This window comes from Pinus tabuliformis, chromosome 3_2, assembly GCF_031772625.1.
Source record: "Pinus tabuliformis cultivar Carrire ecotype Pingquan chromosome 3_2, CPIR1, whole genome shotgun sequence".
Taxonomy (NCBI): Eukaryota; Viridiplantae; Streptophyta; class Pinopsida; order Pinales; family Pinaceae; genus Pinus; species Pinus tabuliformis.
This window is the reverse complement of record NC_142302.1, coordinates 986,641,534-986,713,622: the sequence shown is the minus strand read 5'-3', so window position 1 is coordinate 986,713,622 and position 72,089 is coordinate 986,641,534. Positions and strand designations below refer to the sequence as shown.

Genomic DNA, 72,089 nt, shown 5'->3' with positions numbered 1-72,089 from the left:
TGCGGCCCTCAAATAGCTCTGATACCATGTAGGAATTTACAGGGTAAGTTCCTCACATATAACACCAAAGGACACCGTTCACAAACATATCACAGATCAATACACCAGTATTCTTGACGTGGTTAAAACGCTCAAAGAGGGAAACAGTCCATGGCTTGAGTCAATGTGGCCACTTCAGGCAATTTATTAATGTAAAAGAAAGAAAATTTACATAAGCTTCTCTCATGAAAAGTCACCTTACAAATGACCCTCCATGCTCTTTAAATAGATATCATGGACCAATCGGTTGTTAAGACACAAATCAAGTGTCGCTGATACCGAGGAGAGAATGAACTGTCAGATCACTTCATGTCTAGAACATATCGTGACCGTCGAATTGTAAGTTACAAAAGTACATAGTAAAGAAACACACTTTACCTAACTCTACACTAGACCAAGTGATACTTAACTATTTCCTATGTGTCGAAATATCCTAACAATATGTGTGTGTGGGTGTGTGTGTGTGTGTGCATTTACTTAAATGATAAATATGTAGAATCATATGTATGTACAAATAAATATTGATTTGATTTTCTCTATTTTTATAGATTCTTCACTCACAATGTCATCGTGTGACAGTGGTCAACATTCTCCAAGTGGTCATCAATCTCAGGGTGGTCAACATTTTCCGAGTGGTCATCAATATCAGGGTGGTCAACATTCTTCGAGTGGTCATCAATCTCAGGGTGGTCAAGATTCTTCAAGTGGTCAACATCATCTTGGTAAATTATATTAAAAGAAATATTTTAAAACAAATTTGTACATGTAAATGAATTGTATGTACATATGCATATACATGTCTATCTTGCATACATATATGAATACATTTGTTCACATGTTTTTATATTTATGTAATTTTATATATTGATCCAAAGGGTGAAAATGTTGGTCCAAGTAGATGTAAGAGAAGCCAGACAACTCAAGAAGAAGGCCAAACACCAACTACAATTTATCCATATGATATTCTGGATGAGCTTTCTTGGGAGACAAACCTCCAACAATGCACATTAGAAAGGTGAAAAACCCATTATTCTAAATTGAGGAAAGATCTTAGGAGTTTAGAGCTCCCAGTAGAGAGTAGAGAAAACTTAGAAATAGTTACGCACTCTCTAAGCTCATTTCTTGATATTTACGTGAATCTTGGGCCAACCACAGATTCACTTATTGATATGATGAGACATAGAAAGGAAGCATTGATGGGTTTCAATAAATGGGTCGAGGTTAATAAAAAGGGTACAAAATAATATGCAAAATCTATGTTTAATTTCAAATAAGGGCCAAAAAGAAAGATGCTCAAGGTGCAATATTTCAAGCATCCTGATATAACTAGCCATTTGTATGATAGGTTCCTTGCAGCATATGGAAATTTGCCATGGAATGATGAGGTTCCAGTTTATTTTGCAAAATTATTTTATGCATATTTTTTTTGGGTATGAAACCTGATTATATTGACCTTCCATCTGAATATTATGGTACTGGGAAAGGTCGGTTATATGATCGTAAGGGTGCATTACATGATACTGAATTGCCTCGCCCTGAACCACCTTTGGTATGTCAACCTCCTCGTCTGGTAACTTTGCAGTCAAAGATGATGCCACTTCTCAAATTAGTCGAGAAGGAAGGGATGCCATTACAGACAACATACAAAGTGCATTGACCAGTATTGATATCGGTCTAAATTAACAAAGAGCATGAGTTGATGCACGTGCTAATTTTGTAAATAAAACAAATGAGGAGATAGATAACATGGACACTAAGGAAATTAATGCATATGCAAAGGCGTGTCTTTATGGTTGGCAAGACCTACTTGTTCATGAAGAAGAGGTCAACATTTTTCATTTGAATGAATATTATAATTCGATTTAGATGTCTAAAATGTGAGGTCAACATTTTTCATTTGAATGAATATTATAATTCGATTTAGATGTCTAAAACAATGATAACTTAAAATTGTATTATAAAATATGGTATGTACATAAATTGCATTGATGTATAGAAAGGCTACTATGGATGTCAGTTGATAGTTAAATTTTAATATAAAGTTGTTTGAATGCACATTTACATAAGTTAGATAAAATTGCATTATAAAACATTAAATTTACATAAGTTACATAAGTTTGAATTCCCACAATTTTCATGATGCATGCATGGTTTGATGATTTTAAATGTTTTACATATAATTTAAGTTCATGAATATGTAGAAATCAAAATAAATTTGCATTTAATTGGTATATTTTGCATTTAATCATTCTTATAATGTTAGTAAATGATTTTTAGTAAATTGCTCAACCAACCACAATCACAAATTAACAGAGCAGTAACAACGCAATATACATCACAAATTAACATAGCAGTAAATCCTCAATACAAGTCTACATAACAGGCAGTATACATATAACTTTGTAACTCAATACAAGACCCAATGAGTATCGATTTCACATCATCGCATTCTTAAGAATGTACAACTTAAGAGTGCAAAAAAATAAATGCTAACAATGTACTTGAACTCTAAGTTCTCAAAGATGAATCCAAGTAGAAGAAATTGTTGGGTAGTTCAATTAAAAAAATTCTAATGGAATGCCATCTTCAATGATCCATTCATGGTCAACTTTTGACATTCTCCATTTTTTAACTTTCAATTATTTTTTTGATTGAACTTCTATCAACTTTATGCACGCTGCACACACCAAGTGACTATATTGACAACTTATGACATCAGGTTGATAGTCTTGAAAGTAAACATTACTCTTAGTTTGGTGAGTTTCTTGGAAAAAATAACCTTTCAGTATAATAGACCCTCTTTCATATATAAAACCGTTATCATCATAGTCTTCCAATAACTTCATTTTTCGTTCAGTGCACCGCATCAAATAATACTTGACATTTTCTATGTTGTTAATGGGTGCAACTACAACAAAAACATCTTTTGCACAATAAAACAAGTGTAAATTCAGATCATAATTAACATTAAATAAACTAAATATCAATATGGACGTGATTTTATTATTTATTTCTAGATCTCTATATTATAATTATTATCTCTAGATACTTATACGCGTTGATTTTAAAAACATAAAACACACACACACACATATTGAAATCAATTGAAATGTTATCTTCTCTAACAAGATCATAAATAATATCACCTTCAGACGAAACTATAGTCTCCTTGGATCCCATCTCTTTGAAGCTTGCAACTAACATTTTCCCCTTTGTATTTAGTTTTGTATGTTGCCAAGGTTTTACATACATATTGTTTTCACAAACATCATTTTATTGTGTGCCCTTTATGCAAACAAAACAAAAAAAAAAGAATATTTTCTTTTACCAAATGCAAACGCATTTTGGTAATCCTTTGTTTTAACTGAATGCAATTTTTGAGTCCCTTTCACTGTTTCAGCTTCATATGCAATCGATCTATCTACATCTTTGACTCCAATATGCCAAAAAAACCTATAGTAAATTCAAACAAGAATTTAAATATATTATTTAAAATAAAATTTATATATGTTGAAGATAATCATCCTCATACTGCTTAAACTATATAATTTATAAATGTTTAAAATTAGAAAATTAATAAAAAATATCATATATTAAAACTATATACAAGTTAATTTGTATATATGTACATACCTTCGTACCTCCCTTGATGGGTTAGTCTGATGGCTTAGTGCAATGTCGCACCATTGAACAACTTGTTCAGCTAAGACAAGTCTATTTGCAGAGTGGTCCATTTGATATCTTCGAAGTGCTCATTTTATACATGCCCCTGCACCATCATGTTCTCCTTTTCCATGACCAGTCTCAAAGAAATTACAACAATGTTTAATGTGGGTTTTATTATGAAGACGACACAACCAAAAGAATGATCATGAAGATTTAAAATGACCTACGCATCCATCTGACCATATCCAAATGATTCATAAATATTATCAAAACAATGTTGTACAAAATGTGTATCATGTGTACGATCATTGTTGATATAAAAGTAATATTCTTTAATAACATGTCAATTCTCACTAGTGCTTTCTATATCATCAACATTTTGTTTAGAATGTCTATGTATAATATGGACAAGCATAGAGACTTGGTCAGAATGATAATATTCACTCTGTATTTAATTTTGTGCAACAAATGTGTAATTTTCTACAAAATCAACTATTGAAAAAATGCTCCTTGGTCGAAACATTTCACTGGATCTTTTGAATTGCAGGTCCTGCCATCGAGCTCTATGTGAATGCTTGGTGTACTTTTAAATTTTTGTCTCAAATTTCTTCAAAAACTCTATCACGAGAATTTCTTCTTCTTGTAATTCAATCCTTTTAGAACTTGTACTATTATTTGAAGTAATTGATGTGTGGATATATTCATATCTCTTCCATTTCACTTTTAGGTTAGACAATGATTGATCATTTCTATCAATAGAATATCTATTGTGAAATAAAGTCAAATTTCCACAATGATCACATTTTTTACCACCGACACATTTATTTTGGTAAAATAATTCATTACTTTCTCTTTCACATAGAATTTCATATATGAAACCATGGATAGTGGAAGGAGGAGGTGAATTTTTCCAAAATGTTTTACCAAAATTAAGGAAGGTGTCATAATATAATTGAAATTCCACATGATAACGACAACAACAAGTGTCACGTATAGTGATAGGTTTAACATACCATGGTTTTTGTTGCACAAAAGTACTGATTGAGACATTAATTCCACGATTCTCTTCTATGAACTTATTGAACAACTCTATCTGAGTGGTGTCCAAGATATGTTTTGCATGTTCTTCATACTGATTTTGTGTTATTCTTCGTCACATCACATCCCTTGCTTTTGGTGAAACACATGAATTTTTCATCCAATATTCATATATTATTTTCTTAACATCTTCTCCAAGTCTATATTTGTATGGTTGCCTACAAATAACTTTCCAACAAGCGAGTTCATCATTTACATCTATTTATAATCGAAATTTCCCATGTTTGTGTAATGTTTTTCGTGAGGTCCATAATATTTTTTCCATAGATTTTACTAAACGATTTTCTTTAGTACTTGATGAAACCATTGCCATTTGTATTGCTCTACGTGCAGCTACATCATTTTTCTTTCTAGATCTTCCAATTTTTTGTAGAGCAATATTTATATTTTGCATCACATTTTCCTTCACCTTTTTATCTTTCATTGATTTTCAAATACCCAATACAGTTGTAGCGTCTTTTAATTTCTTTGATGTTAAGAGACCTCTCAAAATTTGATCTTGAAATGTCACACTTTCATCTTTGAAGGACTTCTCAATAATGACTTTATCACAATATCATATAATATGGTCAACGTTTTTATCTCCATATATGTTAGTGTCAACATTTTCTAACATCTCATCATCGATATTGATTTAATCTGTACATATAAAAATTAAATGTAAATGGGTATAAATATTCATTAAATAATAAAATTAAAAATTAGTGTTTGAGTAAAATTGAAATTAATAAATATGTATAATTTCAATAATACACATGACATATATGTGTGTGTGTGTGTGAGATTCAACTTTTTCATTTGAATCTACTTCAACATCTTCAACAACAACATCAATCATTGGTTCATTATCTTTTCCACTTTCTCTTTCAACATTTTCAATTTCATTATCGATGTTATGAGGAATATCTCTCTCTGTTTACATTGCAAAATATTTTTCAAATTAGTTCATTAAAAAAAAAAAACTTCCCAATACACTAGTTAAGTTTTAAATATCATTTATAATATTTTCATTTACATATATGTTTCAACTTCTAATTGATATTGATTTTCCCTTTCAATATTTCTGTGTTCTTCCTTCTTTTGTTTGTAATAGTTTCTCCCCTATTCTCACGAGCCTAAGTGTCTCTTGTTCGATCATATTTTCTCTTGAAATTTTTTTGATTTCCCATGATAATTCAATCTATGTAGATTTTTAAAATCCAACCCAAAAAATTCAATTTCAAAATCCTGCAAAAAAAAACTCACTTTCAAAATTTAGACCAAAAAACTCACTTTAAAAATTCAACACAAAAGAGTTACTTTCAAAAAAGCTCACTTTAAAAATTCAACCAAAAAAATTTATTTTCAAAAAAACTCACTTTAAAAATTCAACGCAAAAGTGTCACTTTAAAAATTCAGCCCAAAAAACTTACTTTAAAAATTAAGCCCAAAAAACTTACTTTAAAAATTAAGCTAAAAAATCTCAATTTAAAAATTCAGCCCAAAAGACTTACTTTAAAAATTAAGCTAAAAAATCTCACTTAAAAAATTCAGCCCAAAAAAATTACTTTAAAAATTAAGCTAAAAATCTCACTTAAAAAATTTAGCCCAAAAAACTTACTTTAAAAATTAAGTCCAAAAAATTCAGCCCAAAAAACTTACTTTAAAAATTAATTCCAAAAAATTCAGCCCACAAGATTTAGCTTAAAAGTTCACTCCAAATGAGGAAAGAGTGCGAAAATAATGTTTCGGCTCCATTTATTTATATAGTTTTGGGCGAAACATTTTTTCCGAAGGGTCGCATCATTTCATTTTTGCAACCAATGGAAAATATCGACACATTTTCGGCCAAAATTTTAAAAAATAATTCAGCCAAACTTTTAAAGTAATTTGGCCGAATTATTTTACTGTTTAATTTAATGGGCATCGACGACGAACACAAGTTCGGACAAATGTAATTTTAATTTGGCCAAACTGTTTTAACCTGCAAATCTGCAATAGCTCGGCTCTAGTCACCATTTTCCAACTTCAGAATGCTTAAACTCCATCAAATTTGGTGAATTTACTATCGGAACCTATACCAACATGCAGAATTGAATATACTTTTAGTAGATATGATTTTTATGGAATTTTATAGAAATTTGTTAATTTTAATTAATTTTCTAAAAAATTGTGTGCAAAAAATTTTGAAGGTCATTATGATTCTGTGAAATCAAAAATTTGTATCTTCCAAAATACACTATAAAAAAATATGAAAAATGTATGGTTCATTACATTGATTCGTTTTTTGTAATGGGTCTTTTTTAGATATTATTTTATAACTAATTTGTTGAGAAAGTTGACGCGTTGTTAAACATCTTCAAAATCTGCATTTTTCTCATATTGATTCAATTCAAAAAATTCTAGTAATTATGATGTGAATCAGTTGGTTTCGTAAATATAATGATATCGAAGTAGAGTTTATCTAGATTGTTGCAACACTTTTTTTTTTTCAAAAACACCAAGTTACACTAGTGCTCAAAAACATGACATGTTATGAATTCCTTGATTTTTAAAGAACACACAATCAAGCAATTTCTAAGTTGGCATATCAAATGTCAATAAAAAATTCCAAAAAATAAGTAATAGAAAGCTAGTAAAATTTCTGACAAGTTTACTTTTTATTGTAAAATGAAATTCTAAACAGAAAATTTTCTTTGGCTTGTCGAAAATTGAAGAACTTCTAAAAATGATAATTTTTTCTCAAAAAAGGGCAAAAAGTGTAACCCAATTTCACATTTTCACCCATTACTTAAGAGGATTGCTAAGTATCATATCGATAATGTTCCCTCCTTTTGTCTATCCAATTCCAAGTATGCTCCCCATCACCCATCAATGGAAGTTCATGTCCCCATTCTCATATGGGAAATAAATGAGCTTTAGAGGGATATAATTATGGAAGATAAGGAAGGACAGGGCCCAAATATGCCATGAAAGGGTAAGGATATATGTAGGTCTTTGGGGTTCCTAAAGATCATGGTTAGCTGCAAAATGAAAGCAAATGGAGGTCTCTCGCCTCTCTAAATTTCCTATGAAATACCCATGAATACTTATGGTGGACACGCTCTCTTCAATAGTACATGCTCAAAACCCTTTGTTGGTCCTAGATTAAATGCTTAGAAGCAATTCAAGGAGCAAAACACTAAATTATTTTCCTATATGGAAATGACTCTCACTCCACTCTTCAAGGAGCTACATAGGAAAAATAAGGAGCTCACATAGGCTAAGTTCCTTCTAGTAAAATATTGCAAGAGAAGGAATGTAAACACAATACATTCTAACCTAATGGTGAAGGCCAATAATACAATTCACTTACTCATTATAATTAGTTTTTGGACTCAGTTTTCCATGTTGAGACTTCAAACTAGGATTGTTTTAATGTTTTTTATTCTCTGTTAATTTGTATTTAGCTATATGTTTATCTTCAATATTGTTAATTCTATAGCTAGGTTCCGTCAAATCCAAGTGGCAATTTGGATGATCGAGACCCCCGTGCACTTAATGATGGTAGCACATTCGGCCTAGAATGGGATTTCGGTTGCGCTCCTAGCCTGTTTCTCACAATGCCTTGAGAAGGGAGAGAGGGGGTGGTATCAAGTCCACCCCTCTGAGGAATTTAAAGTGCATTTAGTGCATGTCCTCTCCACTTGGCCTCTGCAACTAGCGTCTGCCATTAAAATAATAGAAGCTCACATTATGCATTCCAATTCTAGTTCTCGAGAGAAGATATTCTCTCAACTATGTCTCACCCCCTACATTTTGTTTCTCTATGACCATGGTACAAGAGTGAGGAAGGCCCAAAAGAGGAGGGTGTGGGAAAATCTGGCCTCCTCACCCTCCTTGGCATGGGCATGGAGATGAGAAATTCGACAACAAAATTCCCCACTACTTCAGATGCATGGAAGCTGATGCTAAAGCTCGTGAGCTTCGAATGTCGAGAGAGCACCTTTAGGCCTTGTGTAACGTGATGGGAAAACATTATCGAGATCAAGAAGACATTATTTTCTTGCTTGAGGGTCATGTACTGGATTTGGAGTATCAGCTCCACCATGCAAAGTCGGCATACTAAAACATTGGATGTATTTTAGGCATGGAACTACAGGGGTCTGACTCCCCATCGACCGACAGGGTTCATGGTTCTTCTTTCTCTCTAGAACTCACAGATGCTCCTCATGAAAGGTCTCATAATCCCTCTCCCCATCATCGTTAGCCTCACCACAACACAAAGCAGAGTCTAGTGGGTGTGGGCCCTTCTCAAGGCCCAAGTCACTAGATTAGTCGACCCAACGTCCAAGTCAGTGAATCCTCTCAGTGACTTATTTAATTTCACACCCCTACCTCTAGAGCTTTAGAGCTCCCTCTGCCCGATGACCTAGACTTCTACAAGCCATGCCCTATGGTCGAGGAGGATCCACCAAAGCATTAAGATGGGAAACGTAATCACTCAAGGTATCGTGTCTACTCATTGCTCATTCATCATGCACTCATTGATGGTTTCTCTCAGTGGAGTGGCCACCTCTCATGCTCTCATTGCTCTTGTTCTCAACGGCCAACCTCTTAAGGTGGTGTAGCCATTTTTCTATGTATTTGCTTATTTAACAAATTGTAAACCCAGGGAGGTTTCTGGTTTCTCCACTGAGAGTTCTATTGTATTTGCACCTTATATTTTCTTACTCCAATAGCCATAATCAAACTCATCATATATAAAGCTCTATAACTCTCATAATTATATTTTTTTGTATTTCTACTGTAATGAAAATGCCTTAAATGCCTTTACTTACTACTGCTGGAAAAATAATAAGAATAAGAATAAGTTACCAATCTACAACCTTATAATCAAAATGATTTTGGGAAAATAATTACATGCTCCATTTGCTTGAACATTTTATATATTTTTATAATATGCCTTTATAAATATGCATACTTCTTTATGATGAAAAACGAGTGTTTCGCGGTTGAAAAAAATAAAATACAAACATACAAATATAAGATTAAACCATTTTTCCTTTAAAAATAAGATTAAAAAACATATATATGTAAATCATTTATCATTTTTCTCTGAACCAATATATTTAATATGTTTAATGCTTGCTTTTCTTTTCATATTATAATTTTCAATCAACCCTGCACATTTAATAAATGATCAATGTTCAAAGAAAAATTGATACCAAATAATTTTATTAACATACATACTAAATCAAAGTTATGACAACATGTTGCATTAAAAATAAATCATCAATAATTTGCCAAGTTAAATGTTGTTATTGATTTGCAAATATTTTTTGATAGAACAAATAACTTGTAATTATATTGAAACCATATTATTTATATAAACATAATAACTAAAGCATAAGGCAAAGGTAAACGAAAATTTTATGAGCTTTGATATGAAAAGGGTCTAGTTTAATGTATGAGGCTCACAACTCCCTACGGGCTATGCATGAGGTAAGCATATTACTAGTGAAAAAAATAAGAACTACTTAATCTTAATTGATGTATTTAAATTTTATAGGAAAGCAATGAAAGAATAATAAGTATTCAATTTTAATTTATGTATTTAATTTTATATATGAAATAAATGAATAATGTTTATATGGAAAGTGGAAGATTTAAGTTTGAAAGTTTAGGCTAAATAATATAGATGATAGAAAGTTTATTAATAGTTTAATTGATAATTTGTTTGTTATAAAATAATATGTAAAGTAAAAAGATTCAAAATTCAAATTTTTGTGGACAAGTCAACCAAAAAAATACATATATCATAGTTTTTTTAATAAGTAAAGAGAATAAATGATGAAAATATGTAGAGTTTTTAATAAGTAAAAAAGAAATGATGAAAATACTTTGATTCTTAATTAATGATCATTATTTTCATTAATGAAGAAAAAATTAAAGATTTAAAATTTTTTTTATTCAAGTCAAAATATTTTATATATGAAAAAATGATTATTATTATTATTATTGATGATTTTTATATATATTGAAATTATCAAACTATTATAATATTTATATATAAAATAAAATGTTGTTATATTTTTTTATTTTATATATTCTCTTATTATAGAGTATTTCATGGTATAATTTAATTTATACATTCTATATATTTCTTTTTAATGTTGTTTGTAATGCCATAAAATTCTTATTTTTATATAACATGTTTTACATGTTTAATTAATTATATAAATTATATAATGTTTAAATCAAAAATATTAATCAATTACAGTAAATGATAATGATAATAATAATAAGTTACTACTAAAGAATGTACTTATGCAGGGTAAGATGTTATGAGGGTTTCATATAAAATTGGGAGAGTTGAATGGTGGTTAGGGTTTCTACAACTTTTTGATCAATGTTGAATTCTAGTGATTCAGAGAGGAAATATGTTTCTATTGAAGAAATGACAGCTCAAGCCTCAAATTCATAGAGTGTATGCTGAAATCTGGATTTATTCTTCCAGTTGTCCAAGAAGCTCTGGCCCTTAATCTTCATTTGAAAGAGGAGGCTTTCAGTGAAGAAACTTGTTTGTAAAATAGGGTCTGGTCTACATATTTAATGGGTTGCGGCCATGTTTGACCGATCTCCACAAGTGGATTTCTTACATGGAAACCCCTCTTGACTAATGATCTGAATATTTGTCCTTTGGCTCGGGATCTTTTGTGGTTTTTGACAATATTAAGGATAAGTATGATATTTGTGAATTTAGGCCCTAGTTTTGGGGTAGTGCTAGCCTTTGCATGCAACCCTAATCTCCCACCTTTGATCTGATTATGACGTTAATATCCATGGCTCCTATTTGGGTAAGGTGCCTAAACCTTCCCCTGCATCTTTGGAACCTCCCAACATTATCTTCCATTGGTAATGCATTAGGGAAGTTTTATTGTCACATCCTAGAATCTAAAAATTTTTATAAAACCATTTATGCTAGAATATGTGTTGAGATGGATTTCAACAAGGGTTTCCCTGCAAAGATTAATTTGACCGCTCTAGACTATGTGGATTTAGAAGCTGGATTATGAAAATGTTTCATTTTGATGTTGATTACGTTATGAAACATGGCATGTAATCAAAAACTTCCCAAAGCATTTATAGAACAACAAAATATGGAAAAATAACCACAGGCCTAAATGGTTGGAAGGAGTTCAAATTGAATAGTATACAATATATAAAGAAGAAGAGATTCAGGGTAATATAGAAGCAAAGGAAAAACATGAAAAAGTTACTAACAAAGAAGATTAACCAAAGGAAACAAAATCTAGCCATGAAGATATGTATGAGGACCCTCTGAATTCAATGACAACGGGAATGCAACATACCTCAATGAAAGTCAGGTCACCCTCTAAATCTTCAAGGAAAACAATTGGAAAAGAAACTTCTTGGGAATATCCGACAAATAAGGAAGAAATGGAAGACAACAATGTTCTTTCATCGAAGGGTCTTACAATAGATATAGGAGAAAATATGGGTTGGATTCAAGTGGGGAAGAAGGGTAAAATTATTTCTCTAAGGAAAACCAGAAGCCAGACAAAATTAAATCAAAAGTAGTGAAAATTTGAATGTAAATGTATCTAGATCTTAGGAGTCTTTTGGAAAAAAATAGCTGGAATAGGACAAATTTTTATATCATGGGGTGATCACTTAAGGGATTGAATTGAGCCTTCTTGCTCAATCTCAAACCTGCAAACAATATTGGTATTTTGAAGAAATGTAACAGTTTTGGGTTGGATCTCAGTTTTCTTTTCTAATATAACTCTCATAGTCATTTCTTTGAAATAATAATAATAATAATAAGTTACTAAAGTTTTGTTTAGGTGGTTAAGAGAAATATTGTTATTCCTCTTCACTTTAATATATTAGTTTTACCTTGATTTCATAATAAATATTATATATATATATATATATATCACACTAATATATGAAAACAAAAATGTTTCATATTTTTTGCAGTTTACTATACGAGAGATCAATACTAGCTACAGTCACAGAAAACCCACTCGTGTCTAGGTGAGCGGGTCACTCTTTCATGTAGAAATGACTCCGAAGGAGCAAGCATGTCAATCTTAGTGAGACTAGAACCCGGGTGGGGAGGATAATAGCGGCTCCTCCCTACCATCTAAGCTACACCCACGTTTTCCAACAACGATACTTCATACTAAATCAATACTTCATTTTATATGTACACCAAAAAAACTTCTTTCTATATAGTCAAAATAAAGTACAAAGTCCTCAACAAAATTACTTATAAAAACCACTTCTTCTCAATGTGAATTTTTTTAAAAGGTTTTTAAACCTTTCATAATAACCTCTCTTCTTCCGAATGTGAATGGTTTCACCTTCATTTCACCAGATTATCTTTAAAATAATTTCTAAATGTGAATGGTTTTATTTTAATTTCATAAAATCATCAACCTTAATTCCATAAGATAATCTTTAAAATAGTTTCTAAATATGAATGGTTTTACCTTGATCTCATAAAATCATCTTTAAAATCAAACTTTAATTTCATAAGATCATCTTTAAAATAACTTCTAAATGTGAATGATTTTACTTTAATTTCATAAAATCATATTTAAAATAAAGTGCAAGGAACCAAGTGAATGTTGTAAATATACTTAATAGTAAAGATTAAAAACACATGGTGCTTCATGGAATATAAATTGAATTCTCAATACAATAAGCACTTAAAATCATATAAGTTTCCTTCATCCTAAAGGTTTATAAACTCATGATAACAAAATAGTGTAAAATGACCTTTCATATAAGAGAAAAAGGCTTGTGTGATGTTATTCCTAATGCCTGGAATTATCATATAAGTTGCTTTTATTTTAAAAGTTTATAAACTCATGATAATAAAATACTGCACGATGACATTTCATATAAGAGAAAAAGTTTTGTGTGAGGTTAATGATAATAATAAGTTATTAAAATTTTTGTGTGAGGTTAATGATAATAATAAATTACTAAAATTTAATTTAATTATTGTATTTTTATTTATAATGAATTATATATATAAATGTATATAAAAATAATAATGTTACATTTATTTTATAAGTATATAAAATGCCAAACTTTTTTTTAATTTGGTCAAAATAAAATACAAAATCCTCACTAAAATTACTCTAAAAACCATCTCTTCTAAATGTGAAAAGGCTTTTAAACCTGTGTTTCATAAGAACCTCCTCTTCTAACTTTTAAATGTGAATGTTGTAAATATATTTTATAGTGAAGAAAAAGACATGGTGACAATTAACATGGGATATAAGTTGAATTTTCAAGACTATAGGCACTCAAAATCATATAGGTTGCGTTCATTCCAAAGGTTTATGAACTCGTGAAAACCAAACAGTGCACACTGACATTTCACATAAGAGAAAAAGTCGTCTGTCATGTTATTCCCGTCCATGTTTAGAATTTTATTATAGGTTAAAATATTATAATTATATATATAATATAATTTTATATATTAAAAAAATGGTTATTAATGTTACTGATATTTTTTTATATATTGAAATTATAGTTATTTTTGTTATTTATATATTTTATTATCGTAAAATATTTCATAAATAATTTAATTTATACATTCTTGTATATTTATTATTAATGTTTTTTAATATTATGAAATTTTTATTTTTATATAACATGTGTTACATGTTTAATATGATAATTTATATAATGTTTAAAATAAAAATATTAATCAATTAAAATAAATGATTTATTATTAAAAAAATTAATATTATAAATTTTTTACTTATATATAACATGTTTAATTAATTATATGATAATTTATATAATGTTTAAATTTAAAATATTAATTAATTAAAATAAAAGATAATAATAATAATAAGATATTAAGTTTTAGTTTAAGTAACTGAGAGAAATATTATTATTTTTTTTGCTAATTATTATATGTAACGTATTAAATTATATATATAAACTTCTTTTTAATATAAATTCACATTTTTTGTTTTTTTATTTCTTATACATATATGAAAACAATAATGCTTTATACTAGATCAATATTTCATTTTATACATACACCAAAAACACAAAAACATTAAAACAAAAACTTTTTTTATTCAATGAAAATAAATTACAAAACCTTCAACAAAATTATCTATAAACCCGGCCTCTTCTAAATGTGCATGTTTTTGGAAAGTTTTTAAATCTTGATTTTATAAGAACCTCTTCTTCTCAATGTAAATGTTTTTACCTTGGTTTCATAAGAACATCTTTAAAATAAACTACGAAGAACTAGGTGAATGTTGATGAAAAACACATGGTGATCATTAACATGGGGTATAAGTTGAATTCTTAATACCATAAGCATTTAAAACAATATAGGTTATTTTCATTCTAAAGGTTTATGAACTCATGATAACAAAATAGTGCATGATGGCATTTTTAATAAGAGAGAAAGTCTTGTATGATGTTATTCCATCAAATGCCTAGAACATGATGACATTTCGCATAAAGAGAATACCATGAATGTCTTGTGTGATGTTATTCTCATCAATGCTTAGAACACTTATGGTTAAGAAAACCATGGAAATATGACAAAAGCAAAAAAAAAAAAAACCATTATTTAAGATCACGAAGAATGAGACAATGGGATTTTACATAATGAAGGAAATGTATAACAATGAAATGGATTTTATGTGGATTTATATAAATGTGTAGAGAATATGGCAAGACATGACAATATATTTGAAGTATTTTAGGTAAGAGACATGCATTTTTATGGGAAGATAATTATGTATTCAATAAATATTGATGATAATGAAATTGAATATAAAATTGTATAATAAACAAATTTGAGGAAATTTCATGTAAGATAGGTGCAAGTATTATCAAAAAATTAATAGTGTTGACCTAGTATGAAGAAATGGGTGACTAGAATAGTTGAGTAGTGTAGAACTTTCCCAATGGTAAAAAGATGAAATTAATACACTAAATTATACATATTGTTTTCAACACAAATATTCCTTGGGAGAACATTTTTATGATTTTTTGTGTGGGTTACCAAGGACACAATGTAGATTTGATGCAACATTTATTATGGTTGATAGGTTTTCAATATACTGCATGTTTTACCTTATAAAGAGACCTGTGATGAAAACTATTGCATGGAATTATTCTTCAAACCTTGTGTGAATCATGGATTGTCAAAGATGGTCATTTTATACACATATATGTTATGTTGATACATTTTTGGCAAGGATTGTGGCAAAACATAGGAACATGTTTGTAGTAGAGTTCAAGATATCATCCTTAGATAAATGGACAAATGAAGGTGGTGAATTAATTTTTTTGAAATATGATAATATGTTTGGTTAACGATAACTTGAAGTGGTGGTATTGAGGAGTCGGAAATAGTTCCACATTAGTTATTTTACTGTCAACGTTTTGAGTCTAAAAGACTCGAAAGGTCGACAACAAAATTACTACTGTGGAAATGTTTCAGACTCCTCAATACCAAGTTCAACACCACATAAATCTTCAAACTTGAAGTAGTGTGACATTATCTACTCCATTTAATTAGATAGTTGTGAAATGAATCCAAACCCCGAAGTTGCAAATTTAGTAGATTTTCTTATAGATGTGAAGAGGAGAAATGATGACAAATATTGTATAGAGTTGGTAAGGTAGATATTTGTACAGGTTCAAGAAGAGTTACAAACAGGAAAATAGCATGAGGTACAAGGACAAAACATATGTGCATTAAATATTTAAGTCATTTGGCGTTGCCAATCAAGTGATTCTACAATTGAGTAAAGTGAATTATCCCATCTTAGGTACATGCATTAAGTTAAACCTAAAAAAGATAGGATTATGTTGGATCTAAAGGAAGTTTGGTGAAAATGCCCATGACATGGAGTAACCAATAGAGTTTGATATTTCACTTATTTTTATGATGTGAACTTGTATTTATAAAAGGAAGTGAAAATAATGCAAATAAAATATAGGAGAGTGTTTAGATCAATTGAATGAAGTGAATGCCAAGAAAGAAGCTAGAAGATATAGAAAACATTATTAAGAAAAGAAAATTTGAAGATGGATTGCTCATTGTAAGTAATGTTTCATAAAAAGGAAGGCTAAAGTCATTGAAATCAACCCAAAGATACTTGAGATGTTGTATAAGAAATAATGAAGAGGAAAAAGTAGGAATGAGGATGTAGAAATAATGAAGAGGAAAGAGTAGGATTGAGGATGTAGAATTAGTGTATGGACAAACCAAGTTTTCCATATAAGACGAAGTTGACATAGAATCCTCATGACAAGTTTTGTTATAAACATAGAAATCATGTCATATAAGGAGATGATACAAGGTGAGAACAAAAGTGCAAAGATAAGATAAGAAGGAATAGTCTGGGTGCCCAATATTTATATGCATAGAAGCAAATAGGAGTAGCATGCAATTTTACTAAAAGGAAAAAATGCAACAAAGATTTGGATAAGGAAGGTCAAGAAATTATGTGTATAAAAATTAGGTGCTTTATAGATCGGGTGCATAAAAAGATAATAAGAAAATGAAAGTGTGTAGACTAAAAAGATAATAATAGAATGAAAGTGTGTAGATTAATGCTAAAAAAATATTGTATACACAAATTGGCATGAAAAATATAACATAAGGGGAAGCCAAACAAACATGTACATAAATACGAAGAATCAAAATTAAGTTGAAGATTGATGAGGTAATGAAAAGATTGAAAAATTAAAAGTTAAGACTACCTCAGATGTACATGGAGTTGAAAGATTAAAAGTTGAATATAAATATTAATAGAGATAAAGTAAATTATAATCTAAAATCAATCAAATTTAAAAATAAAAATTGAGATAATAAATAATTAGAAAAATATTATAAAAATTATTGTCCGGATAAATCACATAAATGATGATGAACCACAATTAGTGATTAGAAACTAATTGACCTAAAAAAATGTCTATATAATTTATCAAAAAAAACTTTATAAATCATGAATAACACAAACGTGCATTTAAAAAATTATTAATAAAAATAAAGTAAATAATAAAAAATTTATTAAAATGATTATCAATTTTAATATTTAATATTTTGTATTTAAATAATCTTTGATAATAATAAAATATAATTTAAATTATATTTTTATATAAGAATGATATTAAAATTAAAAATTTGATAAATAACCTTTTTCAAAAATAGTCTTTAATATTGACATTTCCTTTTAGGAAATTAATGTACACTGAACTTAAGAAAAAGTGGTAAGATACAGAACACTGCTCCTAGCAGAACTGAATATAAAAACTTTCCATAAAACATGTACATGATGTGTACTGGAAATTAAGATTTTCTCTGAATTGAGTGGAAGCCCCCAGGGCCACGTTCCAGAGACAGGCCAAGGCATTCAGTGGGCCCATTGTCTTCTCGTAGCTTTTCGTGTTGATTATACGTGCCCACCAAGGCGAGATGAAATTTCCGTGTATGAAGGAAAAAAGGCTATCAACGTGAGTGCATGTATTTGGAATTAAAAAATATATAGATCCTTTATTTTCAACGGTTTCCTATGTCGCCTACGCTTGCAAAGTGCGCGCACAGCTAGATTCGTTGACGAAGATGAACTTTCGGAATTCGAACTCGAGACCTTATTGCTGCGAATACGAGGACCGGGAAACATTTCAGATCAGATGGAATTTTCCCCTGCTTATACAGTGTAAATTGTATGAGCAATATATTTTACAATACAATTTCCAGTTATCTACAATGCGTATCTATTATTTCCGGTTACAGACAATGGTTAACGGTGGAAATAAGGACGTGTTTACATCACAGTTTGTCTTACTATCCTGATGAAAAAGCTATGAAGGTGTGAGATGCATGCTTTTTTTCATGTCCAGCTATCAAATGGCTGCCTATGAAATTAATCTTACCTTTTCTTTTACCAAAAAAAATAGGATATAATAGCCCTCCCTGTAAGTTGTAATACTGTAAACAGCTTGCCTGTGTTAGAAGTTTTCTTTATGGAACTCGAATTTAGTGTTCATTCTGTGGTTGTAATCTTTGGCTATGGCTCTCAGCTCCTTGGCCAAAATTAGAGGCCCGCAATAAAAGACACCTGCATTCAATCAAAGTTAATATAAGAAAGTGATTCTCAGATGAGCCATAATTCCCTACGTTTGTCCGAAATTTTGAAAGCTGGACTTACCAATTTTAGCGTCTTTATTAGCGGAAGCAACTTTTGAGAAAACCTTTTTCCAATTTGGTCTGGCAAAGTGAGTCTTGACCTGCAGACCAGCGGATGTTTCAGACAATGGCTTTCTACGGCCCCCAGGTAATGTAATACTACAGCGATAATGGAAAAAAATATATATGTACCCTGGTTCCTGAGAGAATATCGACTCCATTCTTGGCATGATTCAGAGCTTGCACCATTGTAATTAAAGCCGACCTGGCATCGCCTTCTTCGTAAACGCTCGTCAGGTAGTTGTGCATTTCAATAGCAGCCTGGATTCACAAACATCCAGCATTTGTTTATCTTTTTAAATTTGACAAAATTTGGTATTTGCAAGCTGCGCAACTAGATGAATTTTACCCTGCTGTCCATCTCTGCTATTTCGTTCATGACCCCCTTGAACCAGTCGAAGGAGCCTTGCTCCCTTGTAACCCAGTAGAAATAAGCGTTTGTCGGACCCCGGTCCTTCCTTTTCCTTTTGTAAGCAGAATCTGCAATTTTCATGTGATTTAACATGTCTTTGAGAATGCTTATGAACGGAGTAGCGCCAATTCCGAGACCTATCAACAGCAGCACGTCATATTTCTTGTAATTTTGTGCGGGAGCTCCATATGGCCCGTCGATCCGAAGCTTGGGAAACCTGCACATGGTTCGTCTTTTTGTTAAATACTTTGAATCTTGGATTTCTGAGTTTTTTATTTTTTTCATTAATGTTCAACATACTTGGATTTGTTTTCGTCGTCTCCGTAGAGTCCACGCTCCGCTCTCAGAAGTCCGCTTTTTCCAGCTGTAGGGGGCTCCATTGTCTATAAAGATTTGTGATTAGAACTTACAGCCGACAAAGAAACTTCATCTTAAAGCTAAAAGTACTAAATTAGTAATCACCTGCGAGAAAATTCTTTTCATCTCCTGCGTCCAGTCTCCAACTGTTCTAATATGCACGCTAATGTGTTCATCATCTGGAGCAGAGGTGATCGAGAATGGATGCCTACATGTAGAAAGTTCAGGAAAAAAAATGTAAGAATCGTGGAAGAAACACTAAAAGATCTTATCAATTGATAAATTCTAATGTAGGTTCAAAACTTACCATTCGAAAGGCGAGATCTCGGGGCACTGGAGAAATAAATACATTCCACTCTTGTACTCGAAGCCTGCAGGTTTTGACATATGCAAAGCCAGAACGTTTCCGCGATAAACTGCCGCCTGCAAAATAAATAAAGCAGATATGTTGATTGCGCTTGCAAAGGATTCAAGATACAGATAATACAAGAAAATTGCAAATCTGAAGTAGAAACCGCATGACCTTGACAATATTGACAGTATAATTCCCTGCTCTGAATGCTCTCAGTGTGCGCTCGCCGCAATATAAAAGCACCGGAACAGCAATATACATCCAAGTCTGCACGTTCAAATCGCGTAATAAATTAAACCCCGAACATCAAATTCCGGAGCAAATCGTCTACGTTTCTTTTCATTTAAGCTAAATTCTCATGCATTTTATAACGAAATTAGATATTCATTTTTCACTTTCAATCTTTCAGCTAATAAATTTTGAACCGTTTTACTTCGAAGTTAGACATGTAGTTTAGAATTAACAGAAAACAAGATGAAATGTCCTTACAGTTTTCTCCCTCCAATCTCGCACGAAGAAAAGGCGAATGGAATGAACAATCAGAAGCAGGTAAATCACGACAAATGCATGATGCGAATACCAGAAAGCGTTGAACCCGGTCAGTTTATCAAGTTGCTGAGGAAGTTTCACTGAACTTCTTCTAAACCAGGAGGTCGCGAGAATGAAGGCAATGGCCATGAGTACGACCATACAAACCCCCGTGATGCCTACTGTGCTTCCTAAGATATCTCCGTAATTCGGCTTTTCACTGCCAAAATATGCTTTAAGATAAAGATTATACGATTCCTCGTCGCAATTTGCAATTCTAATGAAATCGCAGCTTATATGATCCAGGCCGTGAAGCATGACGCCTATAACAATGGCCCCGGCGATGGTCTGCATGAATATTAAAATAAAAAATGTTAATAAAGAACTTCGAAATCCATTTCCTGTTAACTTTACAAGAATTAAAATACCTTGTGGAAATTGATGTTGTCGTCAAATGGCACAATGGATCCTAAGATCGTGGAGCGAAGCCATGTTATCGTGTTCCTGCAGACGGGCAACAGTATGAGTGCCATGTTAAGTTTGAGGGTTTCAGCGCTTCCTTTGGCCACACATAGACAGTATCCCGCTAATTTGAAGATGCCTCTGTTCCTGTACTGTATGAATTTCCACGTGAAAAGCCCCAGCATAGTCGCCAGCCATATGACAATAACCCAGGCCCTCTGCCAATTTTCGTCCAATAGATATCTCGCGTTTTGCATTGCTCTCTGTATGGGATTCCTCCTGATTGGAACCGGTAAGATCTGCTGGCTCAAATTTTGACTATAGTTTGCATGCCCTTCCTTTCCATAAGTCAAGCCTTGCAGCAGAGCTTTCAGCTGACTTAGCTGAAAGGTAGTAGGAAATTTAAAACGTCGATCAGATTCACCAGAGTTTCATAAGCAAGATTTTCAATTTCTTTATCAAATTGAGTAGAAATTATAGAAACTAGGTCATCTGCGAGATAAAAGAAATTAGATAAATTTGTTTGAAAATCAGATCTGCAGGGAGCAAAGATGACCTCAATATAGCCCATATGGTCTGGATCCAACTCTTCCATGATTAAATTTGCGTACTCTTCAGCTTGTTCCTTGAGCTTCGTAAGCTTGTTAGCTGATGCACTGAGCATAATAACCTAGGAGATCATTTTCTATTAAATTACTGATTCAAAGATTTTCAGCATGCTTTCCATAAAATTATATACCTTCAATGCAATTCAGAGAAAATTACAAATTAAGGAAACTCATTACCTCTTTTATTTCGTCCTCAGAAATCCGCCCGTCTGCATTTTTGTCACACCTGCGCATGTACGAGTTCAGGACTCTGAAAAAGCTTAAACAACTCACGACACGCAAGCCAGAAACGGTAAAAGGAACTCTCGCCCAGAGCATTTAAAATTGCAAGCTCAGTGACAATGTCAAAGCCTTAATTGAAAAAATGTTGAAAATTTTGCAAGGCCGGCACGAATCGTCCAAATTTTAGCCTCTGAAGCGAAATATCTTTAATTCCTGAATCTACATCCACGCTGCTAAAAAGGACAGAAATATCTTACATGTCAAAGAAAATTTGCAGGCGAGAATCAAAGCTTTGAGCGGAGATCTGCAGGCAGAAATCACGAAGCTGCTCCTTGTTAATGAACTCCACATCATGCCATCCTCGTCTTCGAGCGAGAGCATCAAAGAGCTCCAGTGCAAATTCATTTGAATCCATCATACCTGCCAAACAAACAGCACATTTCACAAACGCGGAGATTCGAACCGAGGTATTCTGTGTAAAATTGGAATCAACATCCAAAGACTCAAGAACCTTACCGATGCAAAGGCCAAAGTCAGCACGAGAAAGCCGTAATCCATCCGGAGAAGCCAGCTGACTGAAACGCGCTTCGACGGCTTTCCAAAACGCTTGAAAATCCGCGTTCGAATCTTCCGCCGTTTTACTAATAAACCTTAACCCCTGCAAAGCATTCTGCGCTACAGATTTCTGTCTGGACAGCTTACCACCGATCGTTGCAGACGAAGCCCTCGGGGTTCCACTCGGAGTGCTACGAACCGACAAAACCTTCGCAGTAATTGAACTGGCCGTCCGAGTGATCCGCTTCACGTCGGCCTTCAATTCATGAGACAAATGCCGAACCGGACTGAAATCCGTTCTCAGCTCGTGCGACAATTGCCTCATTTTGGCCGACAAATAAGCCTTCCTGCTCCATTCTCCCACCAGATTATCAGACTCGCCATGTTCGTCCACCGTGAGCTCGATGTAGTTCTCATCGTTTTGTTCGCCCGCGTGTACCACCATAATTTCCTGCAGCTTCGAAATGCCATTCTCAGCGTTACTATCGATGTCCATTCCCAACTTCAAAGCAAAGGAGTTAATGAGGTCCTCGGGGTTTCTGCCCATGACGAGCGTCCTGGCTTCTCGTTTTTGTTCCGTCGTTACGCGATTCGATCAAGAGACTGCAGTGATTCACCGCCAGAATCAACCCTGAGACGAAGCTGAGGCCATGTCCGGTCATTCATTCGTTCGTCCTGTTGTTTCGGTTTGCCGGGTCATGCCAAAATCGCGACCGAGATCACTCGCGGGAAACTTCTCTGCCGGTCATCTTGCAATGACTATGAGATTACGGGCACCCGCTGCCGCTGCCCCTGCCCCTTTTCTTTATGTCACTCCACTACTTTGTGGTTTACCTCGGTCCTATTTTTCTAGACCTCACCCACCAACTCCTTCCTAAACTTTCTCGCAAAAATTTAGAATACGAGGATGATGGCGGGCGTAGGCTCACGCGTATTAGGGTTCAGAAGCCCTCACGTTTTATGAGCTGCTCTTGATCCTAAGCGCACTCCTGCCGTGATCTTCTGTATTCATTTGACAAATTTGAATGTCTGGTCAACCATAATACCTACCCTAAATTTTTAATGACATCAGATACAGAATTCCTAAAATGTGCAAATAAATAATGAATTTTTGTCACAATAATCACAAGGGAAGAGGATAAATATTATCGAAACTGATATAAATTTGTATCTTATTTATCTCTCATCTATAATGTAGTTATTTTAGCTACTTATGGTTGTATGTGAATAAGGGTGAAGGTTTGCCCAGTAGGGACATTACAATGAGGGCAGTATAGGTATTAAAGGGAGTTATTATAAGTTTGGGGTAAGTTCATTTTTTTTTGTGAAATAATAGTTATTGTTAATATTTATTATAAATGTCATGTTACTTTTTTATTATAGGTTTTAGAAGGTAGAACCAAATATTGTCAGAGCCATAATAACAAAACTTTATACTATATTGAATGATATTTATTTTCTATTTAAGCATCATTGTAATTTTCTACTTAAGCATCATAACAGTCATCGAGTACAAAGGTGAAATTATACTTTCAGAGACATATGGCCCGCACCACCACACATTGCAATACTCACACAATGCATTTTACATATGCGCTTTATCCATATGTCTCTACAATGAAGGGTGCAACTTCACATTATGTTGGATGATCTTTACATCCACCAGTACATTGAGATAGATATTGTTATGCACAAGCATGAACTTGTTTCTAACCTATTGTGACTCCACACATCATGTTCAAACATATGATGGTCTTTTGGCATGTTGTGCCAATCAAACCTTTGCATCAAATCACAAATTGGTCTTATGATCAACGGCCATCAAAAATGTTAATGCAAAGGTATTATACACACTTGAATCTTGTTATGTTTCGTCGCAAACTCAAGTTATGTTCAACAACATATATATCCTTTGTCAAGCAACTAGGGATAATAATTGATGAACATAGGAGTGACACTGCACCTAGAACCTATCAATGTCATGTCATACACACAACATTACAACATGCCAATCTCCTCACAAGACACCATGTGGAACATAGTTGGGCCAGTCATGTCACATTGACCTGCAAGCTAAGCTTGACCATATGCCCTATCAGATGCAACCATACGTCATGAGGGTGAAGTTAGTGCATCTTTAGGGTGAGTGGGTATTAATATTTACCCTTACCTTGTACATAGGCACATCAATTAACTCTATAACTACAAAGTGATGTCTATTTGAAGAATTTGTCCAAACTTGTGTAATTTTAATTGTTGTATAATAGGCCTAGAGTAATGCCAAATTAATATATATATCACAATGGTCCACATTCATATGCTTCAAAATGATCATTCGATATTATGTCATAAACAAACTAAGATCTTAGTTATGTAGTAGCAATAATTTGTTAAGATTCATCCAAGTGTAGAAATAGACAATGAGAGGCAAATCACCTCAACATATCTCAATTATGTGCACCAATCCTTGTGAAATAAGACAAATAGTTCACAAACTAACTATTCTGCTTCTTGTAATATTCCCCTAACATTTCTTTAAAGATTAGACAAAATTCGTTTTTTTGTAATGAGTTGTTTTAAAATTATTTTTTCATATTGATCATTTTTATATGTTTTCTTGTTAGCATTTTTTTTATTGATTATTTTATTGGAGATTATGAGTTAAAATGATCATTTTTCAAATTTTTGGATATCCGTTAGAAGATCAAACTTTTCAACAATCCAATTTAATTAGATTTTATATACATTGTTTATTTTAAAAAACAAAATGTGAAAAATGGAGTTGTCTATAATGCGACTTTTTGGAGATTCCGGTGACGGAATCCGGCGGAAGAAATTGAGGTTAAATTTTGATTTGTTGCAGTTAAAATGGTTTTTTAACTGCATATTTGGATTCAGCACCCTGGAAAACCCCTAGGACGCTTTCATTGTGCAGAAACTAGCTATCAAACTTGCGATTCCAATAAATTCCTGCCGGATTTCGACCGGAAAAACCCGCCGGAAAGGCTTTCAAAAAGTCGCGTTATAGACAACTGCGTGAAAAATTACTATAATTTGAAAATATGAAATATAATATAATATTAGTATAAATTAAGTTGATAGGTGCAAGAGGGTTTAGCACAAACTATATAGGAATAATATAATCTACTTTTGGTTGGTGTCTTCGCACATCCAAACATAATCAAGCCAAATCCTATACACTATTGCAAGGCATGAAATTTCCATCAATATTCATGTTCATAATTTGATTATGGTCGAGAACTCAAAAAATGTTATTCTACATATGGTCTCAAACAACATTCTAGTTGATATTGTTTTGGGATCTGTGATAGAGAGGACATATGGTTTTAAATAACATTCTAGCTGATATTTTTTTGGGATATATGTGATAAAGAGGACAAAACAAGTTTCAAATTCATTCTCCATAGTGCAATTTTATCATGTTCTAAGGGAAAATAATACCTATCCTTGATGGGGGTGGTATCATGATTAATTTTTTCCATTTGGTAGCATGATTAGAAAGTTGATCAAATGTATGGCACATAGGGTGGTAGCCCTCGACTTGAGAGCCATGCTCTCCACCTAGCATCGCATGCTCCTCGCGTGGCGTCCTCACTTTTTAAATCCTATGTATCACCTACTCCGATCTTGTCGACTTAAATGTATGTAGGTGGGAGTATTTGGATTTAGGTATGAATTTTTTTTTGGCAACAGACTTCATTCCTTAATGGTTGATATGGATCACCTCTCTCATGGTGAATTGGCCACGGGTCAATAATTTCCTGACATACAAGGAGAGCTCATTCATGAGCATATGATTCTTAAGTTTCTTGGGTTGGTTAAGGACTGTGCTCTAGCATACACCTGTCTTACCATGACGATCATTCATGTTGCTTGCTTCACACAATGATTCAAGCCTCTCATGCCCTCGCCCTTCCCTTCTATATATGTATGGTTAAGATCCCAGGGTAGCAACATGTTTATGTTATGGTTTCTACTGCTTAAAGACCCTAGTCGTTAATCAATGTATGGTGGATAAGGGTGGTCTATTCTAGACTACAAGGAAGTTTGTTTTCTTGTCTTTGTCCTTTAAATATTAACATTTGGTTGTTGTTTAATCCCTTAGTGGTCTGGTTATTGTTCGCTCGTTTGGTGAATTATTGTAAGGGTCAATGTTCTTTGCACTCTTTTTACACAACTCAGGGTCTAGTCTTTCATTTGAATTGGTGGTCATGTTTCCCTTCATGTCACCTCAGAGCTCTGACCCTGTCGGAATTTCGTTCAATTTCCTTGTGCTGGGTTGCGAAGTGTGTTACCCTGGTACCTTCTACATTTGGTTTTGATAATTGTTATGGCTCAGTTAGAACTTCAGTCGCTCTAAAATTGATGCTTTATCTTGCTCTCTATCCACTCAAATTTTGAGGTTTTGGGAAGTTAGAGCAATTTTCAGTTTGCAAACATCTTGGGTTCCTAATCTACCCTCTTCAGCTACAAAATTTGACCTCTCTTGTTACTATAGTGTTTGATTTTTTCCTTGTGTCATGGTCCTACTATCCCTTGACATTGTGTGTCCTTGTTCTTCCACTTTTGAGGATTTTCTTTCCCTTCACGTTTGGAGTTCATACACATCTATGGCCCCTTGGCAAAGACTTCCTAACTGTCGTGGTGGTGCACCTGGGTCATCTTCTTTGAGACGTTGGTGTTTGTTTAGATGGGGGTATGTGGCCAATTTTGTTCCTCTCGAAGTGAGGAAGGAAATTATTCACTTAGAAGCCAAGGAGTTTGGGGATCGTATAGATTTCTTTGATTCTGAGGTTGTAGGTAGTAGCCTCAAGTGGGTTCCTAATCCAAGGAAACGCTGCAAGTGGAGGCTTCACTTACTCCATTCTATTAGTTTGCACCATCAATTGGAAACATTGTTGAGTATAGTCATTCAGGATAAGCAGGTAGATAATTACAAGTTTTTTGCAGGTCAGGAGGAGATCAATGGAATTAGAAGGGACATTTGTTACAACTTAGATGACATTGTGGTCAGACTAACTCGAGTGAAGCGGTTTGTGGTATCCAATTCAGATATTGACTCTAATGAGTAAGAGGAGGTGGCTACAATCATTAATGCTCCAGTTGGGACCTCTCCTCACGTAAACTCTTCTCCTCTCTCTTCCGTCATCATCTCAGACTAACAAGTCCACTAAGCATATTGCACTAGTTTTTACTGTTGGTTAGTATATTTTTTTGTAAGAAGTTTTATGATGGATTGCCAGCAAAGCAAGTGGGTTGATGATATGTTTTTTTGGAGAATGTTTTTGTATTGTTGTTTGGGTATGTTTCAGAGACAAAGGGAGGTTGTTGGTTAGTAAAGTTTTATGTTGTATTTATCTTGTTCTTGCATTGGTGCAAGGTAGTCTCATCTTGGTAATTATTTACCTCAGGTAGTGGTGTATTTATGGTTGTCCCTAGTTGAAGATTTCATCTCCCAGGTTTCTCTTTCGGTGTGTGAAGGGTTCTCATTGTAATATCATTTGGTATTAATGGAAATCTATAGATGAAGTTTACATTAAAAAAAAGGTGAAATAATACCTAAGAGGACAATTTTTCCAACCAAGCTACCTCAGTAAACTAGAGGGGCATTGCTATCATTGATAAGGTAAACACCCAAACTATACCATGATATATTAATGGAGTACAAGGCACATATCATTCAATTAAGGAGGCACGTGACTCATTGTAAGGCAAGGTCATCATATGACAATGTGTTATGAGAAGTGATGTTTCCCATCTCTTCATATGCCTCAACAACATACCTCACATGTTTTTGAATTTGTGATTTGTAATTCTCATATTACCATTGTTGGATTATGGCTTTCTGGCTCGACTTTCTTGTGCCTAGCTTTTGGTCTACAAGTTCAAAATTCAATATAGTATATTCTAATAATTGTGTTTGTCCTGTGAGTGTGGTTTTACTTCTCATTTATACCACTGGCATGCTACCACCCTCGTTTCTTGTTCTTTTTGAAGAATTGATAATTAATGAATTTGTCCCAAGTTACATTTCTAGAAAATTAGTATTTGTTCTAGTTTCATCCTCTAGGTATTGTGTTTTTTCTTGAATAGTTTCCTATTACTTTATGGAGAATCTGCCTATTCAATTGAACCATATTTCAATTTCATCCCTTATCAAGATTGAATTGGAGTTTTTCGGGTAATGACTAAGTTTTCTTGGTGTTTTGGGTGGTTTTTTTTTCATGGTCTTCTATGTTTTAGTTCTTAGATAGTTCAAACTTAAACTCTATGCTGTCCTCTTAGAGACCCCTACTCAACATTTATCTAGGTGGTGCTTTTTGTGACTATCCTAAACTAAGTGTATACTTACACTCAGTACTGAGAGACAAGATATCATATAAAAGGCTTTGCATTGTAGATGGTTTTGAGTTTTTGAATTTACACAAGGACTTGGATTGTTTCATTTCTTAACTGGATTACAAGGAGCTTCAAGAGATAATGTGTGCATTATAGAAATTCATGAGCATTATCAACATGTTACTTAGAAAACAACAATAATTATTGGAACCCTAGTGCAATAGAAATGTCATATCAATGTTCTTGAGGTAGAATGTAACCTACTCTAAAATATGGTGGTTAATTTGACTAAGGGTGAGCAATTTGGAGCATCTAATCAAGTGTGACTTATCAACTTGAATTGCGGCATACCAAGGAAAAAGTAAATAGTACATCATCTCCCGAATGTGGAACTAGTCAAGTAGGATTTAGGTCTAACCAAGGAAGCATTCGAAGAAAAAGTCACTTGACATTCATTTTGTTAGATTTTTATGTTTTACAAAGTACTTAGAATGATAGGTTTATTTTTTAGAATCTACACCACTAAGTTCTTTTGGGATGTTTTGTATTATGAACTAGTCACGACGTAGAGTTATATTTTGTATTATGAACTAGTCATGATGTAGAGCTATATGTTGGAAGATGTTCTCTTTTTGGATTTTTCTCTAAAACTTTTGAGACAAACTTTTGACGTGCTTTCATTGTCAGCTCTACTATAACTTATCTATGAATTATAATTTAAAAGATAAAAAATAAAATACTAATATAAACAACTTTTAAAAGTGATATTTTTTAAACCTAAAACATGATAAATGCAAAAAAAAAAAAAAAAAAAAAATCATTTCAACAATAATACATTTATATACATATATATTAGTAGAAACTATAAAATCAAATGAATTTGTGGTTAATCAATTCTCTATACTTCCACCACCTCCTTAACTTTACTGATTTTATCTTATTTTTTTACTATAAATTTAAAATTTAACAAACTATAAACCATTAACAAAATTTTTCATAACTTTACAAATTTTAAATCATAATTATTTTTACTATATAAACTAATATATAAACTTTTATATATATATATATATATATATACTTCAAACTCTATAGAATAAATATTAATAATTTAAAAATATATATAACAAAATAGATAACTTTCATCCCATATTATTATAAATTGAAATATATATATAATTCAAAATCTATACGATATATATTAATAATTTAAAAATATATATGTAACAAAATATTAACTTTCATCCCCATATTATTAATAAACGTTTTAGGTATAAATATATAAAATTCAAAATCCATGCAATATATCTATTAATAATTTAAAAAATATATAAAACAAAATATGTAGCTTTATACAGATATTTCCATCAATATAACAAGTAATTTGATCGAGATATTTCTAACAATATAACAAATATTTAAATGAAAAGTCAAAAACATATATTTAAAACATTAATTTTTTAATAATAGTAAAAGAGATGGTAGAGAGTTGATTCACCAACCCCTTCATCCCCCCACTTTGGACAAGTACGAGAATGATATGCAATACGAAAATTTCACTGTATACTGATGTAACCCTATACTTAATTAATATATTGTATTGGATGTTTATTACGTATTTATACATTGCAATTGTAATTTCATATATATATAAATATATTTAAAGTATTAATAAATGGGTTTAGGTAAGCTTATATCGTCAGTGAAGCCCCAGCTCCCACTGTCTAGGTGGTTCAGGCTTCACTCGATGAGGCTTTGAAGTTTTCTGAAAGTGCCATAATATGTCGATTCAATGGTTTTTGGCCGCGGCTGATAGCTCTCCACAGTTGGATCTCGGAGGTATAGAAGCCTCTAATTCCTGATGCAATTAATATCTACCCCTGTGCTAGGGGTTTCTTTATAGTAGATTTTGAAAATCGTGAAAGCAGACAATGTATTCTAGATTCTGGCCCTTGGTTCTGGGATAAATCAGGCCTATTCATGAGGCCATGGAACCCATCTTTCGATCCCTCAACAATAGTCATAACCTCAGCACTAGTTTGGGTGAGATTGCCAAATCTACCGTTGCATCTCTGGAATTTCTCTTCGCTAGAAGCCATTGGAAATGCAATTGGGAAATTTTACTGCAGGTGCCCAGAAACAGAGGAATATCCCAGAACCACGTATGCATGCATCTGTGTAGAAATGGACTTCAGCGCCGGATTCCCAGCAGAAATACACCTAACAAGTAAAGACTATGTGTGGAACCAGAAACTCGATTATGAAAGTGTCCTCTTCAGATGTCGATCTTGCTTTGAGACAGGCCACCTAGCCAAAAATTGCCCAAAAGCCTCCCAGAAAAATTTTACTAGAAAAAATCACCACAGATCTACATGGTGGGAAGGAGCACAAAAAGAACACTACACTGTCATCCAAGAAGAATACTCAGAAAACTCTGAATTACAAGAAATCGGGCAAGATAGAAACAACTCTCAAGACAAGCAGGGGGAAAGCCCCACCCAACAACAAAAATGTGAACTCAACAACCCCTCAAGCATTGACAGTTATGAGGTTTCGAATAACGTGCAAAATAAATCTTCATTTAACAGCGAAGCAGATCTCCTAGACCAAACTTCTTCTCCGACTATCTCCAAAAGGACGAACACAATAGATCGCGAAGCTAAGACACCAATGTCCCAAGAACCAGAAGAGATGAGGGAGATGCAAGATAAAGGAAGTTGGAAAACCGTAGAGAAGAAAAAGAAAGCTACATCACCAATCTCGCCAAGAAAGACAAGGAGCTAGAGAATTAGAAATTAAGAAATTATAGGTCCGATAGACCAATTTGGTCTCAGTGGACGTTAACCACCACCATCATCATCATCAAATACTATTTTAATATAATATAAATTATATTAAAATATAATATAAAATATATATATTTATTAAATTTTATTTTAATATTACATAAATTATGTTAAAATATAACAAAATTTATATTGAAATTAATCTAAAAATAGTTCAAAATTATTTCAAAATTCCCTATCATATTATTTAAATTAATAGTATTTTTAATAATTTATTAAAATATTTAATTTATATATTTATATATGATGATGATGATGGTGGTTAATGTCCACTGAGACCAAACTTTGGTCTATCGGACCTAAAGAAACAAATTGTTTAGTTTGATTTAAGAATTTTATTCCTATGCTCAAAAATCTTGGAGAGAAGCCTCCTGAACTCACTATAATTTTGACATCGTAAAAGGCTAGGAAGGTCAGTATTGCAACAAAGATTATGAAACTAAGATCTAATGTGGTTGTATGCGTGGCACTCTAAGAGGAAGTGGTTTTCATCCTCAATGTTCCTATTCTCACAAAGATGGCAGATGTTTTCCATCCATGGTGTTTTAGGAACTGCCCAATGACCTGTTTCACTATGGAGCTCATGTGAGTTCGTTCTAATCTTCACTATATTAATTTTCTTCTTTGAGCTAGTTAAGATAGAGAGATACTTTTGAACTTCTAGGGTGGGGTTGATGACCTTCTTATAATAACTTAATTTTCTTTTAGCTGCTAAATCTTTCTCACAACACATTTTTTCTTTGAACTTAGAAGTAACAATAATTTTAATGTTATTAATGTTTTGCAATGCGTCATTCTCGTTGATCTCCCAAAGGTTTAACCAGGCTCTTGTGTCTTTATAACCACCCTTGCTTGAGCCTTAGGTGGTTTTGGCTGGAATTTAAAGCTAGCTTAGGAAGTCTATGATCTCCTATGTTATTGAGTTTGTGCTTGTACAACAGAAGCCTAGTCATAGCGAGGCTCTCGACAGGGGGAAGACCTACTTCTATAAGGAGAATGGGATAGGGTGTATTGCTTTTAATTTTCAAGTTATATATTATAAAACGCTTCTGGATTTGCTCAATATTTCTCCAGGATTCTCTAGAGATGCTGCAACCCCAGACCTCACATCCATATAAGATAACAGGAGTGACTAAAGTTTCAAAGAGGAACTTCTTTTTATCCCACATTATGAGGTTTGTCATTTTACAATTATTTTCAAGACCAAAATAAGCTTTCCACCGCCCATTAATCCTTTTCTCATTGCTATAGTTCCAGTTGAGCTTGTGATGAATATCAATTCCTAGGTACTTGTAAGAATACACTTCCTCCAAGTTATTATTGTCATACATAAAATTAGCGTATGTGTCCTTCTTAGATTTGATAATCATAACTTTTGTTTTGTTAGTGTTAACAGTCATACCCATGATAGAGCAGAAATCCTTAAGAAGCCTAAGTTGCTTATCAAGATCAGATGGGCACCTTGTGAGAAGAACAATATCGTCAGCATAGAAGAGAAGGATGATGACTATCCCAGCTAAGATCGTGCAAACACAACCTACTTCCTCGAAATACCCTTCAAGCTTGTCGATGTAAATGCAAAATAGGGTAGGGGAGAGGGGGAAACCTTGTTTAACTCCAATATTACATTTAATATTTTTCGACCACCCCTCATTGCTTTTTAGCTTGGCAATTACATTCTCGTATAATCTTATAGCGGCAGCTCTCAACTTGAAAGGAACCTTCAGCTCTTCTAATCTATTCCAAGGGTTATTTCTAGGAACCGTATCGAAAGCCTTTCTAAAGTCCACAAAGCAACAAAAGAGATTGGATTTGTCATTACGACAATCCTCCACAATGATCCTAAGTGTAACGAGGTGGTTTGTTGTTGAGTGATGCCTTCTAAAACCCGCTTGGCCTTTACCCCGCTTACCTTCACTTTCAAGCCATATGCTCAACTTCTTTTCCAAAATAGTACCATATAGCTTGGCTAAGAGAGGGTTGATCATAATGGTCCGATAATTAGAGGGGTTATTTGTATCCCCACTTTTAAAAATAGGGATAATGAGGCTCTCAGTCCATGGCTTAGGGAACCCTTGCTTGACTACTTAATTGAAAAGCTTGTGGATGTGGGGGATGAGGATAGGACCACCAATTTTTAAGATTTCTGCCTTGTAACCTTCGATGTCCTTAGCTTTCCCATTTGCTAGGCGTTTAACCCCAAATGTTAACATAATTTAATTTAATGTCAACATAATTAATATAGTTTAAATAATTTTTTTATTAATTAAAATTAAATTTATATTAGATTATTTTAACAAATTATAAAATATATAAATTTTAATTATTATATTAAGGCTTGAAGTGTGACAATATCATCATATGTTATATGTAATTTTCACTGGAAATTATGATTTTTTTCTATTAAATTACAATTCATTAGGTTATTTATGAAAATTAAATTTTAATGGGACTCATCATTTCCCTAACCACCCAAATCTAATTGACTAATAAAATATTGATTATTAAATGTAAATATAAAGACATGATAATATAAAATTATTAATAGGTCTTAAAATATATGTAGAGAGAGTTTTAAACCAGTAACTTCACATCACAACACAATATAGGGGAGATATGTAGATATAATATAAGAAAGTAAATATTTTTAGATATCATTCAATTTATAAGAGGTAAAAGATTTGTAAAAATTTACATGTCAACTCAATTGAATAATAATAAAAGGTTAAAAGTAATATAGAGCACAATACAAAGAGATATGTTGTAGTGTTCTTAAAAAGTTAAAAGTAATAAAATAATAAAATTCAATTTGTTATAAGCTTAAATTGATTTTACCTTATAAATTAAAATAATGATTTCATAACGATATTTAAATTTAATTAATAAACATGTAAAATCTTTAATACTTACAATAAGCTTACAATATAATAATATTTTTAACCATGGATATTCATGCCCACTTTTCTAGAGATATTATTAACTTGCGAATAGGCTTTATTACAATACCATGGGCTAATAGTGTGGCTCATCAATACAACATGGCCAAAAACCATCTCTCATTTTACAATCAAAATATTTTATAAATATTTTATTTGAATTTAATTTTATAACATTGTTTTAATTAAATCTAAAAGAAAAAAATATATAATTACATTTAAACTATATCTAAACCCCTTATCACATTAAAATATATAAGATATATATAGTAGCTATTAATTAAGATCCATTTTACCATATAAGTTAAAACAATAATTTTATAACCATATTTAAATTTCATTAATGAGCACATAAAAACTTAATACATACAATATAATAAGATTTTTAGCCATGGATATTCACCCCTACTTTATCATAGATATTATTAAGTTGTGAATGGGTTTTATTACAATACCACTGCTTATCAATACCACATGCCCAAAAATCATCTGTCATATATATATATATATATATATATATATATATATATATATATATATCTTGCTTTGAACACTATCGAGGCCAATATGGAAGAGATGTAATGTCATTTTTTTTTTCTAAGTTAAGATAATCTATTAATATGCACAAAAATGTACAGAGAGGACAAAGCCTCAACAAAGTTTAACATAGTGTTTCAGCAAAAATCTGGACTGCCCCAACATTGGGGAAACCAGTCCACAGAAAGCAAAAAAACCAAAAATGGTATCAGTTCTTAAGACCAGAATCCACAAAAGAAACAGTGCGGTTTTGCCATGACATAATATCCAGACAAGAAACCTGATTCCAACAGATGCTAACAAAAACAAAAAGACCAGACAGAAGACACCTGGCAGCCACGTCCAAACACCTAGCAGCCACGTCCAGACACCTGGCAGCGACGTCAACCTAATTGAAATCATTCGGGATAGGTTCCTCAACAATTGGGCATGCCTAATTATCCGCCTCATCCCTTGACACGCTGCCGTGTGGCTCCCCACCACCACCATGTGCCTCATCCTTCGGTTGGGCGTTGCCAAGCCTGCCAGTTACCACCTACAAAGCTGACCCGTCGTGACCAGTTTCACCTGAGGGGCGCGTGGCTGCAGAGCTACCCCCATCACCATGCTAACTACCATCACCACGCTGACTGCCACCACCATGCTGACTGCCAGGTTCTTGCCATGCAGAGCAAAGAAAGCTTCATCCATCATGTTCTTTCCTGTATCTCTGCAATTGATGTGTCTGTGGGCATCCTCTTGTCGCAAGTCTAAATTTTCCACCTAAGAGGCAGTCTGTTCATTGTCTTCAGTGAAGAGGATGGAGTTAGTAGCTATAATAACAACCCTGTTCAGGGTGCTACAAAACCTGAATTGGGCTGGGTGGGGAGCGGGATGAAGGGGCAAAAGAAAATTAGCAGAGTGAAAATCACCATGAATTGCACCTGAAGACCTAGCATGACCCCGCCCACTTCTTGTACTAGGATATCTACCTGCACCATTTCTCTGGGGATTAAGCAATTCAGGGGAAGGAGAGGAGGCAACGGGCTCAGGGTGCGGATCAATCTGAGGGCGAGAAATGCCTCCCCGAGTTCCGCCTCTTCGACTTCTCATACGATGTCTCACCATGCTGGTATCTCTGGCTAAGTGCTTAGAGGGAGCTGTAACAGAAGGAACGATGACAGAGGGAGTGCTAACAGAGGGATTGTGATTGGGAGCAGGTTCAGTCTGTGCAAAGGTTAGATAGCAGAAACCAGAATGGGAATGGTGAAACCCATCTCCAAAATCAACACAGTAAACTAACCAACAACGACGCCTAGTTATAGTGCGAGAGCTGGGTTCATAGGCATGAGGCAAGCAGTTGCAATGGAGTAGGGGAGAAGGAGAGGCATTGAGCTGAGGTACCTCCATATCCAAACAGTTAATGGCGTTTTTCCGATTCAGACCTGCATTAAATTTTGCATGTAGTGTGTCAAGAGGGCGTCTCGGGGTGGTATGGGGAGGGGCGCCATCAGCCAAGTGGCCCGTCCTCTCGCCGCCGGTCTTCAATGTTTTCATTAATATCAAAGTGTGTCACCCGCATCAGGGTGATGTAATGTCATGTTATGTCGTGCTATCTAGACATTTTGACTTAGCCAAATTACACACATATATAAACACTTTGACTCAATAAAATTACATAAAAGTAAAAGTTAAAAAAAAAAATTAAAAATTATAATTATTAATTAATATAATTACATAAATGATATTAAAATATAACAAAATTTATATTGAAATTAATCCAAAAATATTTCAAAATTATTTCAAATTCCCCATCATATTATTTAAATTAATAGTCTTTTTAATAATTTATTAAAATATTAAATTTATATATATAAATTTAATATTAACATAATTAATATAATTTAAATAAATTTTTTTATTAATTAAAATTAAAATTATATTAGATTATTTTAGCAAATTGTAAAATATATAAATTTTAATTATTATATTAAGGCTTGAAGTGTGACGATATCATCATATGTTATATGTAATTTTCACTGAATTTTTTCTATTAAATTACAATTCATTAGGTTATTTATGAAAATTAAGTTTCAATGAGACTCATCATTTCCCTAACTACCTAAATCTAATTGACTAATAAAATATTGATTATTAAATGTAAACATCATTTTCCTAACTACCTAAATCTAATTGACTAATAAAATATTGATTATTAAATGTAAATATAAAGACATGATAACATCAAATTATTAATTTGTCTTAAAATATATGTAGAGAGAGTTTTAAACTAGTAACTTCACATCACAACAAAGTATAGAGGAGATATGTGGATATAATATAAGAAAGTAAATATTTTTAAATATCGTTCAATTTATAAGAGGTAAAAGATTTGTAAAAATTTACATGTCAACTCAATTGAATAATAATAAAAGGTTAAAAGTAATATAGAGCACAATACAGAGAGATATGTTGTAGTGTCCTTAAAAAGTTAAAAGTAATAAAATAATAAAATTCAATTTGTTATAAGCTTAAATTGATTTTACCTTATAAATTAAAATAATGATTCCATAATGATATTTGAATTTAATTAATAAACATGTAAAATCTTTAATACTTTCAATATGTTTACAATATAATAATATTTTTAACCATGGATATTGATGCCCACTTTACTAGAGATATTATTAACTTGTAAATAGGTTTTATTACAATACCATACCATGGGCTAATAGTGTGGCTCATCAATACAACATGCCCAAAAACCATCTCTCATTTTACAATCAAAATATTTTATAAATATTTTATTTGAATTTAATTTTATAACATTGTTTTAATTAAATCTAAAAGAAAAAATATATATAATTACATTTAAACTATATCTAAACCCCTTATCACATTAAAATATATAAGATATATAGTAGCTATTAATTAAGATCCATTTTACAATATAAGTTAAAACAATAATTTTATAACCATATTTAAATATCATTAATGAGCACATAAAAACTTAATACATACACTATAACAAGATTTTTAGCCATGGATATTCACCCCCACTTTATCATAGATATTATTAAGTTGTAAATGGGCTTTATTACAATACCACTACTTATCAATACCACATGCCCAAAATCATCTCACATATATATATATATATATATATATATATATATATTTTATTTGAACACTATCGACGCCAATATGGAAGAGATGTAATGTCATGTTATGTCATGTTATCTAAACATTTTGACTTGGTCAAATTACACACACACACATATAAACACTTTGACTCAATGAAATTACATAAAAATAGAAGTTATATATATATATATATATATATATATATATATATATATATATATATATATATATATATATCTATATATATATATATATATATCTATATATATATATATATATATATATATATATATATATATATATAGCCCCACGGGGTAGGCGAGTTGGTAATTACAATGCGGTGAAGTTCGTTAGAAAGGCGGGCTCCGTACTAAAGGTCACGAGTTGAAATCCCCCAGACTAACTTGGAGCTGTGGAGAGAGGCAAGCGCATGCTCCCAGTGGTTATAGAGGTAGCAGTCAGAATCGACCTCGTGTAATGCGAGTCCCGAGGTTGCCCCTATTGCCGATTCCACTGTATCAAAATAATAATAATAATAATAATAATAATAATAATAAACTATTAATTATTAATAATTAACCCATTCTAGATCCATCTTAACTCTGGATCTATCATGCTCCTAGAAGGATGAAATCTCTCTAGCTACAAACCTTTTCTCAAATTTTGCATCAAAAAATATTTTTGCACCTCTAGAGATTTGATCTTTCTCGCCCTTGATAAATCTAGAGTTATAAGAAGAAAAAAATCCAGTACTAATCACATCAAGAAATATTTGTCGTCACGTTTCGAACCAACCAGTGTGGTTCATCGTGAAGGAAAGATGAAGAATCAAATCATGACAACAAGTTAAATAGATAGACCCATCATCACGAAGACTATAATGAAACGACGATTGGTTCAAAAAAAATAAGTGAAGAATTATTTTTTTTTTCCATAATTTAAATTAAGTCAAACATATATAAATAAATATTAATATTATTTTTCTTTTTCAACTAAATTTGAAAAAGATTTTGACTAAAAAAATTAATCTTCTAATTGTAATACAAATGAATAAATATATGAAATTATGTCAAACATATATAAATAAATATTAATATTATTTGTCTTTTTCAACTAAATTTGAAAAAGATTTTGACTAAACTAAGAAAATGAATATATATATATATATATATATATATGAAATTAAGTCAAACATATATAAATAAATATTAATATTTTTTTCTTTCTCAACTAAATTTAAAAAGTAATTTGACTAAACTAAGAAAATTAATCTTCAAATTCTAATATAAATGAATAAATACATAAATTATAATCATAGATTCCAAAAGAACTTTTGACTAGGCTAAAAATTAGGAGAAAATTAATTTTCCTTTTATGATTATATCTATATATATATATGAATGAGATATTATAATCTCTTCCATAAAATGAGGTCAAGGAAGCATTAATAAAATAACCAGAAATATTATTCTTATTTCAAAACTTAATAAATAAGAGATTAAAAACTACCAAAGTCAAAGGTAAAAAATAAATAACAAAAATAAAATATGTAAAAATATAAAATATAAAAAGGGGGAAATAAATCGACAAAGGGAAACAAAGAGGAACCAATAAACTTAAGGGGGAGAAATTAGAAGAAACCAAAATCAAGGAAATAAAAAGGGAAATCAAGAAAATTGACACAACAACTAGATCAAGAAGGAAGAAAAACTAAGAGGAAGGGCAGGGATCCAACAACTGCTAATTTTTCATCCATCATCCCTGTTTAGATTACTCGACTTCCTTTCAATTTCAATGTCTTCCCTAAACTTATGATGATGAAAATGAGAAATCTTCGCAGTAACCTTAGCCTTCTCAATGTATATATGATGCTTTGTCTTCTCAGCATGTTCAGCGAAAGCTGAAGAGCGAGTCCTCCCATGCTTACTGTCGACTACATGTTCCTTAATCCTATAATTTATAGACCAGAAAGTTTCACCAATGTATGAGGTTCCATCAGAAAATAGGATAACATAAACACCTTTCGTATCCATGGGGTCCACTGGGTTTTTAATAGATTTCAAGGAAATTCTAATGGTGTTGAGGGCTTTAAAGGTTGAGGAAACATTATGCCTTCTCAGGATTCTCACAATATTGTCTGTGGTCCCTTGGATGAAAGGGAAATGCACCCCTGAAATATGATCATTAGGGTCTTTCTTAACCTTAGGACCTTTGCTAGCTTTGAGGAAAGCTTTAAGACCTTGTTGCCTACTATATCCATTATTAACAAAAACATTAAGGAGATGGGTTTTCTCTTTAGAGAGGTGGTCTTCATCAGAAATTCTCAGGGCACGAATAGTTAACATGTTGAGAACACCTAGCTTTTGAGTAGGGAAATGATGAGACTTGGCATGAAGATACTACTCAGTATGAGTCTTCTTTCGAAACACCTGGTGGGAGAAAGAGCCATCATCCTTCCTCGAAATGAGGACATCAAGGAAAGGTAGGCAACCATTAACTTCCTGCTCCATGGTAAAATTTATGGAATTAGATTGACAACTGAGATATTGGAAAAAGGGATCTAACTTTTCAAGATCGTGCGGCCAAATGGTGCAGGTGTCATCCACAAATCTCTTCCAAAGCCTAGGCTTAAATTGAGCTGAGGCCAAAGCTTTGGATTCAAAGTCTTCCATAAAAAAATTAGCTACAATAGGGGATAGGGGGGAGCCCATGGCCACACCACAGGTTTGTTCATAGAACTCCCCTTCAAAGTAGAAAAAAGTAGAAGTAAGGCAGATCTCCACTAATTTAGCAATGTTGGGATCAGTGAGACAATATATGACCTCAATGGCTTCCTTAATGGGGATATTGGTGTAAATGGAAACTACATTGAAACTGACAAGATTGTCTCCAGGATCAAACTTCATGTCCCTTAACTCATTGACAAATGACAAGGAGTCTTTGACATAGGACTTCGTAAGGCCAACGAGGGGCTTAAGCTTCATGGCTAAATATTTAGCTAGAAGATAGGTTGGCCCTCCTATGGTTTTGATAATGGGTCTAATGGGGGGCCCCTCCTTATGGATCTTTGGAAGCCCATCGATCCTAGGAGTGATAGGGCTAATTTTGATAAGCTTGTGGCTAAAGGAGCGAACAACTCTACTGGACTTTATAGCTAGTGTAACCGCTCTGGAGATCCTCTTCAATGGATTCTTGTTAAGATTTTTGTAGCTTCCGCTATTATACAGATGATCCAACATTTTCTTTCGATAATCCTCCTTATCAAGGATTGCAACATGTAGGGACCAGCCCTAAAAAAAAAAAAAAAAAAAAAAAAAAGTAAAAATACAACCATAAGAAAATAACATTGGGAACTCAAAAATTATTAAGCACTATATAAAACATCCTTGAATTTCACTTCATTGAAAATATCATCTAATTGTTATTAACTAAAGCCATGATGAAGTCATATAAAAGAATATTATAACAACATAGGTACCGTTCACCAGGAGATGAGATTCAAACTTGACTTGCCGCTACTTGCCTTCCTTTGTTGTCGATCACCTCCAAGTGTGAATGTCGACATGTGTAATCCGAATGCAGTGACCCACCAGTTGACCTCCCAGCCTACTCCTTGGGTACCCTCCTTCCCTGCGGACCCCTGAATTGCAATGGGGTTGTACAATGGAGGAAATATATTAGTTGGTAGAGGAGAGCACTCTTTGGCTCAAAAGTCCCCTCTCTAAAGTCCTCTACCTCACCAAACTCACTATAGTTAGTAGTCACTACTCTAACATAGTCTCATACATCCAACAATAGGGTTAAAAAAGTCATTTCTCCCATGGCATGCCCCTTCTTTTATAGGATTCCTCATAGGTGACACTTGTAATTTCATGCATAATTAATTATTTTTGTTAATCCAATAGTTTGATTATTCACCCACCCATGTGTCACTCTCTCATCAAGGATCTCCAAAATTATTTACTTAAATTGTAATTTAAAAATAATATTTTTCTTCATCTCAACAAGATTCCTATTTCAACTCCTAGTTGTCTCTTGATCCTCCTTTTTTACTCCTTAATTTGTGTTTGTTACTAAAGTCAATTGATAAGTCATAGATTTGATCCCCTATCTACTCCCTAATCTAACTCAAGTTTCCTCTTAGATGGATATTCTTATGTTGGTTGTTTCCGCATGGAGGTTCTCTAAATTTCTCTAAAATTTAATTTATTAATCTTATTTTAATTCACCACCCTCTTCTCTTAATTAGGTTTAACTATTTTAGGATTAATATTTATACTTACATTTATGTCCCTCTTTCCCATTTTTACCTAATTAAGTTACATTATCTACCTAATATTTTCCAACATGGGAAGGGTAGAGATTTTAAGGTTAAATGTTTTATTTCTTCCTATGATCCCCTTAACCCAAGTTTTATTCTTGATTTAATTACCTCGGTTTTGTTGGTCACTTTAACTGTTTAATAATAAAACAGTCGAGTGCCACATTAATTATCAACCCGAGAAAGTCTGATTATTCCAAAGGTGACTACGTACTGTATGTACTCAATCTTAATGGTATTAAAAGCTGTAGTATAAACAGTCTACTATCTTATGAAATCCCTACTCTGTGTTACAGTAGTTACAGCCTATTGCAAAAAATGAAGTAAGAACAAATAACTTAAAGGAAACAAATTTGCAAAAGGAAGTGATGGTTGTTCTGCAACAAAGGATCAGGACCCTATCCTCAGAGTAAGGACCTTCAGCACCTGCCTCTGTTATCCAGTTCACACATACACTCTGTAAATCCTAATCACCGGTGAGGCACTCATATGCAACATCAATCAGCTAAAAGGAAAACAGAGTTTCAGCAAAAGTAAATATCATTAGAAGCAGTAACTGTAATATAAACAAAAATCACACACACACCACACAACAGAAAGAAGATGGGTGAATCTTGTGATGAAGGTGGGCCCTGTCCTTCTCACAAGATTCCCCAGAACACAGGAATCAAATAAAATACTCACAACAGAATTGTATTCATCTGCCAATAAATCATATTACAAAAAGAAATTCAGTTTCATTCCTTCACTACAAGTTGTGTGTTACAATATGTTTCCCTCTTCTCTGTCCCCCTTCTCTAATGTAGATGTCTCCTCTTTATAGAGGAGACATCTATTACAACAGATTTTCATACATTTGGATTCAACCCTTTTGTACCAAAAATAAGAAAGTCAGTTCTTGATAACAAAATATTGTTACAGCCATGAGGATCATGATCATTATGACCAATATAGTAATCGGTCAGACTCGTTTGCCGATGTAGATTTGTTACACAAATCCCAACTATTCCTCAAAGTGCGCATGCTGTTCGTGTTGTTTCAGCATCGAGGTTCATGTTGTTCTTGCTGTTTCAGCTTCACAGTTTGCGCTGTTTCCACTGTTTCAGCAACGGCAAAATGTGATCCTGCCAGTTAGGCAGTTTCAGCAATTAGTCAACACTTTAATCAACTTCAGGGAATAATTATAAAGATAGCATGATTACGTGTTGAATAATTAAACATGTAGTAATGAGGAAAGTTATTCTGTACCTTTTGGAGTGATTAAGCCAAAACACTATCAAAGGCTTTCACTTAAGGGTTGAAGAGGGCAATACAATGGCAAAATATACAGTCAAAAATAGACAAAATGGGAACCTAACATCCCCCCAACTGAAAATGTTGCATGTCTGCATGCAACGCCTAATCTGAATCGGAATCAGAATACTGGGCTGAACAGTGTATATTGCTTATACAGTAAGTGTAGAAAGTGTTGTCGGCCATGTCTCTGAACCCTTGGGCATTCTGAATGCTTTTCCATGCTGCCAATTCTTCCTTTTTAGTCAATGTAAATTGAGCCTTGTATTGTTCTCTAGGAAGCCATAAGAGAGGGAATTGAAAACAATAACCAATCCACCGTTCAGCACATTGTCTCATGCATTTTACATAAGCAGGTATCCTTGAGATTGTTGCCTGTAGATTGAGGGGATTGTAGGGATGATATTCCCTTCTTTCTTTGGGACACTGTTCCCAGAAAAATTCATTTGCTTTTATGGCTAGAGGTCCTTTAGCTTTGACATAATGTTGGCAGTCTTCCAAGATTGCTGCTTGTAGATTCCTAATGTGATCGGTCATGCCGATCTCTCGTAGATTCCGTTGATGTTCCATGAGGAAGATGGCTGCATTCTGTGGTTCCGGACGAATCCAGAGAAGACAGTTCTCCTCATTGTGTTGTGTAGACATGAAAGCATTCTGCCAAGTGAATTGGTTGGCCAAAAAGGAAATAAAAGCTCTTATTTGAATATCACCACAAATAGGAAGTAAATTAATCTTTCTATCTTCAGGCATAGCCTCGTTGTGAAGATAGAGTTCGCACAACAAATTCTGATCATTGTTTGGTGCTTCTGCAAAAGTTTCAATGAATTGCTGTGGTGTAGAGACTTGGTGTGGTCTTCCATCCTTTATTGCTTTCAATTGGAGGAACGCTAAGCGTTCTCTCAAGAATACAAAGTAATTAAAAGAAGGCTTTCTTGTAGCTAGTAAGCGTTGGACCAAATCGAGGATAAGGGACAATCTGGCTTTTAATTGCTTATTTTCTTTGTGCTGTGCACGAGATTGTTCCATTGCTTCCCAATTCCTATAGGCATAGTTAAACCATAATGATTTCTGCTGTTGAAATGCCTTTCCTTGGGAAAGCTCGTATTCTGCTCTCCACGTGTTGCTTAATTCTTGAAAAGTAGAAGTCTGTGCATGAGCATCGCTAACACAGGGAGGTTCAGTTTGTATATGCACAGTTGTAAAAGATTTTGATTCTGGTTCCTGCTCATCAATATCTTGGGTAGGCCGGGGTGGTTCTACTTCTTCCTCTGATTTCTACTCATCAATAGCTTGGGTAGGCCGGGGTGGTTCTACTTCTTCTTCTTATTTCTATTCATCAATAACTTGGGTAGGCCGGGGTGGTTCTACTTCTTCTTCTGATTTCTGTTCATCAATAGCTTGGGTAGGCTTGGATGGTTCTACTTCTTCTTCTGATTTCTGTTCATCAATAGCTTGGGTAGGCCGGGGTGGTTCCATTTCTTCTTCTGATTTCTGTTCATCAATAACTTGGGTAGGCCGGGTGGTTCCATTTCTTCCTCTAAAATCCTTGAAGACCCTGCTGGTTCTTGTGGAACAATAGGGTGTTCCTTTTTAAATATAACAGGGCTGGCTCCAGTCAATGGGACTGCAATTATTTTATATCCTGCCTGAGTATAGATATCCCCACATTCACTGCACATGTATTCACTGTATTGCTCTTTCTCTACACTCTTTTCAGCTTGAGATGCTACTTGAGCTAACATGTACAGATTGAGTTCTTCTTTATAGGCTTCCCTGGCCATTGCTAATTCTTTCTGATAGGCCTTAATTTCTGATTTTAAGAACTCATTTTCTTCTTGTAGGGAGGCTAGAGCGACTGGGGCTTCTACAGTTACAGATTCCAAAGGAAAAGAAAATTGTTGTTAAGCATTATCCTCATCATGTGCGTCCCCAACAGGTGGTTCTTGTGTTTCACCTATTGGGTCTGTTTGTGCATCAGTTTCACCTAGGGCATCTTCTTCTTGCTCCCCAACAGGTGGTTCTTGTGTGGCACCTATTGGGTCCGTGGCTGGTTTTTGTGTAACAGCCACATGCAGGTCGTCTTCTTTTTGCTCCCCAACATGTGGTTCTTGTGTTTCACCTATTGGGTTTGTGGCTGGTTCTTGTGTAACAGCCACATGCATGTCGTCTTCTTTTTGCTCCCCAATAGGTGGTTCTTGTGTTTCACCTATTGGGTCTGTGGCTGGTTCTTGTGTAACAGCCACATGTCCTATATCAATTTGGATGTCTGGTTTGAATTTGTCGGCAACTGATTCTTGTGGAGTAGCTGCCTCTGTTGAGAAAAATGATGTTACAAAATCGTGAACACTTTGAATTTCGACATCTGAGGGTGAAGGAGGTGAAGGTTCAGGGCTATGGGGGATACGGGGATTTAAAATGATAGGAGGAATGGCCTCAGTTGCTGCAAACAACCTTGTTCGTTGCCAAGGTAGGGAACCAGGAGAGACAGTAGTTTTCCTCTTGCGAGGACTTTTACTCAGGGAATCATCAGAAATAGTAGTTGCCTTTACTGAGGCCCTGGTTCTTCTTTTTGACGGGGTTGCAGTTTTCTGTTGCTTTTTCCTTTTAAGGAAAGTGATGAGGGTATCCTCGTCTGAATCATCGGTAGGGATGTGAACTATGGGAGTGGACGATTCGGCTTCATCATGGGGTGAGGACTGCAGTGGGTTTTCAGTGCTTAATTGGGGTGTTCCTGCTGCTGGTTGCTAAGTTTCAGTTTCTTGCTGGGAATTTTCTTCATTTTGCTGAGGATTTTCCTTAGTTTGCTGGGGAGGGTTAATGAGGGGAGGCGGGTTATGCAGGGCGAAGCCTCTATTTATCAAGAGTTGGACCAAATGATGGTGCGTGAGACAGAGGAGTTGATGCCTAGCATTCGCAGTGTAATGTGCCATATTTTTCAGACATCCAAGGAGATAATAAGGCATATTTACTAGACGACCATGCTGCAAATGATTTAATAAGACAAAGTCATGTTGGTAGAATACCTGGTAGCGACCCTCGCAAGTGAAATAGTGCTTGACAAATTCTGCAACTTTTGGCCAAGGTGGTGGTAATGACCGAAGCGCAACACCCCTGCCTTTTGCTTCCACCTGCTCCCCAGGTAGCAGGAAATCTTGCTGCGCATTGAGGATAAGATGATTCCTGCTGAACCAGCGAATGCCGTTGGTTGGAAGCCCCGAAACTTGTGCTATGTCTTCTTCTGTTACCGGGATTCTCACTCCTTGGACAGTAGAATACCCCTCCCTCAAGTTGCATGCAAATTCGAGAACTTGCTGCAAATCAAATTCTGGAAGTCTTCTAAAATAGTCCACCCATCCTGCCTGAAGGAAGATTTGGTATGCATTTGGGTAAAGTTCCAGTAATGTTGTCGAGCCAGTTCATGTCTAACAACATCTCCACCCATGGTTACTATTTTAGGTAGAATACAAAGTGCAGAGCCGAGTTGCCGAAGTCGAAACAGAGCAGAACGTTGCAAAATGAAATTATGACGTGGTCAGGCATAAGCGAGGTGGATTAGACACAACCGGGAGGAATAGGGATGGCGGTGATGGGCGTGTCCTGTAATGATTACGATATTTTGGTAATCCCCCTCAACTGCGGCTGAATGATATGGTTGGCAGTACGACGCTTTTAGTGGTCATGTCAACTATCTCCTCATTAACTACAATTTAATATTCAACACATAACATGCATACCTTTACAATTACCTTTGGTTGTTGCGCCGAAAAGTGTTACCTCATCCTTAATAGGTCAATGATCATTATAAAAAAAGGGTTTGTAAGGTGTGAGGGTTTTATACACGAGGTTTTTTTTTTTTTTTTTTATTCACAAGAGGCAGTAGTGAAGGGGTATTATTAACAGGATAAATGGTTGATTCCTTTGAATAAAGAATGATATGTTTCTATTGAAGTAATAGTTCATTCTTGGGAGTAAAAATGGGGATATTTAGGAGAATAGAAAAGATTGGTGTTTAAGCAGTGGGATTTGGTGTTTCGACACTGGAAAGTAGTGTTTCAACAATGGAAAAAAAGTGTATCGGCAACGGGAAATGGTGTATCAGCAACGGGAAATGGTGTATCAGCAACGGGAAATGGTGTATCAACAATGGAAAATGGTGTATCAACAACGGGAAATGATGTATCAGCAGCGGGAAATGGTGTATCAGCAACGGGAAATGGTGTATCAACAACGAGAAATGGTGTATCAACAATGGGAAATGATGTATCAGCAGCGGGAAATGGTGTATCAACAACGGGAAATGGTGTATCAGCAACGGGAAATGGATTATGATCTGGAATGACATGGCGTTGCTTTTCCAATCTGCAGATTAATTCTTCCTATATTGGAATCTTTCTTTTTCAGCCACCATCCAAAGCTAAGATCTGCAAAATAATTAATTGTAACATGGCAACCCTTGACAGGGATTATTAGTTAAGAAATATAATCTAAAAATAAATATATAAACAGGAAATTAAGTGCATTGAGGGATAGCTGGTTCCCCCAAAAAGGTATAGTGTATGTCTGTCATGCAAGTAGCTTTGAAATCCTCTTTAGAAATAGGCCGTTGATACAAACGGATTCGATACCCATTCACTAATAATGGTGTTCTGCTATCATCAATCGTTAGGAGTCTGACTGTTCCATTTGGAAAAACAACATCTACTTCATAAGGTCCTAGCCACCTTGTTCTTAATTTCCCCTGAAAATTTTCAAAACAGGAGTCATATAGTAAGGCCCAATTACCTTTTTGGAACTGCTTGTGCTTAATAGTTTTGTCATGCCACCTGGTTCTTTGCTGTTGTATCATGGTTGTTTGATGGATGGCATCCAACCTCTTTTCATCCAATTCCTGAAGCTGCTGCAACCTAGCTGTCTGTGCATCAGTCAAATCAAGGTTAATAGCTAAAGCAGTCCTTAAGGTTTTGATTTCAAATTCCACAGGAAAAACAGAATTTTTACCATAGACTAATTCATAAGGTGAAAAACCCGTATTGTTCCTCCAAGTAGTTCTGTAAGCCCATAATGCTTCAGGCAACCTTTGAAACCATTCCCTTCTATTCTCCTTGATTGTCTTTGTTAAAATGGCTTCTATGACTTTATGTGTACTTTCCACTTGCCCATTTGCCTAGGGGTGATAAGGTGTAGTCATTTTATGCTTAATGTAATATTTCTGGAGTGTATCTTTGAAGCCATGAGAATTAAAAGGAGGTCCTCCATCTGTGACTAGTTCTCTAGGCAGACCAAACCTAACAAAGATTTCTTCAAATAGAAAAGTTAACACTGATTTTTCATTAGCTTTGATGAGATCCTTAGCTTTTACCCACTTAGTCATATAATCTGTACAAACCAGTATATAAACTCTTTGATTGGATGGAGGATTGATGGGACCTATAAAATCTAGTGCCCATCTTTCAAAAGGTTCAAGTATTACCTGGGGGTTAAGTGGCATTTCATCCTTGTGATTAGGCTGGCCCATTCTCTGACAGCTATCATAGGCCCTAACATATTTCTTTGCATCCTTGAAAAGTGAGGGCCAATAGTAACCCATTCTGAGAACTTTGTGTGCTGTTCTTTTATCTGCAAAATGCCCTCCACAAGGGCCATCGTGGCAAGCCTTCAATATATCATAGACTTCATCTTCTCTGATGCATCTTCGAATTTCCTGATCGAGTCCTGTGTGAAAGAGACACCCACTTATCCAGCTGTACCTAGCACTTTGCTGAACGATCTTTCTTTTCTCGCTGTGTGATAGGTGTGATGGTAGTTTCCCTGTAACTAAGTAATTGGAAATGTCTGCATACCAAGGTGAGTGAGCAGATACTGCAAATAAATATTCATCAGGAAAAGAATCATCTACTAGAGTATTTTCATCAGTTTTTAACCGAGAAAGAAAATCAGCAACCACATTTTCTTTACCTGGTCGATCTACAATCTTTATATCAAATTCCTGTAATAATAATAACCATCTGGTAACTCGAGCATTTGTAACTGATTTGTTCATTAAACATTTTATGGCCGAGTGATCAGTATGCACAAAAGTAGTGTAACCAGTAATATAATGTCGAAACTTATTAATAGCATAAATAACTGCTAAGAATTCTTTCTCGGTGACTGTAGAATTAAGTTCAGCAAGGGTCATATTTTTACTAATAAAATAGATAGCATAGGGAAGATTTTTTTCTTCTTGACCCAAGACAGCTCCAATTGCAGTATCTGAAGCATCAAAGGATATATGAAAGGGGAGTGCCCAATCAGGTCCTCTTGAAATGGGAGTTGTAGACAACTGATGTTTAAGTTCATTAAATGCTTTTTGGAAACCATCAGTCCACTTAAATTCAACATTTTTCCTAAGTAACACAAACAAAGGAGAAGCTATTTTAGAAAAATCCTTGATAAATCTTCTATAATATCCAGCATGTCCTAAAAAGCTTCTTACATTAGTTTGTGTTTTCGGGATAGGCAGAGTCTGAATTACTTGTACCTTAGCTGGATCAACCTGAATTCCTAGGAATGAAATGAAGTGTCCCAAAACAATACCTTGATTCATCATCATATGACATTTTTCAGTACTTAAGGCAAGATGTGCTTCTATACACCGTTTAAGTACTTTTTCAAGGTTTTGTAAAGCATCTTCAAAAGTCACACCATAAGGAGTAAAGTCATCCATAAATATTTCTAAGGAATCATTAAGCATATCAGAAAAAATTCCTATCACTGCTCTTTGAAATGTTGCTAGGGCATTACATAATCCAAATGGAAGAACTTTATAGGCAAAAGTCCCTCATGGACTAGTAAAAGTGGTCTTGTCTTGATCTTGGGGTGCAATCTTGATCTGATTATAACCACTAAATCCATCCAAAAAGGAAAAGAATCTCTTACCTGCCAAATTATCTAGTACCTGATCAATAAATGGTAAGGGAAAATGATCTTTCTAAGTAGCCTTATTTAGAGCTCTATAATCCCCACACACTCTCCATTTCCCATTTTTCTTAGGTACTATTACTAATGGTGAAACCCATTCACTATCAGATATAGGATATATAAATCCTGCATTCAACAGTTTTTGAAGTTATTCTTTCACAATTTCCCTTAAATTGGGATTCATTCGTCGTTGGGGTTGGCAGACTGAGAGGGATCCTTCTTTAATATAAATTCAGTGAGTACATAATACAGAAGAAATTTCCTTCATATCTGTGTAATCCCATGCGTATGCTTGTTTATTCTCATGGAGTAACTTCATTAACTGTTGCGTTTCAGCATCTGTTAGGTTAGGTTTATATTTAATGTCTTGCCAAGCTCGATTTCGACTGCTGTACTTTTGGAGGGGGTGCCAGCTGATGTCTGAGATAAATCTTCAGTTTTAAGATTCTGTTGTGATTCAAATTCCAAGATTGTAGTCAAGTGATCATGTATTTCAGAGTTAACCGAAGAAGGTTCAGAAATAAAGCTACTAATTAATTCATCTTCGGTTGAATCTTTAAAAGTTAAGGCTTGTCTGACAGTCAAGATGGGTTGAGTCTCATCATCCTCATAATCTAACCACACAGAGTTATCATTATTTATCATAGGTGTGGCATGAGGGTGCAGAGTAAGCTGTTTGGTTTCACATCCATTAGAAATTGTCATTGAACCTGACCTACAACTAATGAAGGCATATGTTGTAGCCAGCCAAGGTCTCCCTAGAATCAATGGATGACCCCCGAACTTATTTTTGGTTTGTAACACCACAAAATCAGCTGGGTAGTTCCAAGATTCGACTGAAATTATCAGGTCTTCAATGACTCCTTCAGGTTTGATTGTGGAGCGGTCAGCCAACTCTAGAATGGTTGGGGTTTCCCTAATAAAATTTTTTAACTGCAGTAACTGTGCTATTTCAAGTGTCATGATGTTTATTGCAGCACCCAGATCTACTAGAACTCTATAAACAAAGGTTTTACCAACCTGAACTATGACTGTAGGGTGACCAGGGTCACCATATTTCACAGGGGGATTTTTTTCTGACATTAGAGCAGCTAGATCACCCATCACATGAACTGTGAGGGGGTCTTTAGCTTTTCTCCCAGGTTTCTTAATGCAAATATCTCTAACAGTTCTAGCATAAATCAGTACATCTCTTAGTGCTTGTAAGAGTGGAATTTTAACATATAAATTCTACAGCTCTCCTAACAGATTAAAAGCAGGTGGCTCAAGTGTTTTGGTAAGAGCCAAACGTTCAGGGAATGGTGGCTCTGTTGCTTCAACAATCTTTTTAGAGGATGTTTCAACTGTTTCAGCATTGTTATTAGAGGATGATCCAACTGTTTCAACATTAGATGACTTTTCTTTTCCGATTTCTTCTTTATTAGAATCGGAAGTGATGTCATCAATAATGGGTTCAAGTATTCTTCCAGAGCGTAAATGAATGTCATTACATTGCATAGGAGAAACCAGTTGGTTTTGAACATAAATTACTTGCAGAGCTTTATTATTATTCGGGTTGGGGTTAGGTTGTACAGGCAGCTGGGGTCTTATTGTCTGATTATTAGGTGGGGCATTTGATGGTAAGGAGAGAGATTGCTGATACTGAGGTAATTGGTTTGGAAATGGGATCTATGGAGCTATCCAATTCGGGTTCCATTGATTAAAATAGGTTTGCTGTAGAGCCCAGGGATTCCACATCGTAGGATCGACAAAAGGAGGGTTTGGTTGCTGCATGGGTGGAAAATTCATTTGATTAAGGTGTGGGTACTGCATTTGGTTGAAGGGTGGGTAATTTGTTTGAAAAGGAGGATGATTATTCCAACGATTAAACGACATGTTAGAATTCGTACCTGGTCCTCGTGGTTGCCATTGTCTTCTCTATGTGAGGAGGTACACTGCTTTAGCTTCTTCTTCACTTGGCTGCAGTGCTGCTTTTATTCCAGGCAAAGAAGGGCATTGTTGAGTCTCATGGTCCTTTTCACAGATAGTGCAGATTGGTACCTTGTCCAGGGGGCATTCCCTTAGTGGGTGTTTTTCCCTGCATTTAGAGCAGAAAATAACCAGAGCAGCTTCTGCTTCTGCCTACTTCTTTTTAACTTGCAAGGTATCAATTTGTGAAGCAAAAGGGCTTAACATTTCAGTTTTAAATTCTTCAAGTAAGTTACCTATTTCGGCCTGTGTTGCTCCTCACTTGCTGATTTCTGGACTCTTGAGTATGTATTGTCTTTGCTCTTTGGTCTGCTTGCTTCTCCTCTCAAACATCTTTTACAGAGATTGATAATCTCATCATAGGATTCCTTAGATATGTCCCCTTTTCCAAGCATATTCAACATATCTAAACAATCATCTCGTACCCCTCTTAGCAATATTGACTTGAAAATATCCTTACTCATATCAGGATGATCAGATCGCTGTAAGTTATATTGTAGCCTTTCCACGAAGTCTTCCAGACTTTCGTCCTCCTTCTGAGTCATCTTGAATAATTCCTCCTTCCTTTCTCTTGTTCGACAATAATCTTGGTATTTAGCCAAAAATTTCTCCTTCATCTGGTCCCATGTTGTGATCACATGAGCTCCCAAGCTCATGAACCATCTTAATGCGTTCCCTTTTAATGTGGCTGGAAACAATTTTAATTTCTGAGCAGAATTAACATAGTCATAGCTTCTACACAGTATATCAAATTCGAAGAGAAATTCATCAGGATCTTCTGTGGATAACCCATGGAAATTGGGTAATGCTGAAAGTGGGATATTCTTCATAGGAGTTGCTCCTCTGGGGAGATTTCCAATGGGGAATTCTAGGGTGGAGAGAGAATTTTCTCCCCTTCCCTCTATTCTACGACCTCCACCGAAAAGTCCTTCATTGTTATCCTCCATTGGTTGTTTTCCTGATGCGCTTGCCCGGTCTTCGGAATTTTCTGTTGGGATTTCAATGTCCTGCACTGGTTCCTCCACCTTAACTTCCTCTATTGGTTCTTCTACTGGTCGTTCGTCTTCTTCCACCGGTTCCTCAGTATATTCTGATGATTCTATAACCCTCTCTGGCCCCACTACTTCCTCTGTCTGAAAATTTGTCTGGGAAGAGTGTTGGGTCTGTGGCCTCCGAGAGCTTAACCTCTGGGATGTCTCAGCTTTTGAAATAATATCGTCAATAAAAGTTTTTCTTCCTCCTCCTTTGCCTTTGCCGCCTGAATGGTTAACCTTCTTGTGTCCTCTCATGCATCCTACATTTCTAAAGAAAAATGTTAATACCCTTAAAATCTTCAGTCGCCTTCCCCGGCAACGGCGCCAAAATGTTGGTCACTTTAATTGTTTAATAATAAAACAGTCGAGTGCCACATTAATTATCAACCCGGGAAAGTCTGATTATTCCAAAGGTGACTACGTACTGTATGTACTCAATCTTAATGGTATTAAAAGTTGTAGTATAAACAGTCTACTATCTTATGAAATCCCTACTCTGTGTTACAACAGTTACAGTAGTTACAGCCTATTGCAGAAAATGAAGTAAGAACAAATAACTTAAAGGAAACAAATCTGAAAAAGGAAGTGATGGTTGTTCTGCAACAAAGGATCAGGACCCTATCCTCAGAGTAAGGACCTTCAGCACCTGCCTCTGTTATCCAGTTCACACATACACTCTGTAAATCCTAATCACCGGTGAGGCACTCATATGCAACATCAATCAGCTAAAAGGAAAACAGAGTTTCAGCAAAAGTAAATATCATTAGAAGTAGTAACTGTAATATAAACAAAAATCACACACACACCACACAACAGAAAGAAGATGGGTGAATCTTGTGATGAAGGTGGGCCCTGTCCTTCTCACAAGATTCCCCAGAACACAGGAATCAAAATAAAATACTCAGAACAGAATTGTATTCATCTGCCAATAAATCATATTACAAAAAGAAATTCAGTTTCATTCCTTCACTACAAGTTCTGTGTTGCAATATGTTTCCCTCTTCTTTGTCCCCCTTCTCTAATGTAGTTGTCTCCTCTTTATAGAGGAGACATCTATTACAACAGATTTTCATACATTCGGATTCACCCCTTTTGTACCAAAAATAAGAAAGTCAGTTCTTGATAACAAAATATTGTTACAGCCATGAGGATCATTATCATTACGACCAATATAGTAATCGATCAAACTCCTTTGCTGATGCAGATTTTTTACGCAAATATCAACTATTCCTCAAAGTGCGCGTGTTGTTCGTGTTTTTTCAGCATCGAGGTTCATGTTGTTCTTGCTGTTTCAGCTTCACAATTTGCATTGTTTCCACTATTTCAGCAACGACAAAATGTGATCCTGCCAGTTAGGCAGTTTCAGCAATTAGTCAACACTTTAATCAACTTCAGGGAATAATTATAAAGATAGCATGATTACGTGTTGAATAATTAAACATGTAGTAATGAGGAAAGTTATTTTGTACCTTTTGGAGTGATTAAGCCAAAACACTAGCAAAGGCTTTCACAAAAGGGTTGAAGAGGGTAATACAATGGCAAAATATACAGTAAAAAATAGACAAAATGGGAACCTAACAGGTTCTAACATCATTTACCACTTGATATGAATTTACATGGTTTTCATATCTTGATTATATTTATTAATTTATTTATTTTTAATGATTCCAAGAGTGCCAAGTTTGGTCGTGCCCTTCAAGAACTTCCCTTGAAGTTCCAAGGGTGGCACGCATAACGGTTTATTTGTGATGCCAAGGGTGCCAAGTTGGTCATGCCCTTCAAGAAATTCCCTTGAAGTTCCAAGGGTGCCACACTACTTTCCCTTCAAGCATTCAGTGGCTATGAGGGGGAAGTATAGGTGCAACGACAGAGATCACTATCATCTCTTATGTTTCCTGCTATAGTGAGACTAATGGTGTCGGGGATCAAGGAATCTACCTTGATGCGTGCCCCCCAGTAAAATCCTCATGAGCGACCCAACTTTGGGACCTACCCCCAAAACATCATGATCTTCAAGGCAAAGGTGTTTCAACCTTTCCAGCCCAAGTCATGACGGGAGTGCTAGTAGTTGAGATCAGGTGTTGGGATAGGAAAAAGGTATGATTTCTCTTCATTAAATGCTTCATTAATCATTCACCCTTATAAGATTATCTTCGTTTATAGATTAAAAAATGGAAAATATTAGCTAAAGTAGTAAGAAAATATTTGTTTATAAAACAGGTAGATTAGTACGAAAAAGTAATTCTTTGCTATCTTTGTATGCAGAGACACGATTGGGCGAAAGTTGTTCAGTTGGCGGAACAACACGAGGCCATAAAGGGGAAAAGCCATGGTGTCTGGGGCAGACAAGGAAACGGAAGATTAGTTTGAACACTCCTATTTTATCATATGATCAGATTTTATATTGCGAATCCTCAAGATCAGGAAATCCTCAGGATCTCCTGATCTTGAGGATTCGCTTTTATCCAAGTTTCTCTTTATGTTATATATAGGGCCGAAAGGCAACTAGAAAAAAGTTCAGACTTTTAATTAGTAATTATTCTTTTTTGAAGCATAAACGTTGTTAGTTCAGTAGCTCTGTCAACTATTACTTGAAGTTAATGAAAGAAGGTTGCGTTTGATACATCTCCGTATTTTGATTTTTTATTAAGTAGAGGCTTTTGGCGACTCTGGGCCTAGTCACAAGAAGTTCCACTGCTCCTTTGTGTTATAGTTTTATATTCAGTCTTTGCAATTGATTTAATGTTCAGTTATTTCATTTATCATGAAGATTTGTGATATATATTTATACTGCTATTCAATTAGATTCATATTGAAGTTGCGAGATATACTTAAGTAGCGCTTTGATTGGATTGAGTGAATGCGTGTTTAATTGTTGTTCATCTGAATATATGTTATCATAGATCTTGAAAGACAACATTGATTAACTTCTACAGCTAGCAATATAGAACATTTTCCATTTAGGAATCATTTATCGTTGTTGTTGTTCAAATACCGATTGTTGATTGCTGTTCATTTATTATTGATGTTCAATTAAGTAATGTAGATTGATTTAGGTTGTTATAGATTCATGTGTTGTTCGATAGTCATAGTTTCTTTACTTGGTTAAGTTTGATTAGTCTTAAGCTTATATGAACGATTCTCAATGTAATTCTTATTTGCATTCAGTTTCAATTGGTTTCGAAACAAGTTGCATAGAATTACATAGTGTGTTGAGATCATTTCTTTCATAGGTAGTTCTTTGTAGAGTTGTGTGAATTGAATTGAAGAATTAGCCTTTAGTGATTGCAACGATTCATCATTAGATAACCTCTAGCTTCACTGCACATACTATGTTGGCACTCTTAAGATAGAAAGACTTACCTTAGGTTGGCAACTAATGTAGGGATTAAGATTGCCTGTAAAAAGACATCTTAGTGAGCCAACATTTTGGCGTCATTGCTGGGGAGAGTGTTTCAAGTGATTGTTTTTATTTCTTTGCTCTAGGAGAAATGGGTTTTAAAAATGAAAGGTAAGAACCTGCGTACCTAGCAAGTAAAGTGCTTTCTTACCTGCCCGCTTTACAACAAAAAATTAGAGGTTAAATAGGAATTTGTTTTTATGAATGACTAGAAATAAAAAGATAGAAAAAGAGCAAAATCTTCCACCAAAACCCACAAAACCCAAAGGATCGGTGAACCTTGGGAGAACGACCTTTATAGACGAAATCATAAGAAGAACAGAGTCTCAAGCATCAGTAGGATTCCAAGCTATACCTGGAAAAAGTTCTACTGCTATCCCTCAAGCAGCAGGCTCACCATCTGCAGCTCATGCTGAGATTCAAAGCCAAGTAGGAGGATCGGAATAGAGCTTTCAAGCTATAATAAGCCTACACTTTGTTCCTTTACAAGAGGGAAAATCTTGTAACCTATGAGAAGGAAAAGGAGAAACTAGTGGGGCTACTAAAGCAAAGCCATAGCTTTCGGAACAAGGATCCCCTAAGATTCCAGACCTAGGAAGCGTTGTAAATCCATCTCGGGTTGCTAGATCTCTACTTATTCCAGAAGAACCCCTTGAAGTCCCTAAATATTATTTGCATATCTTTGATCAAATGGTAGATCAGCCACCCCAAGGTCAAACCTCGACATTAGAGTACCCCATAGTCGACTAGGTGGCTAATGCCCCTATGAAGGCTATTCCTCTGCAGAGCATCCCAACCTTCCATGGGATGATCACAGAGGATCCTGATGATTTCCTGTTTGAGTTTCATGTCCTCTGTAGAGGGTATGACTATACCATCGACCCCCAAAAATTGAAATTGTTCCCTTCCACTCTGAAAGGGGCAGCTTTGAGATGGTTTATGGGTCTAGGTGGGCGAACCATCAATTCTTGGGATGAAATGAAAACCTCCTTCCTTAAAAGATATCAGGACTTTTGTAAAACTAGGGAACTAAAAGATGAGATTTTTAAGATGATTGCAAAAGATAATGAAACACTAGAAGAATATGTAGAATGATTTAATTATAATTTGCAGAGATCTCCACACACTGCCCTACCAAAAGAAGTCCTAAGAGTTATATTGATTAAAGGAATGAAAGAGGAATGGGTAGAAACTATAAACTTAATGGGAAAAGGAGATATTTCTCAGGAAGATTATGATGAAATTATTCGTTTGTGTATCAGGTGTTCACGGGGAAGCACATGTATAGGAGAAACTAGCCGAGATCCAATGAGCAAAGGAAGCAAACCACATAATGGAGGTGTAACATAGATGGAGATCAGCAACCTCCTGGAATATTTTAAGACAGACATCCTGGGCACTCTTACAACACAACTGGATGTCCTACAGGCAAAAAAAAAACAGGCTTTAGCAAAACAAAATTTGGCCATCTTTTGCCCACGTTGTCAGAAGAAGCACAACCAATGGGAATGTCCATTAGACATGGTTCAAACGTGCGCCATCTATACTAAATATCACGACACTAAATAGTGTCCATCATTACCTGGGCTAAAAGTAATATTCAAAGAAGCATAGGAGGAAACATAACCGATATATTTGATGAACCAGTGTTGACAATGGAAAGTTAAAACTACAGGTATGTCACAAGATGCATCCCAATTCTTTCCTTCCTCGCAGTTTAATAAACAACAGAACCTTGGGGTAGCCTAGCAAGGCCCATCACCCTATCCAAATTGGAAAAGCCCACCATTCCCTATGGCATCTTGGCCAACACAATCTTTTCCAGGAAGTGGCTGGCCAAATTCTCTTTTTACTCATGTTTGGCAAGGCAATCCCTATCAATCATAGTGGCTTGCCTCCACCTCTCAAAATATGAATTGGTCTACAAACTAGCAGTGACCTTTGGGGATATATAATCTACCTATGGGGATAGGCCCTCAGTCTCAACCCACACTATCAGCTCCTTATACATTACAACAGAATTCTCAACCTCTTCTGCAGCCACAGTTACTAGCTCAGTTGAACCCGAATCCTAATAACAAACCAATCCAGTTGGTACAGATTATTGAAAATCCAGAATATGAGATTGAGTAGAAAGAATGTAATGAGCTCAAATTGAGGTCAAGACATGTCATTACCCCTGAGGAAAATAGATACCAACCTTCAATAGAAAGTGTAACTCCACCTGCACATATTCCATCACCTGTACATGTTCCACCACTTGTAAATAATATTGAACCAAAGCAAGGGGAAGAATAGATCAGCATGATGACCCTGAAAAACTTATAGTTACTTCTCCTCCATTCCCTGAAAGGCTAACGATACCCAAACTGATCACTTACCGTGATTTCAATCTCGTGGGGGAACTAAAAAATTTGTGTATTAAGATTCCTCTCCTCCAAGCTATTCAAGATATTCCCATCTATGCCAAAACCATCAAAGCATTATGTGTAAAGAAGCCTGTGAGGAAGGTAAAAACCTCACCCACTATCCAGGTTGTAGGAACCTTATCCGATCTACTCTTGGGAGAGAAAAATCCAATAAAGTACGAAGATCCTGGAAACCTCATAGTAACAGTTCAGATATATGGCCGCTCTTTTCCAAATACACTAGTTGATCTAGGACTTGCCATTAACATATTAACAACAGAAAATTGTCAAGCACTTGGTATTATAGCCTTAGAACCAACCACCACTTTATTAGAACTTGCTAACCGATCGGTGGTAAGACCAGAAGATACCTTACAAGATATTACAGTTTCTGTTGACTCATGAGAATATCCAGTAGATTTCTTGGTTATAAACCCAAGGAGTAGATTGGATGGGCATCCTTTGATTTTGGGTCGACCTTGGCTAGCAACAGCTGATGCATATATTGGCTACTGAGGAGGCAGCATGACTATTACAGAGGGAGATGTTGTTCAAAAATTGGTGTTATACCCTCCTGCCAAGCCAAGTTTGCCCATTGTAAAAATATGTAAGCAGCCACCAGCGTACCTAGAAGAAAGAATCTGTTCACCACTCACAATAGCAGAAGCACTGGAATTTAAAGATCAAACTGAAGATGACGTTATCAACAATTTTATAAATTAGCTAGCTAATGTGAGTATTGTACAATGTCAGATGTTGAAATCAATACTTGATAACAAATCCATGGAAGATCCCCTGAAGGATACAAATGACCAACATATTCAGATGTCTGTTGTTCATAACAGCAAACCAGTTGAGGTCGAACCAGGAAAAGTTGTAAATATCAATGCTGATCTAGATAGCGAACAACAGAAAAAGCTTATCTAGGTATTGCAGAGAAATAAAGTGGCCTTTTCCTGGGATTATCCTGATATGAAATGGATAGACCCACAGTTATGTACACACCACATTTATACAGAGAAGGATGCATGACCCATCCGCCAGCCTCAACGAAGGTTGAACCCACAGGTAAACTTTATTTATCCTATCTCAAATAGTAAATGGGTCTCTCCATTCGTGGTCGTCCCTAAGAAAAATGGGAAGTGGCGTATTTGTGTAGACTATCGAGAGTTAAATAAGGCAACACAAAAAGATCACTTTCCACTCCCATTCATTCATCAGGTCCTCGATACATTGGTAGGGAAGCAGTTCTTCTCCTTTTTAGATGGCTTCAATGGATACAATCAAATTCATATTGCCCCTAAAGACCAGGACAAAACGACCTTCACTTGTCCCTGGGGCACATTCGCATATAGGGTATTACCATTTGGCTTATGCAATGCCCCAACCACGTTTCAAAGAGCTATACTAAGCATCTTTGTTGATCTAATAAATGAAGGACTGGAGGTATATATGGATGACTTTACTCCATATGGGGATGATTTTGATCAAGCATTGCAAACACTAGAAAAGGTCTTAGAACAATGCATCGCTACCAGGTTATGTTTAAGCAATGTCAAGTGTCACATGATGATGACCGAGGGCATGATCCTGGGACATTACATCTCTGCAGTAGGAATACAGGTAGATCCAACAAAAATATAGGTAATTCTTTTACTACCTACCCCCTACACCCAAACAGAGGTACGTAATTTCCTAGTATATGCAGGTTATTATCGCATATTTATCAATAATTTTTCACAGATTGTGGCACCCTTATACGCTCTAACTGGAAATTTTGATTTAAGTTGGTCTTAAAAGTGTGACATAGCTTTTACAGCATTAAAGAAACTAGTCTCAAAAGTACCAGTATTACATGGACCAAACTGGGAGCTGCCTTTCCACATCTCCACGGAAGCATCAAATGTATCTATAGGCACTGTCCTTGGCCAAGAGGAGGACAAGAAACCTTATGCTATATATTACATTAGCAAAAATATCACTCCTACAGAACTCAATTACACAGTGACAGAAAAAGAATTCTTAGTAATTATTTATGCAATAAACAAATTTAGGCACTATATAACTAGCTACCAAGTCTTTGTGTACACTGATCACTCTGCCATTAGATATCTAGCTAATAAACCAATCACAAATGGTCGAGTAACATGATGGCTATTGCTTTTGTAGGATTTTGACATTACTATCAAAGATTGTCCAGGAAAGGAAAATCTAGTTGCTGATTTTTTATCTCAAATCCCGAAGGTTAATGATCCACTGGTGGTAGATGACCAATTCCTAGATGAACACTTGTTTGTCGTGGCAGTTAAGATGCCATGGTACGTAGATGTGGCAAATTATCTAGCAGTGGGGAAGCTACCTAAACATTTAACGACAAGAGAAAGAAAACTAATTGTTTAGTGTAGCACCCGGTTCTCTTGGATAGGCGGATATCTTTTTCATACAGGGGCTGACATGTGTATACGCAGATGTATCCGCAAGGATGAGATCCATGAAATTATAAAGGCTTGCCATGACGAACCCTGTGGGGGACATTTTGCAGACCAAAGGACATGACATAAGGTATTACAAATGGGCTATTATTGGCCCACTATTTTTAAGGATGCTAAAAAATATGCCCAGGTCTGCGACAGTTGCCAAAGGATGGCACCGCCTAGACAATCTGACGAAATGCCTCTATAGCCACAATTTTTCATAGAACCCCTTGAGCATTGGACATTAGACTTCGTAGGTCCATTCCATTCGTCATCCAATCAGAAGGCCTACACACTGGTATCCATGGATTAAGTGACAAAATGGGTGGAAACAATAGATTTACCAAGAACCACAGAGGAAGCAGTGATTAACTTCCTTTTTTGGCTATTTGTACGGTATGGATTACTACGAGAAGTGATCACAGATGGGGGAAAGCAATTCACAAGGCGCAAGATTACTGCCACTCTCAGAAACCATCATATCACACATAGGATCACTTCTTTGTATCACTTGCAGGTGAACGGGAAAGTCAAAAGCACCAAGAAGGTTATAGAAGCAATTCTGATCAATACAGTCTCAACACATCAGCGAGATTGCGCTGCTAGACTACCATAGGCCTTGTGGGCCTATCATACAACTTAGAGGAATACTACTAGATACTCTCCCTACTAGCTTGTCTTTGGTAAAAAACCAATTTTTCCAATCGAATTCAAAATAAAGACTCTAAGGACGGCCCAGGAAGTGGGTCTGGATTTAATATAAGCCCAAACCAAGCATCTTCAGCAAATTAACAAACTAGATGAGGCTTGATTGCTTGCTTTGCAACGAACTGAAATAATACAGCAGCAAAGGGCAAAATGGCATGACAACCTTATCAAGAAGCAAATGTTTCAAAAAGTGGATTGGGCACTTCTCTACGATTCCAGATTTCAAGACTTCTTAGGCAAGTTGCAAACAAGATGGCTCGGCCCTTCCAAGATTCAAGAAGTACATAAAAATGGTACTTTTACCTTGACTACCATAGATGGATCCGGCCATTCCTATAAGGTAAATGGGCATCGAGTGTGAATCTATCATCAACCACTTACCAAGGAGTCTTTCTACGAGCAGGTACACAAGGACCCCTCCATGCAAATTCTAGCTGCAGGGAACGATAACCTAGCAACTTTTTCTTTAAAACATTGAGATTGCTTGAAAAATTGTAAATAATGTACATACCTCTGTAGGCATTACCATGTAAACATGAATTTTTTTAAGTTTCATTTTTCTCTTCTTTGTTGTCTTTGTTCAAATAATTGAATGTTTGTCATTCAATCGATTGAACAACACATTTATTCCTCTTCTGTAATTCGTTGTTCAAACAATCGAACATTTGTCATTCAATTGATTGAACAATGCAGTTTTATTTTGTCACATTTTGTTATTCAAACAATTGAATGTTTATCGTTCAATTGATTGAATAGCACGTTTTTCTTTTGTTTTTTGTTGTTCAAACAATTGAACGTTTGCCATTCAATTGATTGAACATCACATTTTTCTTTTGTTTTTCATTGTTCAAACAACCGAATGTTTATCATTCAATTGATTGAACAACACATTTTTCTTTTGTTTTTCGTTGTTCAAACAATCGAACATTTGTCGTTCAATTGATTGAATAACACATTTTTCTTTTGTTTTTCGTTGTTCAAATAATCGAACGTTTGTCGTTCAATTAATTGAACAACACGTCTTTCTTTTGTTTTTCGTTGATCAAACAATCGAACGTTTTTCGTTCAATTGATTGAACAAGCACATTTTTCTTTTGTTTTTCGCCGTTCAAACAATTGAACTTTTTCCATTAAATTGATTTAACAACATGTTTTTCTTTTTTTTTTCGTTGTTCAAACAATTGAACGTTTGTCGTTCAATTGATTCAACAACACATTTTTCCTTTGTTGTTTTCGTTGTTCAAACAATCGAACATTTTTCGTTCAATTGATTGAACATCATATTTTTCCTTTATAATTCGTTGTTCAAACAATTGAACGTTTTCCGTTTAACTGATTGAATGGCACATTTCCCTTTGTTGTTTTCGTTGTTCAAACAATCGAACATTTGTCATTCAATTGATTGAATATCACATGTTCTTATTTGTTTTCATTGTTCAAACTATTAAATGATTGTCGTTCAATTGATTGAACAACACCTTTTCCTTTCATTAGTTTTCGTTGTCCCAACTACTGAATGATTGTCGTTCAATTGATTGAACAACATACTTTCCTTGTTATTTTTCATTGTTCAATCCATTGAATGCCTGTTTTCAATTGATTGAACAACACATTTTGTTTTTATTTTGATTTTGTTGTTCGAACAATTGAATTGTAGAAATTCCCACCTGTAAATCACCTGGTAATACAATATACTAAAGCAAAACACTTGATCTACTTCTACAAACAATTTAGTGGAAGTTTAATTGAACATGAGAAACATCAATAAGAAAACATATAACTAATAAGAAGGAATCACACATAACACATAACACAGAAGATATAACTCGGGGAAAGCCTCAGCCTAAAACCCCAACTCTGTATTATCATACAAGTGGAAATATAGCCCAGTATTACAAAAAGAGTCATCTCAAAAGCTATCCTGCTCTCTCTGCAATACCTCTGTTGCTCATAGACAGTCAAAGGCCTCTCTCTAACCTCTGGTCTACCCTCCAAGCCTCCTATTTATTTGCGCAATTTTGATTGGGATCCAGTGCAACCACTTGTGTGAATTGGCCTCTTCACACACTCACTAACCTCTAATCCAACTACGCAATCCCGAAGGATATAAATCCTAATCATGGATGAGCTTCCTTTATAGGAAAAATATTCATCCAACTGATAGTACATTGTCCCTTCTTTGATCTCAACTGGGTCTCTGTCTGAATTGACATGCATGAGTTATTCATGAGAGAATCTTCAGTTATCTGAAGTGCAGCAGTTATATGCAAGCATGCATTAACTAACTGAACTTACTTAATTTAAACAAACTGTTCAAATCAATTATAACTGGACTTGACTTAGTTAATTGAGCCAACTAATTACTACTCAAATTAGAACTCATCCTTATTTCTTTAACTGATGGATAAATTCCTCAATTAATATATAAACTGTTTCATGTCCTCACATAGACTTCATGTTTGATTTTTCACAAGTAATTAACTCATGGAGAATTAATTAATTTATTTTCAAATAGCTATTAAGTTCAAATTCGAAGTTTACTTCCTATTTTAGTCCATGGACTAACTAAAAATAGGAATCCATCCAAAATAGCTAAAAATAGAATGCTATTTTTAGCACTTCCATTTTTCATTCCCTATTGCTCAATCCAGCACTGATACCCAAACTGCTATTTATGGCAGTGCTATTTATAGCAATTTCTTGTTTCCATTTTCAACACTCCCTCTCAACAAGAAAGGCTTCAACTCGAACCTGATCCTGTACCTCTGGAATGTTTTGCATGCAACGCTTCTACCAAGTGTGGTTGCTCCAGCAACTCTCGGAACAAAAAAAACTCCCAACTGACCTCTCTGTTGGGCTAGAAACATACTCTGATGTTGAAGCTCTACCTGCTGCTGACAAGTGCTCCTTCTCTAACCTCTGAGCTTCTGCAACACTCGATGCATATCACATCGTTGCACACCTCTCTGTGCCATCCTGCACTGGTGTAACACTCCTATGCCTCTTGCATCGTTTCAGCCTCTTAGCTCTACACAGTGTTGGGACTCCTGCACTGTAGCTCTCTCTGCCACTCCATCCGTATCTGTCTCTACCCAATTAGTTAGTCCTGCTACTTCTCATTGAGGCTCTTGTAGCAAAGTCGAATCAAAGAAGTTGGGTACCTCAAGGATCCTGCCCCTCCTCCTTGGGACGATCACTCCACATCGCCCCACCTCCTACCTAGAGGTATGGCTACATGTGATCCCTCTACCCACCTGGCTCGAAATTTCCCCCTACTGGAGGTCTCTGCATGAGTGGATGCCTCCACTATGTCTCCTCTCGGCTTCCCCAGTTGTGGCTGCTCCACAACCTCCTGAAGCTACTTCACCAATCGTGGCTCCTCCACAATCGTCTGAGACTTCTTCTAGCGCTGCATGTTGAGAGGTAATGTACTCTCCCTCTCAACCACCAAGTCTCCATCAGTTTCCTTGTTGCTCAAGGCTTTGCATGCATCTTAAAACTCAAGAGCATACAGGTTCTTAACCCATGAATCGATCTGCTTCACCTATCTAGTGGTGATGTGTCTAAGGAAAACCTTTCCCTTACTGAAGACCACATCATAGCCTCTGTCTTCCAGCATCGCGATCGACACCAAGTTTCTCTTCAGTCCTGGTACATACTTGACATCAGTCAAGGTAAGGCGAGCTCCATGCTCCCTCTAAAAAATAATCGTGCCTACACCTGAGACACTATACTTTTCATCATTACCCATCGCTATGAGTATCTGGAGATATTTGTCCTCCAAAGTACTGAAAAAACTCTTATCGTCAGTCATGTGGAAAGAAGCTCCACTGTTAAGAAACCAACCACTTCCGACCATGGATGAAACCATGCATGCGAATAGTGTGAAATCCAACTCCAACTGTGAGGCTAGTGCTTCACCTTCTGATCCTTCCACGAATCCCTTCTTGGATTTCCTCAGTGGACAATTTGTAGCAAAATGGCCCACCTCATGACAATGAAAGCATTTCACTTTCGATTTGTCAAACTTCTTCCCACCATGGGAAGAACTGGATTTGAAATGAGAAACCTTCTCCTTCCCCTTCTTCACCTTACTCGCTAAGGCATAGTTTTCTTCATCCTCCATGGATGAAGAACCATCTCTGGTGCTTCTTCTTATCTCCTCCTACATCAAATCCGACCAAATTTGTTCCCAATCTGGTAGTTTCTCTCTTCCATTAACCAAGTCCTGGTAGCTATGCCAACTCTTAGGAAGACCGAGGAGTGCAAGACTCACCATGTCATCATCAGCTGTCTTGATCCATACACTTCCAAGCTCATCCCTGCATGTGGTGAGCTTGTCCAGATACATAGAGATCGTGTTGCCCTTTTCACACTTGATCTTTTGAAGCTTGTCTTTCAGTGCCAGCTTCCTCTAATCACTACTATTCTAATATATATCTTTCAATGTTTTCCACATTGAAAACAATGTCTCCTTCCCATGGAGACTCAAGACTATGTGATCTCGAACTCCCTCCAAAAAGATTCTCCTTGCTCGAGCCACATATTTCTTCCATTCAGCCAATTCAGTAGCACCAGTTGGCTTGAGGACTTCTTGATCAATGAAGTCCTTTAGACCATTATCCTCTAGTACTACTTCCATGTGATCCTTCCAGGCTATATAATTCAAACTGCCATCAAGGGCATATTCGAGTCTCAAACCATAGAATGCCATAGGTGAAATAGAGATGTGATAAGAACTCGATTTCTATATTCAGGAATCACAAACTTCAACTTCTCCCTTCTTGTATATTATTCTTCCTTGATCACCTGTGCTCTAATACCATGTAGAAATTCCCACCTGTAGATCACCTGGTAATGCAATATACTAAAGCAAAACACTTGATCTACTTCTACAAACAATTTAGCGGAAGCTTAATCGAACATGAGCAACATCAATAAGAACACATATAACTAATAAGAAGGAATCAATCACACATAACACAGAATATATAACCCGGGGAAAGCCTCATCCTAAAACCCCAACTCTATATTATCATATGAATGGAAATATATCCAGTGTTACAAAAAGAATCAACTCAAAAGATATCTTGCTCTCTCTGCAATACCTCTACTGCTCATAGATAGTCAAAGGCCTCTCTCTAACCTCTGTTCTGCCCTCCAAGCCTCCTATTTCTTTGCACATTTTTGATTGGGGTCTAATGCAGCCACTTGTGTGAATTGGCCTCTTCACACACTCACTAACCTCTGATCCAACTACGCAGTCCTGAAGGAGATAAATCCTCATCATGGATGAGCTTCCTTTATAGGAAAAATATTCATCCGACTGATAGTACACTATCCCTTCTTTGATCTCAACTAGATCTTTGTCTAAACTGACATGCATGAGTTATTCATGAGAAAATCTCCAGTTATCTGAAGTGCAACAATTATATGCAAGCATTCATTAACTAACTGAACTTACTTAATTTAAACAAACTGTTTAGATCAATTATAACTGGACTTGACTCAGTTAACTGAGCCAACTAATTACTACTCAAATTAGAATTCATCATTATCTCTTTAACTGATGGATAAATTCCTCAATTTATAGATAAATTGTTGCATGTCCTCACATAGACTTCATGTTTGATTTTTCACAACTAATTAACTATGGAGAATTATTTAATTTATTTTCAAACTGCTGTTAAGTTCAAATTTGAATTTTACTTCCTATTTTAGTCCAGGGACTGACTAAAAATAGGAATCCATCCCGAACTGCTAAAAATAGAATGTTATTTTTAGCACTTCCATTTTTCATTCCCTATTGCTCAATCCAGCACTGATACCCAAACTGCCATTTATAGCAGTGCTATTTTTAGCACTTCTATTTTTAGCAATTTCTTGTTGCCATTTCAACATGAACGACTGTCGTTCAATTGATTGAATAACATTTTTGTTTTTTATTGATTTCATTGTACAAATGATTGAACAATTGTCGTTCAATCAATTGAACATTTGTTGATTGAACTACACCTTTTAAGAGCTAAATTGTGAATTTTTCTCATTTTTCTCTTGATCATTATGCCATTTTCTTCTTCTTTTGTATTGCAAATAAGCACCACTTGCATTGAATTGTGCCTCTTCTAAAGAAAAATGGTAATAACAATATCATTATGACTTCTAAAAGCCTTTTGTTGGTTATCTTTATTCATTAAGATAAGATGATGTATCTTTACAATGGTTGTCTGAACATTTTTTTCTTTTGGACACATTATGAAATGATTCATTATTCTTATTCCATGTTGCCTTATGTTTATAATTCCAAATGGATAAAACTCATCGATCTAATGTTAAGGGGGTAAGAGTATAACACTTCCATTAGAATATTCTTACTTCTTACACCATCCCTAACTCTTAAGGACCAAACGAGCCTCCCTTTTTCTACAAGAAAGATTCCAAAAGCAAAATAAAATAGCAAAATGCTTAAAACATTGTCCAAAGAGGATAGGGGGTCTCATTACAAGCCAGCCTACCATGATCATAAGGATGTAACAGGTGACATTCCAATTTGACTACCAAACCAAGGCAATGACCTTCTTGATAATTAATTTATCAGAATAATAGGGGTTCTCATCACGAGCCAACCTGATCATTTTTTTTACACCCTAGTGAGTGGCACTATGGTTATCCGGTCACCATGCCAACATAATGGTCTCTTTGTGACAAAAGAAAGAAAAATTAACTGTAGGAAGGACTCAGGCTCATTTTGGAGGGTTAAAATGCAACCTTGCCGAGGCTATGAATTCATACTGGCAGTAGTGGCTCTGATTGTGGTATTGAAGTATTATCTTATATTTCCATATGACATCTACCTCTTATCACCTATGACTTTATTTCTAACGAAAATTTCCATTTGGTAGCGCTTTTACAAGCCGCATAGCATGGTAATTTTAATATATATTTACCATATTCTATATGTCCGAGCATTAAATGACATTCATTAAACATAAATTGTCGATTATGTTGATGTGATTAATTCCACTCATGGTAAAAATCTTTGACATAATGACTTAATATTATTGTTTTTATTTGATTTGGCCAATTCACGTCTGACAGCGGATATCGCTTAAATGCTTTACTGATTTGCATGTTGTGCTTTTTAGATTGGTTGTCGACATTTATTTCACATTGGTTTATTTGCCTGTTTTCCACGTGCTGAAAGGATGTGGACGCCCTTTTCTCGTCAAAGGGGGGATGGCCTGCGTATGGATGGAACATATTCCAGTTATGGATAACTGTGTGACAATCATTCGGATTACCTCTGGAGTACGAATTGCATGATGAGCAAGAATGTGTAATAATTAGCAGAAAATTTTGATTGGTCAAAGAATGGCAACCATTATGGCAGGCATGTGAACATACAATTATACGTTAAGTATGGTTGACAGGATGAACGACTTAACTAAAAATGATAATAATTATCCAAGTAGTGTCATTTCCTTAATAGCTGTTTTGATATACATTGTTGTTGTGTTGCATTACAGGGGTAAAACACAGTTGTATAGAGAAGAACCAGACTCAAGTGCAGCAGCTATGGGTGGAAAAGAACTTCGGAGTGAGCCTCAAGTACTGATGGTGTCAGATCAAGCCTGAAAAATCCTAGAATGCGCTGGTTGGATGCAGTATTTAAACAAATTACAGGGATTCCATGAAGATCTAACGCTGGAATTTCTGCAAAATCTATAGAATGGTAGTACAATGGTCAAAGGCATAAGCATGGTGGTTTCTGAAGAAGTCCTGGCCGAAGTCACCTGACTTCCAGCAGAAGGGGCGAAATGGGCAGACAAACGCATCCTTTTATACAGTGCAATTGAAGCATTCCAGGACCCAGGCGAGCAACTAGTGCGAACATGGAAAGGAATTCATCCTTCGGCGTTGCAGAACCTGTGGAAAGAGCTAGCGGTCATCATCCAAAGATATATCACCTGTGATGACCAGCATGATGTGGTAAAGCCCTAACAACTGAAACTCCTAGCCATTTTAAAGCAAAGAATTTCAGTTAATTTACCATTTTATCTAAATTCCCTATTACATGATGTTGCCCGACGGGTAAGGATAGCCAAGGACCCACATATTGTAGTCAACCATCATGGGTTAATTAAGTTAATCATCACAAATAGATTGGCACAACAACAATTAACATGGGATAGTATCATAAATCCTACCTTGGCTCCACCCCCGGAAAATGAGGAAACAGAGCAGCAAGGGCCAAGAACCCCAGGCCCAAAGAAAATATTAAAGTGAAAGAGCCCCACTACACCCTTAGAATCAACTAAGCGTAGACTCTTTATGAGAGTAAAAGCCCAACAGTGCATTCTAGTCCAAGCAGAGGAAGTTGAACCATCCCACACACCTCCTCTTAGTCCGCAAGACCCTCCTTTGCAAGACTATGAGGAGGAAGTGGCAAGGGTTTTGGGAAGCATGGGAGTGTTTATCGAAGGTAGGGAACAACCAAGGAACACTAAAAAACATAACTATACCCCTAACCGGTTGGTCCCTGCTGATAATTCTAGTCATGATCAAACCTAGCCATGCAGTGATGCCATGGATGAATAGTGGTAGTCAATTCCTACTATGGAAACACCCCTCGAAGCTAAGGAACATGAAGAAATAGCCAGCAAAAAGGAAACTCAAGTAGTAGGCACCAGTCCAGTGGACCCCCCAGCAGAAAGAAACCCTGAAGGTGAAAACTTGAGAGATGCCAATCAACCAAGTGATATTCCCTTTCAAAAGTCCCATGTGGATGAGGCCTACCAAAGAGAAGACCACAAGAATGATGCTTGTTCAGGAGATACCATTGCATTGGGATATTCTGAACACGAAATGAATAATAATTATGAGTTCAAAATGAATAATAATTATGAGTTGGAAGGAGAAATTCCTCCAAAAAACACAGTTCCAATTGGGAACATTCCTGATGATGACATAGTGCAGCCTGTATAGGTAGTAGAGGGTAACGCAGCTCTAGACAAAAGCCCTAGAGTAGAAGAGCCCTACAAAGCTAAACTTAAAAAGGTGCTCAGAAAATACAAAAAACAGAAGCAGGTAATCATGCAGTTGAAATATTGGCTAAAAGAAGCAACCAAAACAAGGAAATTGAAAGAAGAAATGGAAAATGTAGGAACACAAACAGAACAATGTTCT

At 35.1% G+C, this 72,089-nt stretch overlaps 1 protein-coding gene across 1 annotated transcript; it reads right to left on the bottom strand.

Moving 5' to 3' along the window:
* Positions 1–18,045: 18,045 nt before the first annotated feature.
* LOC149183926 (respiratory burst oxidase homolog protein F-like) lies at positions 18,046–23,356 on the bottom strand. Its single transcript, XM_089417316.1, has 14 exons — positions 22,497–23,356; positions 22,238–22,400; positions 21,936–21,984; positions 21,707–21,820; positions 21,117–21,533; positions 20,650–21,036; positions 20,332–20,427; positions 20,116–20,231; positions 19,914–20,016; positions 19,752–19,834; positions 19,389–19,668; positions 19,172–19,300; positions 19,002–19,080; positions 18,046–18,911 (listed from the first exon to the last, which is right to left on the bottom strand). The coding sequence occupies exons 1-14, from the start codon at positions 23,080–23,082 to the stop codon at positions 18,802–18,804; spliced, it is 2,712 nt and encodes a 903-aa protein (XP_089273442.1). The 5' UTR covers positions 23,083–23,356; the 3' UTR covers positions 18,046–18,801.
* Positions 23,357–72,089: the final 48,733 nt, after the last annotated feature.

What these genes read in the sequence shown, in the direction of transcription:
- LOC149183926 (XM_089417316.1), bottom strand. Translation starts at nt 23,082, where the DNA reads ATGGGCAGAAACCCCGAGGACCTCATTAACTCCTTTGCTTTGAAGTTG. An exon ending in TGACTTTGGCCTTTGCATCG is followed by an intron (nt 22,401 to 22,496) that starts GTAAGGTTCTTG and finishes TTTGTTTGGCAG; the next exon opens with GTATGATGGATTCAAATGAA. An exon ending in GAGATCTCGCCTTTCGAATG is followed by an intron (nt 20,017 to 20,115) that starts GTAAGTTTTGAA and finishes TTCTACATGTAG; the next exon opens with GCATCCATTCTCGATCACCT.